The sequence below is a fragment of the Typha latifolia genome, chromosome 1, assembly GCF_019914945.1.
Source record: "Typha latifolia isolate L0001 chromosome 1, TyphaL0001v2, whole genome shotgun sequence".
Classification (NCBI taxonomy): domain Eukaryota; kingdom Viridiplantae; phylum Streptophyta; class Magnoliopsida; order Poales; family Typhaceae; genus Typha; species Typha latifolia.
Genome location: NC_133086.1, coordinates 12,953,440 through 13,025,528, shown reverse-complemented (window position 1 = coordinate 13,025,528; position 72,089 = coordinate 12,953,440). Strand labels below are relative to the sequence as shown.

The 72,089-nt window shown below is 41.0% G+C and overlaps 1 protein-coding gene and 1 pseudogene across 3 annotated transcripts; one reads left to right on the top strand and one right to left on the bottom strand.

Moving 5' to 3' along the window:
• Positions 1–32,119: 32,119 nt before the first annotated feature.
• On the bottom strand, positions 32,120–38,325 carry LOC140794013 (protein TIFY 3-like). 3 transcript variants are annotated; one of them, XR_012110047.1, is made up of 6 exons: positions 37,681–38,070; positions 37,196–37,298; positions 36,857–37,082; positions 36,683–36,740; positions 32,490–32,685; positions 32,120–32,350 (listed from the first exon to the last, which is right to left on the bottom strand). XR_012110047.1 is itself a non-coding variant. In XM_073145823.1 (5 exons), the coding sequence occupies exons 1-5, from the start codon at positions 37,788–37,790 to the stop codon at positions 32,601–32,603; spliced, it is 582 nt and encodes a 193-aa protein (XP_073001924.1). In that variant the 5' UTR covers positions 37,791–38,325; the 3' UTR covers positions 32,394–32,600. The 3 variants fall into 3 exon arrangements, 1 of the variants encoding a protein (XP_073001924.1); XR_012110048.1 differs by having other exon boundaries at positions 32,120–32,359; positions 37,681–38,068; XM_073145823.1 differs by lacking the exon at positions 32,120–32,350 and having other exon boundaries at positions 32,394–32,685; positions 37,681–38,325.
• A 7,351-nt stretch (positions 38,326–45,676) lies between these two features.
• LOC140790482 (uncharacterized) lies at positions 45,677–67,767 on the top strand (annotated as a pseudogene).
• The last annotated feature ends 4,322 nt before the right edge of the window (positions 67,768–72,089 follow it).

The window sequence follows — 72,089 nt, the reverse complement described above, 5'->3', positions numbered from 1 at the left end:
ATATACTGGATAATATGAATCAGAAAGCAGTATGATGCCATGTATGAACATATATATATGTATCCTCAATGACATATATATGAATGAAATCAAATCTCATGAATGACCATATTATATCCTCAACCAAAATTATATAACATGATGAAATTACCATATAACATCACCGAATATAACACCATATCATGTATAACAATTATGATCCAATGATACTAGTCATATCAATGATGATGCATGATGCATGCCAACCACTAGATAATCGTATATGTCAGAGCCAGATATAATCCACATATCTCTCACTATCATAATCATCCGTCTCAACTCTAAATATCATCCACCATGTTGGAATACGGTACCCGACCCCAAACTTGATACACATCATGTCACAAGCTCAGAGCATACCCTGTCATACGCTAAGAGTATCTATGTAGATAAATCATACCCTGCCATACGCTAAGGGTATCTTAAAAGAAAGTAATCATACCCTGCCATACGCTAAGGGTATCTCAGAAGAAAGTAATCATACCCTGCCATATGCTAAGGGTATATCAATGATAGTTGTACCCTGTCATACGCTAAGAGTACAACTATTAGCCATCACCATACTCTGCCATACGCTAAGAGTATGTCCAGTACCAGTCCGGACCAGATACCGTTCTAGCCATCACATCACATCACATAACATACACATGTACTTTTATGATTTCCTATACATGATAAATCATATGCATATATCTAGTATGACAACAGATCATGCAACTCAGGAATTTAGGTGGTAAAGAAGCCGAGAGAAAAATGATGTAATGCAGACTCCAACCATGTATCTAACACATGCATACTCATGCTAATCTATCACATGCATACTCATGATAGAGATCATCCCGACATAAAACCATAACAGCATAATCATCTCCAATCATCTCTATATATCACCAATGTACTCATATCCCAGATCAGTCTAATCAAATGCATGATAAAATATGCTTGACTGAAATCATCTCTATATAAAGTCATATAATCATGCTGGAAGCCAAATTATGCATGTACATAATATGTAATATATCCTAATTTGAGAAAGGGATCTAAGGGATAAGACTACTCACCGTCTGATCAGAAGATACAAACCACGCATCTCTCACGTCCGTCAGGTAACTAAGTGACACTCATCGCTAGCAAGGTCCACGGGGTCTGAAATAAGGGGGTTCGGGATCTGAAATATTTAAGTAGTATGATGTTAGCCGTTTATCTAATTAGAATTAATTCAGTTAAAATATAAAGGTTTATTAGATTTAGAATCACTTTTCTTTGTTTTTGATTACATAACTAGGTCTATAATATAGATACGATTCAAATATTATAATTCTTTATTATTATAAAATGTTAGTTATAATATAAGGAGAAGAGGCCTGTTTCCTTTAATATAAGAGTATTTATAAATATATAATTATAAAATAAAATAAATAAAATAAAAGGCTAAATAAGTATAGAGGTGGTCTAATTTTAATTAATTTTATAATTCATACACTATCTTGATTAATTAGGGACAACGCAGTTTTTACTCAATAAAATAATAAATAAATAACTAAATAAACTTAGTATTTTATTTGTTGCAGAATAATCATAAAATTAATAGAAATACTTAAAATATATATAATGAGGGTATTAGAATATAAATCTAATAATTATAATTTACAAATCTATCTATTAATCTAATAGATATGTAAATAAATAAATAAATATAAGTATTACCTATATTTATACCTAATTAATCATTAATTATAAAAATTATCATTAATAAAATTATATTGAAGGATATATAATATTATTAAAATAGTTAATGTCTAAATAATCTATTTGCATTAATTAAGAAGAAAAATACCTAAATAAATAACATAAATAAACTAATTAATTAATAAATTAATTACATCTGCCATCAGTGCTGGGCCGAGCCCAACACTGTGCAGAAAGAAAGAGATGGAGCTGAGGAAGAAGGACAAAAAGAAAGAAAGAAAGAAAGAAAGAAAGAAGAAGAAGAGAAGAGGAAGAGAAGAAAGAGAGGAGGTGAGGGAGGAGGTTGCGGACCCGGGCCGGCGGGGAGGGCACCGGCCGCTGCTGGCCAGCCAGCGGCTCGGCTCCGACGATCCCAACCTCGGGCGAGAGAGAGAGAGAGAGAGAGAGAGAGAGAGAGAGAGAGAGAGAGAGAGAGAGAGAGAGAGAGAGAGAGAAGGAAAGAGAGGGGGAGTGAGAGATCTCACCGGCGGCGGTTCCAAGGAAGGTGCCGGTATAGAGAGAGAGAGTAGAGTGAGAGGGTGGCCGAGAGAGAGAGAGAGAGAGAGAGAGAGAGAGATTTAAAGAGAGAAAGAGAAGGCGGTGGAGGAGGAGTAGCGGCGGCACCGGGGCCCACCGCGGCCAGCTGGTCGCAGCCGGTTGGCTGCGACAGCGGCCGCAGGCGCGTGGTGCCCCACCAAGCTACATGAGCAGCTGGCATGAGCACGAGGCCGGCCACAGTGTGGCCGGTCGCGTCGTGCCCATGAAATTTTTTTTTTTTTTTGGGATTGGGTTGTTACAAGTTCTTACTATGGGCAAAGTGGTCTTACAACACCGCCTTCAACAGTAGCATTGACATGACTCTTTTTGAGGCGGTCTTTGGGTGCACAGCTCCGACATTACGTGCTTATGATCCAGTGGCATCTGCAGATCGAATGAAGGTGGACTTAGCTTTGATGGATAGAGAAGCTACATTGAGGAAGTTGCAAGCGCATCTTAAACTTGCTTAAAACCGCATGAAGCAAGTTTATGATCGTAGCCATCAAGAGCAGGAGTTCGACATCGGCAATTGGGTATTTGTAAGAGTACAATCGTATCGATAGGTGACCTTGCATCCGATGCATAACCAAAAGTTAGCACATCGCTTCTTTGGTCCGTTTTCGGTGTTAGAGCATATCGGTTCGGTTGCCTATCTTTTGGAGCATCTTGTCTTCCATGTTTCATTGCTGAGGGAGCACATTGGAGATCATGAAGTCGTTGGATCAGTTCTACCAAAGTCATTGGAGGAGATAGAGATCATAGAGCTAGTTCGTATACTTGCTAGGCACCGACGACGTCATGGTACCAGATTAGAGATGGAGATTCTAGTTGAGTAGCTTGGCAAGCCATCAGATGAGGCTATATGGGAGTTGGAGACGGACATCTTGTAGCATTTCCCCGACTTTATACCTTGAGGGCAAGGGGAAGCGTGATAGGCTGATACACTTTGTTAGAGTCTTTTCTTATTGCATTAGTTATTTATTTTTATTAAAATAAAATTCCTGTAGGTTGCGTTCGAATGCCCTTGCGAACGCCTGCATTAAGTTCGCAAATATAGAGAACATAAAATGCGCGTTCGAATGCGGTCGGGCGCGTTTGAACGCCTGCATCGCGTTCGCATCGACAAAGAATGCTTTTTGTGCGTTCGAATGCGATCAGCAAGAACCCACTAGAATTAGGTTAATTCTTATTATTAGGGTTTGTTGGCTAGCCTCTACAAAGATGTGGATGGCAACCAAAATCATTATGCTATTGGAATATTGGTTACTTGCCTCTCTATCTATTCTCTACCCTAATCTCCCTCTCCCTCTTCACTAACCTACCTCCTCTACCGTTGGCAAAGTCTCTCCTAACTTCTAATCTCCCTCGTCTGTTGGCAAAGTCTCTCCTTCATCTATAGTGCGGCTTGATGGCGTTCGGTCTTCGCCAATTCCTGCGATCTAGCCTATTGTGGAGCTGCCTTGTGCGTATGATTTGACCTATCTTATTTAGTTAGGACTAGTAGGGGATGAGCCTCAAATGAGTTCATGTACTGTAATTGAATTGTCTAATTTATTAGATAACTTTTCTGGACTATTTGAGGAGCCACAGGAGTTACCACCGAGGCGAACGGTGGACCATCGCATAGAGATTGTACCTGAGGCTACACTGGCAAACGTGAGGCCATATCGGTATCCACATGTGTAAAATGAAGTATCTCTAAGATGGTAGCCAAGATGTTGGAGTAAGGCCTCATTCAACCAAGTCATAGCTCATACTCATCCCTCGTGCTATTGGTGCAAAAAAAGGATAGGACATGACATTTTTGTGTTGACTATCGGGCACTAAACGCTATAACCGTCAAGGACCATTATCCCATTCCGGTCATAGAGGAGATGTTGGACAAGCTTGCAGGGGCAACCATATTCAGGAAGCTTGATATGAAGACCGGGTATCATCAAATTAGAGTTCACCTAGCGAATGTGCACAAAACTACATTTCAAACTCCGAACGGGCATTACGAGTTCCGAGTGATGCCTTTTGGTCTCACGAATGCTCCAGCTACCTTTCAAGGCCTCATGAATGATATATTTCAGCCTCTATTGCGAAGGTATGTTTTGGTATTCTTTGACGATATTTTGATGTATAGTAGGACTGAATTGGAGCATTGGCAGCAACTGGAGGATGTGCTGAATTTGTTGAAGTAAATCCAGTTGAAGATTAAGAAGTTCAAGTGCCTATGGGGAGTACCACAAGTGGAATATTTAGGCCATACGTCTCAGCGGAAAGTGTATTGGCGGATCCTCAAAAGGTTGCATGCATGACCGCTTGGCCTATTCCTACTACCTCCACCAGATTTATAGAATTTTTGGGGTTGACCGGATATTATCGCCATTTCATCATTGGGTATGGCAAGATTGCTGCTCCTCTCACCTCTTTGTTGAAGAAGAACTCTTTTAGATGGACGGATGAAGCCACTACAGGTTTTGAAAAACTGAAAACAACAATGACAACGGCGCCCGTTCTAGCTCGACCGGACTTCACCAAAGAGTTCATTCTAGAATGTGATACGTCAGGAGTTGGCATAGGAGTTGTACTAATGCTATCACAAAAATTTCAGCAATTATCTACCTACGAGAGAGAGATGTTGGCAATTCTGCATGAGGTGACAAAGTGGAGGCTTTATTTGATCAGTAGGCGATTCATTACCCAAACCGATCAATGGAGTCCTCCATACTTTGTGGGACAGCGTATACACACTCCGCACAGCAGAGATGGGTCACAAAATTGCTGGGGTATACAAGCATCGAGCAATGAGGATGCACATCTACCAAAATTGGACAAGCCGAGATAGCCGCAAGCTAGCTCAGCCTTCCACAGTAGTAGGAAATGCAGCAGGCATACCCAGAGCTACTGCTGCAATGGTAAGGCTAGGGCACCCCTAAGGCCCTCCCATGATGTGAAGTACGCACCTAGAGGTCCAGGTCGAGCACTCACACCTGCTCAAATGGAGGAGCGAAGAGCCAAAGGCCTTTGTTTTCGCTATGATGAGAAGTTCATACCGGGACATCGCTGCGCCAAACCGATGGGATTAGTGATGCTAATAGATGGATTGGAGGAAGCTGAGGATGAGGTTGCAGCTAAAGATGAGGGTGTGGCTGAATAGCAAGGAGTAGTGGAAGAGCAACTCGTGGAAGAAATTATGGCCGAGATTTCCCTCCACGCCTATTTCGGGACAGCAGCACCAAACGGGTGAACGGTGTAGTCAAGAAGACCACGGTGAGAATCTTGATCGACACCAGGTCCTAATACGATTCGGACTTCACCGACGTCGTCTCAAGCATGGATTCACTTTAGGAGTATTTTTATTTCATGTTTTAGTGTTTAATTTCCATTAAAATAAGTTTTCTGTAAGTCGCGTTCGAACGCAGGTGGAGTGAGTTCGAACGCGGTTTGTGAACGGGGTTGTGAACGTGGTGAAGAGAATGTACTGTGCGTTCGAACGCACTGTGAACACCTGCATCGCGTTCGCAAATACCGACAGGCGCGTTCGATTGCACGTTCGAACGCCTGCATCGCGTTCGCAAATCCAGAAGAGCAAACTCGGTGCGTTCGAACGCGGTCGGGCGAGTTCGAACGCGGTCGATGAAAATTGTGTTTTTAGGGTTAATTTTAGTTGTTGGTTAGCCTATAAAAGGATGTGGTAGGCAACCAAATTTATTATTGATTATTGAGATTGAGTTTTGCCTTGCCTCCTTCGTCTTCTTCGCTCCCGTTCTCTCAATCCCCGGCGACGCCGCTTCTAACCTCCCTCGTCCAGCTAATCACCCTAGTCCCTTAGGAGTGGCCCTCTCCTCCCCCTTCGTCCAATCTATCCAACACTTGCCCTAATCCTTCCATCAACCACAACCCTTCCACCATCACTTTTCACTGGTGCCACCACATTAACGCCGGTCCACCTTCAACCACCATTACCTAGGATCACATGCCTCCATCCACGGATCCAAAACAGACCATATGACCTTTGTCCACAAATCGGACGATATCTCCAGATCCCCACATCCGATTCGCCTGCAACTAGATTTGTTGGAAAGCTCTTTGCCGGGCCTAGAATATATCAAAATTGCACGTCGATCCGACGGCGGAATATTTCGAGATCTTATTTCAAAGTTCCGTGCCAGATCTAGTCCAGATCAAGAATTGGAAGAGATCGACCCTCACCAAAAAGGCGAGATCGTATCAAGCTGGTATCAGAGCTCCATAGCCTGAGGCGAGATCGTATCAGGTCCACTCAAAACTTCATCGGCGAGAGGCTTCTTGGCTCGAGTCAGAACTCATGGACGGGTTCGATGTGACGATCGGAGATGGCACCACATTGCGGGCTGATTTTATTTGCGAAGGTGTGGAGTTGAAGGTGCAAGGCCAAACTTTCACACTAGATATTTATCTATTTGCCTTGCGCAGTGTTGACATCATCTTGGGGACTCAATGGCTTCAAAGCTTGGGGCCCGTGACATTTGATTTTACAAACCTCACACTTACATTTCGTAGGAATGGTCGGAGAGTGCTGCTGGATGCAAATCAGCCGCGGCAAGGGCCAGCGTTGCAACCATTTTTTGGGCTTCCATGTGCAAAGGACCGAGCTTTACTCATACAAATGGCTATTGCTAAACCAGAACATCCACCACCTAATGGAATAGCCGCTGACATGAAGGAAATACTATACGAATTCAGCGACCTCTTCAAGGAGCCCCGAGGCTGCCACCGACCCGTCACCATGACCACCGGATTCAAATCATTCCAATTGTTGAACCAGCAAATGTTCCGCCATATCGGTACCCATATGTCCAGAAGGAGGAGATCAGCAAATTGGTGGTCGAGATGCTAGAACAAGAGATCATTCAGCTCAATGGAAGCACCTAATCATTGCCGGTGCTGCTGGTTTGAAAGAAAGACGGGAGTTGGCGGTTTTGCGTCGACTATCGAGCTTTGAATGCGACCACCATCAAAGACCAGTACCCAACACCAGTGATCGAGGAGCTGCTAGATGAACTCACAGGGTCAGCTTACTTCAACAAGCTTGATTTAAGAGCGGGGTACCATCAAATCCGCATTGACCCGAAAGATATACACAAAACGGCATTCCGGACTCACGATAGCCACTACGAGTTTCGAGTCATGCTGTTTAGGCTCACCAATGCATCAGGGACCTTCCAAGGGTTGATGAATGACCTTTTTCATCCGCTCTTGCTATAACGCCCTCGCCCGGCATGGGCACGTGCACGCCCACATGGCACGCGCGACGCACACGACAGGTCGGGCGGGGCCCATCATGCACAGATACTCTCCTGTGCACATACAATCATGATAGCTCTGATGTCAAGCCGTTCTCTTCCGCCGCTGGTCGCTCATCGCACCTTGACAGTTCTGATGATAGCTCTGACGGTGACACATCTCACTCTGAGGGGGAGTTACCACAGTACTCTGACCATTTTGATCAGCTTAGTACTCAAGTGCAGGATCTCTATTCGGTCGTGAATGATTATCGAGTTGAGCAAGCTCGTCAGGGGACTGTCCTTGACTCTGTGTTGATGATTCTTCAGCGTCAGTTTCCTCTGAGTTCCTAGTCTTTGGCATTTGTGGCAAAATGGGGGAGAGTGTCTAGGTGTCTAGGTGTGTAGGGGGAGGATGGTAATAGAGGGAGTTTATTAGAGTCTTTCTGTCTTTCTAATCTTGCTTATAACTTTGCTTGGAGAAATTGTGAACTTTGTCTGTTTAAGTACTTTTGAACTTATGCTCCATTGATAACTTGTGTTTGGACTGAATTGTTTATTCATTTCAAGTTATTTTCACTTGATCTTGGATTGGTATATGTTTATTTGCAGGGATTGATGTGCAAAATATTCTAGTCTTGTTGATTGCTCAATTTGAAGTCTTTGTAATATCTTGTAACCTAGGTGTTTTGTCCCAAATTGCCAAAGGGGGAGATTGTTAGATTTTTATTTGTTGGCAATTGTGTACAAAATATTCTAAGTGTATTTTTTCATGTATATGAGCTTTACACAAGTCTAGAATATCTCTGGTTTGAAGAATTGCAAGATTATTGGAGAAAAGCCGTCGAGTTCACACCGCATTCACAAACACGTTCGAACGCGAAATCTACGTTCACACAGACAGAGAGCCGCGTTCACAAACGCGTTCGAACGCGGGTACTGCGTTCACACAGATAGAGAGCCGCGTTCACAAACACGTTCGAACGCGGGTACTACGTTCACACAGACAGAGAGCCGCGTTCATAAACGCGTTTGAACGCGGGTATTGTGTTCGCACAAATCGAGAGCTGCGTTCACAAACGCGTTCGAACGCAAACTGAAGAATTCAAGTTGTCGCGTTCGAACGCACTCGGGCCCGTTTGAACGCACCTGAGTTTAAGTCATGCCGTTCGAACGCACCCAGGCTGCGTTCGAACGCACCAACGAAGTTTGATAAAATTGGACTTTCGTGAGTACGGATAAGACTTTGATTTGGCTCTATCTTGGAGATCATTTATAAGGATTGTGATGCCCTATCTTTAGTGTGGTTGAAGAAGCATTATTGAAGGAGACTTCTTGAGGCTACATCGGTTCTTCAACTATCAAGGTTCCACTCATCTACAAAACTTAATCTTTCGTCTTAAGAGCTATCTAGATGAAAGATCAATCTCGAGGGTTACTGAGATTGGACTTCAATCACGAGAAGTAGTGAATCGTGGGTTCTAGTGAGCAAGACTAAGAAGAACAAAGTCGTTTGGATGGACGGGTTGTTTTGTGAGTCAGTCTTGTAACTGTTACTATTCTAGTGATTAGTTTTGATCTGAGTTTGAATCCGTGGTTTTTTTCCGTTTGGGTTTTTCCACGTTAAAATCTTGGCGTTCATCTCTGCTTTCGTTCCTAATATTTCTACGGACTTTTATTTAAGCGAACGAGTGATATCATCGCCTAGTATTTAGATACATATTTCTGTCTAGGGTTTTTTCAATTGGTATCAGAGCGGGTTCTCTCACCTTTGAGAGAGATAAGATAGGCATGGATTTTCATAGAGATGGACCATCATCTATTAGACCTCCTATCCTAGATGGATCAAATTATGGATATTGGAAAGCTAGGATGAGAGCATACTTGAAGTCTATAGATGAACAAGTATGGTTTGCCGTTGTGAACGGTTGGAGTCCACCAATGTACATGGTGGATGATAAACTTGCTGATAAACCGATAGAGTCATGGGATAGGTCAGACTATGAAAAAGTTGGATGGAATAGCAAGGCAATAAATGCAATTTTTAGTTGTGTTTCCTCGGAAGAATTTAGAAAAATCTCTACTTGTGAGATAACAAAAGAAGCTTGGACAATCTTAGAAACTACTCACGAAGGAACTATGGCTGTAAAATTTTCTAAACTTCAGAGGTTGACTACTAGTTTTGAAACTCTACGTATGGGGGAGAATAAGACATTTGATGAGTTTTATGCAAAGCTGAGTGATATAGTCAACTCCAGTTTCATCCTAGGAGAGAAAATTCCTGAAAACAGAATTGTCTATATGATCCTTAGGTCTCTTCTAGAGAGGTTTCAGACGAAAGTTACAGATTTTGAGGAAAGTAAGGACATCGATTCTATGAAAGTTGAAAAATTGGTAGGAAATCTACAAATATTTGAGTCCAGCCTTTCAAAACCGAGGAAGTCCAAAGGGATTGCCCTATCCACAGTTGAACAAAGTATAGAGGAGTCTGATGATGAAGGTGATTTAGATGTTGAGATGTTGGCCATGTTCGTCAAAATGTTTAATAAATTCTTTCGGAAGCCAAACAAGTTGAATGCTGAAAAACTTGAGAAAAGCAAAGCATTTGTGAAAAAGAAGAATACTGCGAGTTCGAACACAGGTGTGAGCAACAACGGTGTCAAATAGAAAAATAAGAATTCTGAGAATAAAGTTCGATGTTTTGAATGTTCTGGTTTTGGACACATAGCACAAGAATGCCCTAATCGCCTTAAGAAGAAGGGTAAAGCTATGAAAGTTACTTGGGATGACTCAAATGAATCTGATGATGATTCTGGAAAAGACGAAGAAAACTTTGTTGCTTTTGCCTCTTCTCTACTCAATATTGATTCCGTTGTTGATACTGATAGTACAGATGATCAGGATATGTTACCAGCTGAAGAAGATGAATCTGAAATACAAAAGGCATATAATGACCTGTACCTGGAGTCGTTTAAACTCAATAAAAGCAATCTTAGACTACATCAATGACTCAAGGTAATCGAACTTGAAAGAATTCAATTTGAGGAGAAGTAAAAATTGGAACTTGAACGTGTCAAAGACCTTTCTGAACAATTTGACAATGCAAAAAATAAAATGAAGGCTGATGAAATTGAACTAGAGCGACTGAATAAAGAAGTGACATTTCTAAAAGGGAAGAACAAACTTGACGAGATCCTAAAGGCTCAGATCTCTAGAAAAGATAGGTATGGTGTTGGATACACTAGTAATTCAAATAATAATAAAACTGTCTTCATTTCTGCAGGTATACAAAAGGAAGAATATCTGAAGTCATCAACCGCATTTACAAAGCAATCCTGGATGAATGCTTCTAAATTGAAGGTGAATCTACAAACTGGTGAATCGTCAATGGCACCAAAGGTAAACTTTAGTCACACTCCTCGACAAAAGGTGAGTAGAAAATGGTTTGTTCTGACATGCTATCATTGAGGCATTCTAGGGCATATTCGACCTCGTTGCAAATTTTTGCAAAAACCTAAAATTGCTTTTATTTATGGGATAAAAATAAAGGCCATATGGGCAAGAAAAGTGATTTGAAATGTTATGTTGTGCATACAGCTTTGAAAGCTTTAAATTCTGATTTATGGTATTTAGACAGTGGCTGTTCAAGACATATAATCATATTGATGAATATATATTACTATTAAAATAAATAATGTCTAAATTTCTTTGTATTAATCAAAACAGAAATACCTAAACAAATAAATAAATAGATAAATAAATACCAAATTAAGGATTATTAGTACTAGTGCTCGGCTTGGTCCAGCACTAGCATGCTATAGTGTTGGGTAGAGCCCAGACCGTTGGCAGAAAGACAAGAAGAGAAGAAGCAGCTGAGGAAGAAGAAGAAGAAAGGAAGAAGAAAGAAGGAAGAAGAAGAAGAGAAGAGAAGAGAAGAGAAGAAGAGAAGAAGAGAAGAAGAGAAGAAAGAGAGGAGGGGAGGGAACTGTGGAACCGGGTCGGCGGGGAGGGCACCGGCCGCTGCTGGCCAGCCAGCAACCGGCCTCTCGCCAGCGGCTCGGTTCCGACGTGCCCGAGCTCGGGTGTGAGCGAGAGAGAGAGAGAGAGAGAGAGAGAGAGAGAAAGAGAGAGAGAGAGAGGGAGAGAATGGAGCTCACCGAAGCTCGCGAAGGTGGCGGCGGCGACGGCGGCGATAGGCCGGCCTCGATGAGAGAGAGAGAGAGAGGTTTAAAGAGAGAGAGACCAAACGAGAGAGAGAGAAAGAGAGAGAGAGAGAGAGATTTAAAGAGAGAGAGGGAAGGTGGTGGGGGGGTTGCGGCGGCGCCGGGACCCATCGCGGCCAGCTGACCGCAGCCCGTTGGCTACGGCAGCGGCAGCGGGCGCGTGGCGCCCCCACCATGCAAGCTGCATGCGCAACTTGCATGGGCACGAGGCCGGCCACAGTGTGGCCGGTCACGTCGTGCCCAGAATTTTTTTTTTTTTAAGATTGGGTTGTTACAATCATGCATTTGGGTATGCTGATCAGGAATATGAGTACATTGGTGATATATATAGATATGATTGGAGATGATTCTACTGTTATGATTGTACACCGAGTTGATCTATAGCATGAGTATGCATATAATAGATTAGAATGAGTATGCATGTGTTGACGATACAGTTGGAGACTACATTGCATCATTTTCTCTTGATTCCTATTCCACCTAAATTCCTGTTATGCATTGACTTATTATCGTAGTGGATATATGCATATGATCTGTCATTTAGAAGGAAAACATGAAATATGATTGATAGTATAGTTGATAGAAAGCGTGAGGATACCCGAGTGGGCGCGAAGGTTAGGGCATGGTTGGAGATGATTGATCACTCGACATAGTCGTAATGCTGTTGGCCTTACGTCTAAGCTCGTTAGTCTGTGTGCGCAGCAGACATTCGGACACATGCCGTTTGCCAGGGCATATGTGGTGAATTATCCTCACGAGGTTTCTATCAACTATGTGGGTGCCCGGTCTGGATGGATGTTGATACCCTAGCGGGTGGCGGGGTATGATTATATTTGAGATACTCTTACGGGTGGCAGAGCATGCTCTGAGCCTTCGGACATGATGTTGAGATAGGGTACCAGGTGTTAACTATACATAGTGGTCTAATATGATGATATTATACTAAGATGTCAGTGATGATCGTGATGTTGAGAAATGCATATGATTTCATTATTATCTGTTATACCTGATTATCTAATGGTCAATATGCATCATAGGTTGTTGCATTTGATATAATAGCATGATCATGATTGGCATGCATCATATGTGTTATATTTGAGAGAAAGTTATGATGATGGTATGACAAGGAGATTTATTTATACATTATCGAGGATTATATATTTTATCAGTTATGACATGACATGTTATCTATTTTTCATTTATGTATTATTGAGAAACATTCATATACTCATTCATGACATGATACTCTTTCTTACATGATTCTCTCTATATTTGGCATCACTGATTCGGGGTAAGGTCTATTCACTGAGCCTTTTGCTCATGACTCTTTTTATTTTTTTTCTAACCCCCTCAGATATGTGGTTCGTGATAGCATCTTGAGATATCTTAAGAAGATATTTTAGAGCGATAATGAGGTGAGCTATAGATGCGAGACGGTATAAATGATAGTTTATATATGAATTGAGTTGTACCAATATTTGATATTTGTACTCTTTTGTATTAGACGATGAATTGTATAATACATGTCGAATATATACTCTGATCTCAAATATACTCAATGAATTATCCCTCAATACTATCACTAATACCAAGTAGAACGATAAATACAAGTTATTTCAAAAATATCCGAAAGACTTAACTCATATTTCTCTTTCTAATAAATAATGTCACTAATCTAAACATACTTGGCATCATCCGATATCCTCATAAAATTTAGGCAATAATACAAAGTCTCTTATTTAAAGTGCACTGCTCATATGCTTAAACTATTATACAAATTACCAGATAAATCAATATAGGAGATCACACCTATCTATATAAGACTACAATATCAACATGTATTCATAATACATTCTTCATAATAACATGCAGTGCATCAACTCCATCCTATTAACGTAAATCCTAATGCAACCTCAAACGAATTTATACACCCTTCTGATTCTCCACATTATCTTCCTTCTTAATGTGCAATATCTGAAACGTTAAAATTCAAACTATTTCAAGAAACATACATGATAAACTTTATAATTATCTTTCTATCAATCACTTCTATATCCAAACTATTCATTCCTCGATTCACATAATTCCAATTTGATCATTATCTATTTAATTACTATCACTACTAGTATATCCACCAAAATATCACTTAATGATATTGATATTTAGATCCAAAGACTATCCACAGAGTTCTATTAAGTAATCTGATAATCTCTTCAATATCTCGACAGATATAATATTTAGTTAATAATATTAATGCATTGCCACACAAATATATACTAATTCATCATACTTGATCTTTAATAATACATAAACACATCTTAAACAAATCCACAAAATCATTATACATGAACTAAAGCTACTAAGATTAATCTCCCGAATTGATAATACTATTATGATCTGCTAATAAACTAATTGACACTAACTGATTCCTATAGATTAGAAGACATCAAAAAATATAGATAACAACCTTCTCACAATCTTAACTTTGCAATTCATTAAAAGATTAAATTTTCACAAACTATAATAGAACTAATCATGAAATCATTATATCCCAATCAAGTATCTTTATCTTAAGACTTAAATGTAAACATGTAAGTCTTTACAATCATTAAGATCAAAATCATCATTCTAAAAGGCTCGCTCAATAACCTCCAGTAATAATCAAACACGTAAGCCAACGGTTAAACAAATGCTAATATAATCACTTCCCTATACATCATTATCCGTTCATCATCTAGCAGTATAATAAACATCTATCGATACACTATATATGAAATATCATAGTCATCTATATTCCTTTCATTGCCGTCCTATGAAGCAATTAGTTCAACTTCCAAATCATCTCTCTATGAATAATTCTATCAAGTTATCTCTCCAATTAGTTTCATCGAAATAACTAACATGTCAAAACACATAATATCTCAATTTAACATCTATAGCAACATATCTCATTTCTAAATAAATCACTTAAACCTCATATTTCTTCAATAGTCCCAACTTGATATTCTATCAGATCCTCTATAATTCTATATAAAGTCCCCCTCCTATACTGAAAAATTTAATCTTATAGCATCATCAAAGAAAAATCATTCTATAACAACATTAATATCACATAATAATCATGAAAAATAAGTTTGTATATTTGTAGCCATACTTCATCACCCAAAACACACGATCGTTATGCTATAATATTATTATCCTCTAAATCAAAGCCCAAAACTAAACTAATAATCGACATATATTTTCACTGTCATACAACATATGTCATGGGACTATCAACTTAAGAACTATTGATACGATTCGGACTTCACCGACGTCGTCTCGAGCATGGATTCACTTTAGGAGTGTTTTTATTTCATGTTTTAGTGTTTAATTTCCATTAAAATAAGTTTTCTGTAAGTCACGTTCGAACGCGGGTGGAGTGAGTTCGAACGCGGTTTGTGAACGGGGTTGTGAACGTGGAGAAGAGAATGTACTGTGCGTTCAAACGCGGTACGTTCGAATGCACTATGAACGCCTGCATCGCGTTCGCAAAGACCGACAGGCGCGTTCGATCACGCGTTTGAACGCCTGCATCGCGTTCGCAAATCCAGAAGAGCTAATTCGGTGCGTTCGAACGCGGTCGGGCGAGTTCGAACGCGGTCGGCGAAAATTATGTTTTAGGGTTAATGTGAGTTGTTGGTTAGCCTATAAAAGGATATGTAGGGCAACCAAAATCATTATTGATTATTGAGATTGAGTTTTGCCTTGCCTCCTTCGTCTTCTTCGCTCCCGTTCTCTCAATCCCCGGCGACGCCGCTTCTAACCTCCCTCGTCCGGCTAATCACCCTAGTCCCTTAGGGGTGGCCCTCTTCTCCCCCTTCGTCTAATCTATCCAACACTTGCCCTAACCCTTCCATCAACCACAGCCTTTCCACCACCACTTTTTACCGGTGCCACCCCATTAACGCCGGTCCTCCACCATCCACCATTACCTAGGATCACGTGCCTCCATCCACGGATCCAAAACAGACCACCTGACGTTCGTCCACTAAACGGACGATATCTCGAGATCCCCCACTCCGATTTGCCTGAAACTTGATTTATTGGAAAGCTCTTTTACGAGGCTACAACATATCAAAATCTCATTTCAAAGTTCCGTGCCAGATCATATCAATCTGGTATCAGTGCTCCATAGCTAGAGGTGTGATCGTAACAAGCTGGTATCAGAGCCTTAGCCCCAAAGAGAAGATCGTATCAACTATCATCACCCTATATTATTCAGTTTATTATCATTCTTTTCATCTACTCAAATTCAAACAATTAGAAACTTCTAAACTAGACCTACTATCATGTTATCCAAAACTATATACCTTACGTCTCAACTACTAACATCACTCACAATCCAATAATTGTATCCATGTCATATTTCCTATACACATTACCCTATTTAGTAGTAAACTCAAAGATTTAAATGAGACGTTAATCCTCTAACATTATTATTAGACACACATATCCCCACTAAATCACCCATCTTATCGATACAATCAAAATTTCGTACCTACTAACACAAGTATCTTACAAACATAATTTATCATGCTTGTCATCTGAAAATTCTATTCCATATACAATCTACAATCATCTATATCACATCACCTAATAATTTTTTTTCACTATACAAAATCATCGTGTCTTACTCGTCCATCTACAATTCATAATTATAACCTTCATAAAAATCAGAATAGTCTCTCTGTACATATATCTTTTTGCATTAATCTCCTAATCTCAAATGTATCCGTAATAGATCAAAAATCCAAAATTATGCTATATCTGCTCAAAAAAATCTCAAATCTACTGATAATAATCCTTCTGCACAAAATACCTATCTCCACATGTTTACAAATTTCTACACTTTATCACAACATATGAACATGTCGACATCTCCAATATTATGCTTCACTAACTATAATACCTCGACCTCAATAACATCAATGCATGATTTAGTACTATCTCTTCCTATTCATTAGTCACTCAGATAAATCTCAATATACCAATATCACAAATTATTTCTATCAATATCATCGAGTATCAAAACTTAATAATCTCAACATCACAACCTAGATTTCAATCTCAACCAATTAATATCAAACTCATGGAGATTGACTACTAGCATAACCCTAAACCAAATCGACAACAACTATACTTGATGGTTTGTCAGATCATCCATAAACCTAAACTCTGATACCGCCTGAATTGTAACGCCCCCACCCGACACGAGCATGTGCACGCTCACGAGCCCACACGGCACGCACGGCGCATGCGATAGGTCGGGCAGGGCCCGTCACGCACAGATACTCTCCTTATGCAGATACAATCATGACATCATCAAATACTACTTGCTAACATATCCATGCTCACATAATCCAACACCAAATAAAACATACTATCAACCAAATAAACCTGTAAACATGTGAATATCCGTCTACAATAATATACACTAGACCACTAATTAATCTGGCAGGACCCACACAGGCCACAACAAACCATCAAGGTATAACTAAAAAACTAATACAAGAGTACACTATAGTCTGACCTGTATTATACCAATTATTGTCTATACAATGAAGTACAAATATAAAATAATGGTATAACTCAATATCTGATTAAACTATTTTCTATACCATCTCACGTCTGTAGCTCACCTCATCTTTCTAAAATATCTCCTCAGAATATCTCGAGTCAGTATCACGTACCATATTATCTATGAGGGTTAGAAAAAAAATAAAGAGAGTCATAAGCAAAAGGCTCAATGAATAGACCTTACCCCGAATCAGTGATGCCAAACAGAGAGTAAATCATGTACTGAATAATATGAATCAGAAAGCAGCATGATGCCATATATGAATATGTATATATGTATCCTCAATGACATATATATGAATAAAATCAATTCTCATGAATGAGCATGTTATATCCTCAACCAAAAATATATCACATGATGAAATTACCATATAACATCACCGAATATAACAACATATCATGTATAACAATTATGATCCAATGATACTAGTCACATTAATGATGATGCATAATGCATGCCAACCACTAGATAATCGTATATGTTAGAGCTAGATATAATTCACATATCTCTCACTATCACAATCATTCGTCTCAACTCTAAATATCATCCACCATGCTGGACTACGGTACTCGGCCCCAATCTCGATACACATCATGTCATAAGCTCAGAGTATACCCTGTAATACGCTAAGAGTATCTCTATAGATAAATCATACCCTGCCATATACTAATTGTATCTCTGTAGATAAATCATACCCTGCCATACGCTAAGGGTATATCAATGATAGTTGTACCCTATCATATGTTAAGAGTGCAACTATTAGTCATCATCATACTCTGCCATGTGCTAAGAGTATGTCCAGTACCAGTCCGGACCAAATACTGTTCTAGTCATCACATCATATCATAGCACTATGCGGAAAGAAGGAGAAGAAGCCGAGGAAGAAGAAGAAAGAAAAGAAAGAAAGAAGAAGAAGAAGAAGAGGAAAAAAAAGAAAGAAAGAAGAAGAAGAGAAGAGAAGAAGGGAAGGAAGAGGAGGGAGGTGCGGACCTGGGCCGGCGGGGAGGGCACCGACCACTGCTGGCCAGCCAGCGGCCGGCCTCTCGTCGGCGGCTCAGCTCCGACGAGCCCGAGCCCGGGGCAAGAAAGAAAGAGAGAGAGAGAGAGAGAGAGAGGAAGAAAAGGAAAGAGGGGGAAATAAGGGATCTCACCGGCGACGGCGACTTCAGGGGAGGTGGCGGCGGGCCAACGTCGGCAACGAGGAGAGGAAGCAGTGCAAAAGAGAGTGGAGAGAGAGTGGAATGAGAGAGAGACCGAGAGAGAGATCGATAAAGAGAGAGAGAGATTTAAAGAGAGAGAAAGGGGAGGCAACAGAGGAGGGGTAGCGGCGGCACCGGGGCCCGCCACGGCCAACTGGTCGTAGCCGGTTGACTGCGGTTGCGGAAGTGGGCGCGTGGCACCCCCACCACGCAAGTTGCAAGAGCAACTTGCATAGGCACGAGGCCGGCCAAAGTGTGGCCAGCCACGTAGTGCCCAAAATTAAATAATTTTTTTTTGGTTTGGATTTTTATTCTTGCGTCGGTATATGCTCGTCTTCTTTAACGATATTCTGGTGTATAGCAGGAGTTGGAGTGAACAATTATAGCATGTGCATGAGGTGTTTAATATCTTGCAACTGAACCAGGTGAAAGTCAAGATGAGCAAATGCCTATAGGGTGAGCCATGAGTGGAGTACTTGGGTCACATAATCTCAGCAAGAGGAGTGGAAGTCGATCCAAGCAAGATCAAACACATAGTGGACTGGCTGATTCCCACTAATCCGCAATAATTGAGGGGATTCCTTGGGTTGACGGGGTACTATTGGTGATTCGTTGCCAATTACGGCAAGATCGCTGCCCTGCTGACCTCCTTACTTAGAAAATGAGGGTTTCAATGGACGAGCAAGGTGACGGAGGCTTTTGAAGCACTGAAGGCAGCCATGTCTACCGCACCGGTATTTCCTTTGCCGGATTTCAACAAGCCCTTCGTGGTGGAATGCGACGCCTCGAGTGTTGGCATTGGAGTTGTTTTGATGTAGAATGGCAGGCCCGTGGCATATATGAGCAAGGCATTGTCGAACCAATCATGACAATTATCCACCTACGACGGTGAAATGCTAGTAATTCTGCACGTCGTCACCAAATGGTGACCTTATTTAATTAGCTGACGGTTTGCTATCCGCACGGACCAACGTAGCTTACCCTACTTCATGTAGCAACATGTGCACACCCTAGCACAGCAATGGTGAGTCATGAAGCTCCTTGGGTATGACTACGAGCTAGTCTACAAAAAGGGGATCGAGAACCGAGCCGCCGATGCCCTTTTGTGCCAACTGGACGCAAGCGAGCTCGCTTCCTTTTCAGCACCAACCTTCTCTTTCTTTTCAGATCTACGGAGAGCCAGTGCAGAGGATCGAGATCTGGTCCGACTCATGGAGGAGCTGAGAGAGAACCCATCAAGCCACCCCGAGCATGAGGAGCGCGACGGGTTGGTGCTCAAGCGTGAGCGGATCAAGGTACCCGCGGACGAGGGGCTATGGAGACAATTGGTGGCACACTTCCATGATACCCCTATAGTAGGCCACGAAGGGGTCTTACCCACCTACAAGCAGCTAGCCCAAAGCTGTACATGGATAGTGCTAAAGTCGGACGTGAAGAAATATGCGTGCGAATGCCAAATCTGCCAACGAGTCAAGTCAGAGATGCTCAAACCAAGTAGGCTGTTGCAACCGCTGCCTATACCGTAGCATATTTGGGAGGACATCTCCATAGACTTCATCGAGGGGCTGCTAGAGGTTTGAGGCTAGTCGGTGGGGTTCATTGTGGTGGATAGGCTGAGCAAATATGCTCATTTCATAGCATTGACGTACCCGTTTTCAGCGAAGAAGGTTGCCGAAATTTTTGTTCGAAAAGTGGCGCGCTTGCATGGGATGCCTAGGACGATCATGTCAGACCAGGATCGCATCTTCATCAGCGAGTTTCGGTCCGAGTTTTTCAGATTGCAAGGGACTCGAGTCAACCTTAGTTCAGCTTATCACCTCGAGACGGATGGCCAAACCGAAGTGGTGAACCGCGGACTCGAACAATATTTGCGTTGCTTTGTAGCGGACTGACCAAGGGATTGGGTCAAATTTCTTCCATGGGCCAAGTGGTCTTACAATACGGCTCATCACTCTAGCATCAGCATGACCCCTTTTGAGGCGGTTTATGGGCGCACTCCCCCGTCTTGCATGCCTACGATAGACTCGTGGCATCGGATCGGATCGAGCTCAACTTGGAACTGATGGACCGAGATGAAACCTTACGACGGCTAAAGATTCACCTAGCATCAACTCAAAATCGCATGAAGCAGACTCATGACAAGGGCAAGCGCAAGCGTGAGTTTGAGGTGGGTCAATTGGTGTTCGTTCAAGCCCAACCGTATCGGCAATCCATATTGAGGTTGATTTTGAACTAGAAGCTGGGTCACAAGTACTACGGGCCATACTGAGTGCTATAATGAATCGGTCCGGTAGCTTACCGGTTGAACCTACTTGAAGGAACCCGGGTCCATCCGGTCTTCCACGTGTCTGTATTGAAGGACCAGATCGGGGCTAATCATGTGGTGGGTTCAGCCTTACTCGAACCAATGGAGGAAGATAACCCAGCTGAACCGATCTGAGTCATAGGTCGTAGGAGATGGCGTCATTGATCCAAATTGGAGACAGAAATGTTGATCGAGTGGCTAGGCAAGCCCACTGACGAGTCTACCTGGGAGCTCGAGTTAGATATCATGGATTGCTTCCCCAATTCCACACCTTGAGGATAAGGTGGCAGAAGCATGGTGGATTGATACGATTCGGACTTCATCGATGTCGTCTCAAGCACGGATACACCTTACGGGTTCTTTTCTTATTGTGTTAATATTTTATTAAGAGAAAAATAAGATTTCTGTAGGTTGCATTCGAACGCGAGTGGGTGTGTTCAAACGCGTTTGTGAATGCCTGCTAGCATTCGCAAATATAGAGAATGGGAATTGTGCATTCGAACGCACTCGACCTCGTTCGAATACTTGCGTGCGAATGCCTACATACGTTTGCATCGACAGAGGATGCAATTTGTGCGTTCGAACGCGTTCAACCCCGTTCGAACGCGATCTGCGAAAATCCACTATTTCTAGGGTTAATAATTATCAATTTTGACTTGTTTGGTTAGCCTCTTAAGGTGTGGATAACAATCAAAAAAGGGATGATGAATGAATAGAGTTTTTTCCCTAATCTTCTTCCTCTCCTTCTATCTTGTTCCCTCATCCCACGACTCCGCCGCCTCTAGCCTCCCTCGACCGGCCACTCACCCTAATCCCTTAGGAATAGCCCACTCCTCCCCCTTCTTCAAATATCTCTACCTTCGCCCTAACCCTTTCCACCATCCATAATCCTTCCCTCATCACCTTCCTAGTTGGTGCCACCCATTACTTCCAGCCTACCAACTCCATATTCCACCTAGGATTCCGTGCCTCCATCCATGAATATAAAATCACGTTCTAGTATGAATCTTGCAGATTAGACTCCCTAATGTTCGCCCACTTATTCAGATATATCTGCAGATCTCGTCGTCTGATTCATTTGAAATTAGATTCGTTGGAAAATTCTTTTCCAGGGCTATAGGGCTACTACCTATCAGAATTTCATATTGATCCGACGGTTATATCTTTAGGAATCTCCTTCTAAAGTTTCATGCAAGGTCCTGCCCAAATTTGATAACGATATAGATCAAACCTAATTCAGGGAAGATCGTACCACATATATTATGCATATTATGTGATTTCAAAACTCATCCCAAAATTGCATGCATTAACTTAGAACATAAATAATCAATCCATGCAATACTTAATGAGCATAATCAATAAATTTGCACAATTTAATTAATCTTAAAATTACATATATCATAAATGATATTATGTTTTACCAATGTAAATCATGCTTGAACAAAATGAATCAAATGACATAAAATTTGCATGCGGGCTAAAGTATTTCAATAAGATTCGTTATTCTTTATGATAGATTTTTTAAAACTATCTTAATTCATAATTCTATGGGTATATTATGAGCATAATTTGATATTTTCTATTTTTTTATTAAACTTTATGATAAAACTATCAAATTATCACTTAATTCATAATTCATGTGGGTAAGTTATGAATGATTTGATATTCTATCTTAATTAATTATTTAAATATAATAAAAATTCATGTGGGATAAAATTTATTATATTCAAATAATTAATTACTATTAATGTCTAAATTTACTTTATGTGATCTTTACAACTATAATATATAATTTCTTTTTATAAAGATGCTGTGGCTATCGTTTAATTAAATAAAATCATATAAATCACTTATTAGATTTTTTTAATGCTGAAAATTTTAAAGTTTTACCATAATATTTCTATATTGCATATATTATGCATATTACGTGATTTCAAAACTCATCCCAAAATTGCATGCATTAACTTATAACATAAATAATCAATCCATGCAATACTTAATAAGTATAATCAATCAATTTGCACAATTTATTAAAATTACACATATTATTCTAAGCATAAATAAATAATATATGCAAGCAATATAAAATAATGCTTAAGAATTAAATTCTGCAAAGATTTTATTTTGAAAATATCTCAAAAACTATCATTTTTCTTAAGCTGCCAAAAAAAATGGTATTGTCTTAAAATGATAGGAAATGACATTTTTTTTTCAAATTTTGGTTATCTTCAATCTTCATCCAGGTCACGCAAACTCAGTTTAGACCCAAAAATTCTAGCACCTAAACCCGACATAAATTTAATATTTTGATGCAAAAACTTCTTTTTTAACCATATAATATTTAGAAAATTAATGTCTTAAGGATTTCTAACTTTATTTTTGCATCAAAAACAACTCAAAAAGAAACATTAATTTATGACAAGAATCTTGACCGCGAATAGAGAAGAACATAAGCATTATTTATAAACACCAAAGTAGAGATTAAACCTTACTCTGATACCAAATGTAAGAATAAAATAATACAATCCAAAATACGAAATTAAACTCTATAAAGGAGCGAAACCTAATGACCCAAAGATCATCATACCTCCGGCCATTGGTGTTCAAATTCACACTTCAAACTTTATGATTTTTCTCACATTAGCTTTAGCTCTTCTAAGCTCTCAAACACTATAAATTGATAGTGTGACTTTTTAGAATTGAGCGAATGAGCTTAGGGATCAAATTTATTATATATAGCTTAGCTCTCATCAAGTTTCCTGAATATGAGTTACCATATTAAAAACAAATGTTCATCTCATGAGAAATTTTTTATCTCAATCAATAAGAAAATTTTATCTGATCAATGAGCAAACATTCTAACCATCATAAATATTTGGTATAAGAGAGGGAGACGTTTGGACCTTAATAAATTGGGTTAAAAAAAACAATTGCTACATATGGGTCAGAGATATCAAAGAAATCAAAGAATAGTTATTCCTCGTTTCCTACTACTAGAAGTATCGAAAAGAACTAAGGAAAATGTCCAATAGGACAACAATGTCTTGCAATTTTATATCATTTTCTTTATTATTGTTCAGAGGTAAAATGAGGAGGCAAATAGAGAAGGACACCGAAAGAGGCTAGCCAATTCAATACAGGACTAAGAGGAAGAGGAGGTTGAGTTTGATGGAAAGATTTTTATTAGATTTAAGGCTAGGGTTAGATATAGATAGGATCACATGAGCCATTGGATCAAAATATTCAATAGTTAAAAATATATATTTATATAATATATATATATAATATTAATTAATATTATATTTAAGTCGAATGAGTCGGCTCAGGCTCATTCAGCTCAAGCCAAATCGAGCCTGAACTTCGGCGGAGCTAAGCACTAGCAGCATGTTTATTTTGACACCCTAACCACAATCATGTGTCCAACGGGTACAAGAGAGAACCATGCAATAAATGTTGAAAACTTGCTAGCCTTACGTGATGCAAAACGTGGTGGAGAAAGATAAAATAGGAAAATAAGAAGGGAAGGAATGGGGTTTCACACCTCCGCCCGAAGAAATGGTTTCACACCAAAATCCTCTAAAGAATAAATCACATAAACTTTCATTAAGTTCCAAAGAAAATATAATGGGTCTATATATAGACCTACAATGGAATTAAGCAAAAAACACTCTACATAGGAAATAAACAAAAGACACCCTAAATAAATCAAAATCAGAACCAGATCCCTATAGGAGGGATCATCAACTGTCGGCGCCCCCTGTGTTGATACACACGCCATCACGTCCTATCAGTGATGTCCGCATCATTCTCCCCGGGTGGGAGAGAAGTCGACTCCGTCGAGTGTGCTGCTCTGCTGCTCTCATACTGCTCTAAGGTATCAGGGTGATGCACCTCCAAATCGTGACGATCAAGCCACGTGTCATCAGATGTAGGCCGTCCTTTCCAACGTACTAGATACCGTTGGGATCCACCTTCTCTAGTTAAAATAATTTCATCATCTAAAATTTTATCAATTTCGTCTGCTATGTTAGGTGGAATATTGGGAAGTGGAGGTAAAGAGGGTCTCCCATAAACAGGCTCATGAGTAGGCTCAGTATCTAGTGGGTTATCTAGAGTAAAATATGGACCTTTATAAGCTACTAGATCCTCAATATTAAAAGTAGAGCTAATGCCGAAATCACTAGGGAGATCTAGAACATAGGCATTATCATTAATTTTCTTGAGAATTTTAAAAGGTCCGGCACTTCGTGCATGCAACTTTCTGACAGTTTCAGGTGGAAACCATTCCGGACATATCCGGACCATCACAAAGTCTCCAACATTAAATTCTTTGAATCTCTTCTTAGATCAGCTCGAATTTTATAATTAGTATTATTTTGAGCAATTCTGTTACTGATTTCTTTATGCAAGTCATGAATATGTGATGCGAGTGCAGATGGAGACTCAAACAACCTATGATAATGGGACATAAAAATGAGATCTATAGGTTGTCTAGGTTTGTAACCATATACTACCTCAGGTGGACTCAGACCTATGGATCTATTAACAAAATTATTATATGCAAATTCAGTAGTTGGTAGTTTTTGATCCCAGTCTCTTAGATTCTCGCCAACAAGAGTTCTTAGTAGGTTACCTAAGCTCCTATTAACTACTTCAGTTTGCCCGTCAGTTTGTGGGTGGAAAGCAGTTGAATACTGAAGCTTAGTTCCCATCTTATGCCATAGGGTTTTCCAAAAATAGCTAGTGAATTTTACATCCCTATCTGATACAATAGTTTTTGGTAGCCCGTGCAACTTAACGATTTCGTCAAAATAGATTTTAGCAACACGAGAGGCGTCAAAAGTTTGGGAATAGGGTATAAAGTGGGCCATCTTTGAAAATCAATCCACCACCACAAGAACGAAATCATGCTTTCGAGTAGTCTTTGGAAGTCCAAGTACGAAGTCCATACTAACATCTTGCTAGGGGCAATTAGGAACAGGTAAAGGCATGTACAATCTTGTATTTTGCTTTCGCTGCTTAGCGAGTTAGCATGCATGACATCGACTGACAAGTCTCATAACATCTCTCTTTAAGCTTGGCTAGAAAAATTGATGTTCCGTAGCTTCAATAGTTTTTGCGTGCCCAAAATGTCCAGCTAAATCCCCAGCATGCAATTCCCAAATTAAAAATTCCCTTAACGAGGTGCTGGGAATGCATAACCTTCAAGACTTAAATAGATAGCCATCCTGCACGATGAAACCATCTATTTCTTGAGTCGCTCCATCGCTTAATAAATTGTAAACTTCATGAAAATCTGGACATGATTCATATTCAGTTTTGATTTTATCAAATCCTATTACTTCTGCGTTCATCCTTGAAAGAAGAATCATGCGACGACTCAGTGCGTCAGCCGCTTTGTTGTCTGCTCCAGACTTGTGTCGCAAGGTGTACGTATAGTCCTAGAGAAATTCGACCCACCTGTCATGTTTATCGTTAGCGAAGAGCTTCATGGTCAAAGAAGATTACGAATTCTTAAGGAAGCAAATAATGTCTCCAGTGGCGAAGAGATTGAACCACAGCATAAAATTCCTTATCGTAAGTGGTACATCGTTGTCTAGTTTCATTCAACTTTTCACTAAAGTAGGCAATCGGATGGCCCTCTTGGCTTAGGATTCCCCCCTATACCAACTCTAAAAGCGTCACAAGTGACCTCAAAAACTTTAGTAAAATCGGAGAGTCGCATAACAGGGGCTTCCACCATTTTCTTTTTGATTTCAGTGAAAGCTTTAGTAGCACTTGCTGACACTTAAATTCACCTTTCTTGAGGCATTCTGTTATGGGAGCCATAATAGTACTAAACCCTTTGATGAATCGGCGATAGAAGGTAGCGAGTCCATGAAAGCTTCTTACGTCTCTTATGGTACGGGGTTCAGGCCATTCTTTAATAGCTTTGACCTTATTAGGGTCAGCAGACACCCCTTCAGATGAAACAATGAAACCCGAGAAAACAACTTTGTTTGTTAGAAATGTACATTTCTTAGGGTTTGCATACAGTTGCTCTCTACTCAAGACAGCGCAGACTTGATGAAGATGATCTATATGTTGCTCCCGAGATCGACTATAGATAAGGATGTCATCAAAATATACGACTAAAAATTGTCCCATAGAAGGTCGTAATATTTGAGTCATCACTCTCATGAAAGTACTCGGAGTATTAGTCAAGCCAAAAGGCATAACTGTCCATTCATAGAACCCATCTTTTGTTTTAAACGCAGTCTTCCATTCATCACCAGGGTGTATATGAATTTGGTGATAACCACTTTTTAAATCTATCTTTAAAAAAATTGTGGCCCCTACCATCATGTCCAACATGTCATCCAAACGAGGAATGGAGAAACGGTATTTTACCGTTATTCGATTAATAGCGCGGCTGTCGTCGCACATATGCTAAGTTCCATCTTTCTTTGGCGTTAACAATGCGGGAACTGCACAAGGACTAAGGCTTTCCTTTAGAAAGCCTTTTCTCAATAACTCGTCAACTTGCCGTTTGAGTTCAACGTGTTCAGTTGGGTTAAGTCTGTAATGAGGCAAGTTAGGAAGAGATGCACCCGGGATGATATCAATAGCATGTTGAATATCTCTCATTGGTGGCAATTCATCCGGGAGATCCTCTAGAATGACATCTGAGAATTCCTCAATCACAGTAGTGGCTTCAAAAGGAATTGATTCACTAGGCTCATTAAGAATTTCTCGATCAGCAAGAATTAGAATAGGAGTTCCTTTACTCATCTCGCGTTCAATGCTTCTCGCACTAATCAAGCTGACTTTATTGTCCGAGTGGATGGGATCAGACTTCTTTTCCATCTTACCACCTCTAGGCTGCGATGGAAAAATCTTGATTTTTTTACACTCGTGTTCAAACATGCAGATATTTGAACGACCATAAATATGCACATCATTATCAAATAGCCAAGGTCTTCCAAGGATAATTTGGCCCACATCCACGATCAATACATCGCACCAGATTTTATCCTTATAAGTCGTGAATTCAATTAGAACCAAACAATGCTCTTTTATTTCCAGCGTGGTTGAATTGATCCACGAAACCTTGTAAGGATTAGGATGGGAAACCGCTCTCAGGTTTAGTTTTGAAATAATGGTGGAAGACACGGCATTTATACAGCTGCCTAAATCCACAATTACTTTACAATTTTTACCTCCAATTTTCATGAACGTGGAAAATGGAGTTGCGCCTCCAATCATCATTGACTTTAGGTTGAGAGAGGGCACATCTAACAACATGTAACCTGGTGGAGTCTATGTGCCGCAGGCATCCTAGGGTATTTTCTTCCTCTTCATCCTCAAAATCTCCTTCTTCACCGTCTTGTTACGATCACGCCTTTGGCTATGGAGCTCTGATACCAGCTTGATACGATCTCGCCGTTCTGGTGAAGGGTCGATCTCTTCCAATTCTTGATCTGGACTAGATCTGGCACGGAACTTTGAAATAAGATCCCGAAATATGCCGCCGTCGGATCGACGTGAAACTTTGATATGTTGTAGCCCCAGAAAAGAGCTTTCCAACAAATCTAGTTGCAGGCGAATCGGATGTGGGGATCTCGAGATATCGTCCGATTTGTGGACAAAGGTCAGTGGTATGTTTTGGATCCGTGGATGGAGGCAAGTGATCCTAGGTAGTGGTGGTTGAAGGTGGACCGGCGTTAATGTGGTGGCACCGGTGAAAAGTGATGGTGGAAGGATTGTGGTTGATGGAAGGATTAGGGCAAGTGATGGATAGATTGGACGAAGGGGGAGAAAAGGGCCACCCCTAAGGGACTAGGGTGATTAGCCGGACGAGGGAGGTTAGAAGCGGCGTCGCCGGGGATTGAGAGAACGGGAGCAAAGAAGACGAAGGAGGTAAGGCAAAACTCAATCTCAATAATCAATAATCAATTTGGTTGCCAATCACATCCTTTTATAGGCTAACCAATAACTCAAATTAACCCTAAAAATATAATTTTCGTCGACCACATTCGAACTCGCCTGACCGCGTTCGAATGCACCGAGTTCGCTCTTCTGGATTTGCAAACGCGATGCAGGCATTCGAACGCGCGATCGAACGCGCCTGTCGGTATTTGGGAACGCGATGCAGGCGTTCACAGTGCGTTTGAACGCACCGCGTTCGAACGCATAGTACATTCTCTTCACCACGTTCACAACCCCGTTCACAAACCGCGTTCGAACTCACTCCACCCGCGTTCGAACGCGACTTACAGAAAACTTATTTTAATGAAAATTAAACACTAAAATATGAAACAAAAACACTCCTAAAGTGAATCCATGCTCGAGAAGACGTCGGTGAAGTCCGAATCGTATCACGTCTACATGGTGAACATATCCATCAAAATCTTGTTCGGAGTCTTCTTCGAAAGGTTCCTCAATTAAACTTATTTTATACGGGCTCGCACAATTTGCAGCAACATGTCCATAGCCTTGACACTTGTAGCATTTGACCCAAGGATTAACCTTAGAAAAGTCTTTCTCGACGCTCTTACCCTTGTATTCTACCCTGGATTGTGAAGGGCTAGGGGTAGATCGGTTAAAAGATTGATTGGTAGTTTTGGATTGGTGAGGACCTGTGGAGGATTTATGGATTTGTGGTCTTGTTTCAAAATTTCTTGAGTTGTGGTTAGGTCTAGACTCCTCTAAGTCTTGAACTAAGCTGTAGGCATTTTCCAAAGTATCAATATTACGTGCAAAAAGTTCGCTTCTCAATTCTTCACGTAGGCTAGCCCTAAATCTGGACAAGATTTGCATAGGGGTTTCTGATTCGATAACGCTACACCTAACAAGCAATTCATCAAAGGCCGCAACGTAATCCTTAGCTGACTTACTCCCTTGGGTAAGTCGGTTCCATCTATCTATAAGTTTAGGGTAATAAGAAGGTGGGAGATATTTACATTTTAGTTCATTTTTCATGTCAACCCAAATTTCAATTGGAAGCTCACCCCTAATCTCATGAAGAGTCTCAACGTTGGTCCAGTATTGATTTGCTTTTCCAGTCAATTTCATGGCAGCAAATCTGACTTTACGGACTTCCCACATATCATACCATTTAAAGTAATGGTCCATGTCTTTGATCCAATCCAAGAAGTACTACGGATCTAGACGACCATAAAACATCGGAGCATCAATTTTTATGCTTCGAAGGTACTGTTCATCAGGATCTCGCTCATTCCCTTGAAAGTGTTGACGAGGTAAAGGAGTGGGAGATTAACCACGCTCAAGGTCGAGGCAGTGATTATTTTGAGGAGCGGTGTGCTCTCGGGGTCTTTCTACCCTTTATAGTCGTTCATCGGTCACCCATTGATACCCAAGCAAAGTATCCTGAGTATTCCTGACTTGTTGAGCTAAGGTACCTAGTTGTCCTATAATATCGTCGAACTTCTTAATAAGTTCGGGATCCATACTGCTACTGTTGGACTCACTAGAATCATTGAGGAGATAAGCCTTACCTCTACGTGTTGGCATACACTATTTCTTTATTTATTTTTATTTTTTTATATTTAATATATATATATATATTATATTTTTAATTTTATGCTCGCTAATTTAAACAAAATTAAATCGTGTTCTAACCTAATGGAATGCAGATGTCTCCTAAATTTAATCTAATACCAATGTCTTGATATAAATGATGTGAGATGATATGCTATGCAGTCAAGAAAATCTTAAAAATAAATACTTAATTGAATTTAGATTTTCTATTCAGGAGATTCAAAGACTAATGTCAAGATTTAATTGGTTTTTAAACAAAAGTCACATTTCATAAATGTCAAACCCATTAAATTTCTTTTCAAAAATTAACATAATACTAATATTCTATTCGGCACAGTTCATCTCTTAATATCAGGACTAAAGCATATAAGGTTTCTATGTAATCTCTCCCTCACTGTATGTGGACAGTAGGAATTGATAAAAGTTTAGAGATGATACTAGAAAAGAATGGCCCAAAAATATTTAATACATTGAAAAGAGCATGTACCTGACCATCTGAGGAAAAAAAGAATTGAAATTAATTAATTTGTTTTCATCCTTCTTCTTCCTCCCCTCTTCGTCCACAATGTGTTGTTGTACATGTCCTTCCCGTCGGCACTAGGGAGTGGTCAGCAGCAATATCGGCGACGTCAGCAGCAAAGTCCGAGGCAGTGGAGAGATCGGACGGTCTAGTAGTGATGGTCGCAATCAGAGCTACGACAGGGAACGAAGCACAGAAGATTACTACACGGGCGTAAGTGTCGAGGCAGGGCAGAATCGGGGCAGCGTTAGGGCAGCAGCGACGGGAAAGGGCTAAGGCTTGGTGTGAGGTGAGGGGGAGGTTGGGGATGAAGTTGGGTAACGGGTTGTGGGTTTAGTCTAACAGGGTTTGGATTTTAGACTAAAGGATTTGGAGCTGATTTGAAGGGGTTGGTTAAGTTAGGAAGGGAATTCGAAAATTAGAAATATTGGACGAAGAAGAATTAGGAAAGATAGGATTTGTTGGAATGTTGAGAAGAAATAGGAAATTTGGTAGGAAGTTTAGAAAAGATAGGATTTGTTGAGATGTTGAAAAGAAATAGGAAATTTGGTAGGAAGTTTAGGAAAGATAGGATTTGTTAGGATGTTGAGAAGAAATAGGAAATTTGGTAGGAAGTTTAGGAAAAAAAGGAATTGGTTGGGATTTAATAGAAATTAAGAGCCAAAAATAAAAAAATTTGAAAATTTGAAACACTGAAATTTTTTTTTCTCTTTTTATTTTTTTTTATTTTTTTTACAGCAAAAGAGACGTGCTATTTTCTCTCTCTTCTTTTTTTTCAATCTAAAAATATAAAAATAAAGATGAAATAGTAAATCACTAAATAATGCAACAATAATTACTTTTTGAAGAATTTGGGATCTTACGCGGTGATGATTCCGCGATGACAACAGATTCTTTTTGTTCCTCGTCGATAGTAATTTCCTTGCTCATCGTACACCGAATTTCTTGACGTTCCGGTGTTCGTGGAGCGATTGGTCGTGCAAAGAATAAATGTGGAGCGACGTAAAACTCGGGAGGAAAGACGTCCATAAACTAGGATCCTTCGCTCTGATACCAAAATGATACAAAACGTGGTGGAGAAAAATAAAATAGGGAAATAAGAAGGGAAGGAATGAGGTTTCACACCTCCACCCTAAGAAATGGTTTCACACCAAAATTCTCTAAAGAATAAATCAAATAAACTTTCATTAAGTTCCAAAGAAAATATAACGGGTCTATATATAGACCTATAATAGAATTAAGCAAAAAACACCATACATAGGAAATAAACAAAAGACACTCTAAATAAATCAAAATCAGAACCAAATCCCTATAGGAAGGATCATCAACTGTCGGCGCCCCCTGCGCTGGTATACACGCCATCGTGTCCTATCAATGATGTCCGCATCTTACATGTATGAAAACATCAATTGGGAAATAACAACCATTCATTAGAAATATAGTAGTAAAGTAATATAGATTAATAGAGAACACAATGATAAAGTACATAGTTGATCCCATTGTGAATTATCAGAGATTGAGCATACCATAAAAGTTCCGAGTCTAGCACTTAATTGAGGTTCTTACAACAATATAGCTTGATTTGTGCAACATTCATTAACACAAGTCCGTTGCTAAAGAGCCATGTCAACAGATATCTAGGTGAGTTGAGGCTTCCCCTCCATGGCCGCTTCCATGCAGTCTGGCGACTTCGCTGAAGCATATGGGGTTTTGCTCACCAACCTGCTCAAGACAAATATTATCAAACAGGTGAACTCAAATCCTAGGAGATATATAAGTACAAATAAAGATTATATGCTCTCATTCTTTCCCAAATTAGTAACAGATCAACTGGTCAATCTTTACCCTGCCCCTCACTCCTTCAATTTTGGTAAAACACAAAACATCAATCTAATTAAATAAACCCAACAACCAAATGAATTTTTCCTTTAGAAATATTAACAAGTTATAGGAAGCATGTTTATTTCAACTGCTTCCCAAAAACATCACACCTATTTAGGAATAGTAACTTTGAACCTTAAGTTTGCACTAGTATTCTCAAAGAAACTAAACTATAAATTCAACCATTTACTATTTTTCTGATTCTGTCCAGCCTTGATAAACTAGGGGAAGGTCAGACGTCATATTAGAATTCATTGGGAAACATACATATACATTTTGAAATAAAAAAGCAACATATTACAAAGATGATCACATTACAAAAGAAAATGACAATTTTTAATGAGCATGTAACAAAGTTGCTGATGTTGTGTCCTGTCCAAGTATATTTTCTATAAGACCTAAAAGCATCCAGGACAATTCAACGAGGGACTATTTGTGCAAAGTTCCATTGGCCCAAACTACTACTGAAGAACCACAAGTTTCACTTTGGATCAAAATTTACCACTTGGAACTTATTCTATCCATTTCTAATATTGTGGCATAAGCAACTTTCCTAGTTGACCAAACCATCAGGTTGATGGCTCCAGATTGGAAAGAAACTACACTGTCTTCCAGAAATTTTATTACAAAATTTGTTGTATAACAGAAACCTTCAATATTACCACAAAATCGAACTTAAAAAGAACCATCTTAATTTTTCTTGAGCATGATTCCAAGTTATGCTCGCGAAGACATCAATTTTGATATTCTCCTATGGGCCAATAATAATCATTAAGGCACACATTTCAACATTGCACATGCTGAGATAGGTAATACTGCAAAAACATGCAATTTTACAATAGTGAGCATTTAGTAGTAGCAATGTCTGGTCGCTATATGTAATTTTCACCAATAAGCTATATTGATCGTAAAGTATCTCCCTTATGGAGATAGTAGCAAAAGATAAACTAGTAATTATTTTCCGTAATTCTAAAAAAACCTTTTAAACCATGAAGATACGAAATCTGTCATGGGTTTGTGTTTGTGTATTGACAAGCTTTTGTCGTACTTAGGAATTTTAAAGTCAAGGACTTAACTATAAAGAGACTATTTCCAAAGTAAAAAAAAGTCATAAGTAACAAGCTTCTGCTATTCTATTTATTTTCTTGATCCTCATTAGAGAAAATTGGAATTGGATATCTCACAAGAACTTGCTTGCATGGGACAACACATGAAAAAGCACATACTGTATACCAAAGTGGGTATGCATGCTATAAGAAGTAAAGGAAATGATGCACTGTGTAACTCTTTCAAACATGCTATATAACCAGAGAAATGTACTTGTTAGGCTACTCAATCGATAAGCTATTAAGCTTACAGTGGTTTACTGTTCAAAGCCAAGGAAAAGTCCCCAAGATCATTGACATGGGTAATCCTAGATCATATCCACAAAACAGTTGACACCTGTTCATCCTTATGACTTATGACATCATTGACAAAAAATGAAAAGGAAGCAAAACTGGTACGAAACTTTAGATCAAACTATTAGTGCAATTTTATATAATGACAAATTTATGGACATAAAATATTAGTAAATATGTCATACAATTTCATATCTTGTCAATCTTCTCTCTCCCTCCCTCTCTCCTCTCTCTTCCAAAAAATTTTTTTTTTTTTATTATAAAAAGAGCTGATCTTCCACTATGGCTCACAAAAAATATAACATTGGAAAAAATATTCGTACACACAGATTAAGATTACTATTTAATATAGTTTACTAATAGGTTTAATATAAGTTTAAAATGGCTAACTTGCATTTATATCTTATAAATTTAGTAATAATATTTTAGTACTATTTGCATGACATAATTCCCTAAAAAAGTATACACTTTTTCATGTCACATCAAAATAATAATTACACCCTATTTTAAGTCTTCTTTTATCTATCTATAATTTCCCTCCAAAATAAACACTTTCCTCCAATTTTTCGTTTTAAAATTTATTGAGTCCACAATAAATTGTAGAGTGGTTGTACGCTTGTGAGCTTTTAAGCGTGTAATAATTATTTTCTTTCTTTAAGTTTGCAATATGAATACTTCTTATAAAATATAAAAATAATATTTTAAAATAAATTTAATAAAAAATAAAATATTATAAAATATTTACAAATTACTGAAAAATATTAAAAAAATAATATAGTGTTAAATGTGGGCTTAAAATAAAAAAAAATAAAATAAAAATAGTAATAATAATATTATTTAAAAAATATTAACCTTACTTTATTTTAGAATAAATAAATAATAATATTATGTAATCCCACAAATCAGTTTTAAAAAGTTATCAATTAGTTAAAAAATAATATTTTTTAATTTTACCATTAAAGTCAAAAGAGCAATTTGGTCTATAAATTTTATATATCATTTATTTTTCTCTAAAACCAATATATATTTCACTTTTTTACATCACAGCAAAAATAATAATTATACTTTAGCTTAGTTCATAATCAAACACCATATTTTATTACCTTAAATCAAGATAACTAAATCAAAACTAAAAATAGAACCAGCTAATCAAGTTTAAAGCTTAACCTCAAATCAAACAAGGTCTTAAGGAATATAAGTTCGATGCAAACCTAGTAATTCATTTGTTGATTCTCCGAGTACAAATTGCAAATGTTCTACATCTCTATAAAAGGAATCCAAAGACATATCAAAACGATCCATCCCATCCAAAGGTCCCTCACCTAAAGGAGATTCACTTTCTACCCTTGCGTGAGGAGTTATAAGTCCGAATGCTAATCAAACACCAAATACATCTAGCAACATTTCGAAGGAGCTGAACCAGAGATTAAGGGAGGATCCGGAGCTTCAAATTTATATCTGCAAATTCTAGGATACCTCACATAGCATATTTTCTGATCAATTGTGAGGAAAGTCATCTACATATATCTTAAAATTTGTGCTTTAACAAAAGCTGATATAAAAGCATCTAAATCGACACAAGGAATGAGAGCGAATTTGGTCCACATCAAGTGAAGGACAATCTATATATATTGAGTAGTTCATCAAAGAGAAAAGTTCGAGCAAGAGAATAACTTCAAACAATAGTCATCTAGAGCAGAATATAATTGATTGTTCATGAAATTTGTTTCAACAATTAAGAGTGAAATAGATTGAATCGATAGGTTGATTGAATCCGTGATTTTTTCCTCTTTAGTGAGAGAGGATTTTCCTATTATGGAAATCATGATCATGTGTTTGCCATGTTTTTCTTTTCCTCTTCTTTTTTAGCTTTTTCATTTCTTACTCTTGGTTTTCATTTTCCAACTTGAGTTAACTTGTTATAGTTAGACTAATCTTCGGATTTCTATCTCCTACATAGTCTTAAGCATTGGTTTCTAAATACGATTTCTAATCGGTTGTCTAAACCTAGTAGGATTAAGTTTTCCTAAACCAAATAATCTTAGTTTATGGTTTTTTACTTTGATTGGTATTTGTTCTTTCCATATCTCTAAGCCAAGTCGAACTAGGATTCTTATCTTCCCCAAAAAATTCATTGTTCTTCACAAACAAAATATAATTTGCCCACAGAGCGGACGATAGTTGTTGTAGGCTATATTAGTTCACATATAGGATCACATGAAAAATCTTGTTAACCAAAAGAGCAACTTTTTTACATAGCCTAATAAAAGGATGTCACACAACATTGCAACATTCTAACAAAGAACTTCAATAACCATTTCCTTGGTTGTACTTAGTATTAAATCTCAAACCACTATGATTAAGATCTATCTTAAAAGTACCCTAATACACACTGCACTGAAATGGGACAAAAATGGAAAAAGTGGAAGTTGCATTACCTATCACGGCGCTTCTCCAAGAATCGCTGAAGTGAGTGCCTCCTTGCAATGGGAAGGTCTACATTGCAAGCAAAATAAAAGTAAAATATTGACAATGTAAGGAGACAAGTTACAAGTAGTAGCAAAGTTACCACTTGAATTAAGGGCAGCCAAAGAGAAAGATTGGGGTTTTACCAGCCTGCAGCCTGCACAGGGAACTATTGGGGCTCCCAGCAATCTGAGCCTGTGCCGCCGCAACCGAGGAGCTCTGCAGCGACAGAGACCTCTTGAGCACTGGCGAGGCAATCACCAGAGAAGTACTGTCCCTGACCACCACCAGAGGCTCAGCAACAGGTGCAGCATTATATGTGGCACCTGCGGCAGCAGCAGTCGCAGCGGCAATGAGCATGATTGCCTGTGCCTGTTTCAGAAACATCATAAATTTGGTAGTATGATCAAACAATTTCCATACAAAACTAATAGCAGAGGCAAAAGGGAAAAAGAAAGAAGAAGATTCAAATTTAGATGCCTAACCTTCTCTTGAGGGACCGCATCGAACACGCTCACCTCTCCACCATAGAAGATCGTGAGCTGTGCTGGAGTTGCGAGATGGTCCGACATTGGCACCGGCAAGTTCCTCAAACATTATCAACAAATCAGAAAACGAGTATATAGGGTTTCAAATTGCATATTGGATGTACACAACTATATGGCATTACATAGAAATTTCGCACACAGACTGACTGAGGAATTTACTCACAAGGAGACTATCACAAAGAATTAAGAGGAAAAGAAAAGCTAAAGCTTTTCCCCTTGTTTTACCGGGTTAATCACAATCAAAACCATGGGGATTGATAAACATTAGCGTACAAGCAACCGATAGAGAAGACTTCAAAGAAAATCTATGTTGAGTTGAATAACTGAACAACGGAATAAGTTAATTGATTATTATTCTTGGGAAAGTGGAATAAATTCAAAGAATTTAGGAAGCATTAACTTAACCAAGGCGTTTAACATACCTACTGTTATTGTTGCCTTTGAGAAACAGCTGGAATTCCTCTTCCTCCTCTTTCGCCTTCTCTTCCGTCCCCTCCTCCCTTTCCTTTTCTAACATACCTATTTCACCCATGCCCCTATTATGTAGCGCTCTCCCTCCCTCTCTCTCTCTCTCTCTCTCTCTCTCTCTCTCTCTCTCAACTCTTTCTTGGATGCTAGATTTAGGACTACGAATAAATGAAAAGAGCAAGTGGTTGAATAGCGGGGGGAATTATAAAAAAACGTGACGGGTACTAGGAAAGTGTAGACCGTTCTATGCGGAGGAAATTGGAATAGCAAATTAAAATAGGAAACAGGAAGACAATGGATCGGAAAGAAGGAAGGGAAAGCAAACTTTTCGAATTCGGTCACGTGTTGTTTCTCTGGAACAATGGCTTATAAACTATTTTTGTCATTAGGGAAATTTATATATAAAACCCTGAATTATAATATAATTATAATTTACACCTTATATTTTCACTAGCTGTATGTGCAGAAAATACTCTGTATTTAAATTTGAACCATCAGAATATTTCATTAAGTGGAGATACTTTATTTTTAAAATAACTAAAATATACTTATTTTTAAAATAACTAAAATACTCTTATTTTTAAAATAACTAAAATGACTTAGTATGGTTTGGTGAAAGGTATTTTTATAATTATTTAAGTTTAGTTAACTTAACTTAAAGATTTGATTAAGTTTAACTAATTGATTTAACGGTAAGGTATTTTCTATATATATTTTCTAAATTATAGGGCTCGATTTAAAAATAGTAAAAATATAGAATATCAACCATAATTTAATTAAAATATAATGTGTTATATATAAATTTTCCTTATTATTATTATTGCCATTGGTATTGCCCACTGGATTCACTTTTTCTTCTCTTTTCTCTTTCTCGTTTTTTTGCAAGTTGCGTCTTTGCAGGCCCACGGGAACCGTGGATCAAAGTCACGAAGAACAGAGGAGCAATGCCAAATTCTTTGCTATGATTTGTACGATGACATAACCAAGTTTGGAACGTGGACCAGTTTTATCTTTTGGGTGTTTTATGTCATGCAAGCTGTGGGTAATGGACACTCTAAGGCTAGATTACCTTCATCTTTTGCAATAACGTCAAAATGTAGGTTTTGCTGAGAAAAGTTACATTTTGTCAAACATTTCTTAAATCTTTATAAATAAAGTTGAAGAAAATTTGTGGGGGGAGAAATAGATTTATAGATTTGAAAAATGAAAACCCAGGTGAAGTCAAAGGGACAAATCCGAAGTGGTTTAGGAAAAACCAAATCCTTCTTTGGTTTTAAAAACTGTTTTAAGAATTGAAGTTTAAAAACCAAAACTAGTTAGGAAATCTATGTATTACTCAAATAAATAAAACTGAAAATTCGGTTTATGAAAATTCGAATAAGAGTAGAAAACAAAAAGCTTAATATGAGAGTTAAAAAAATAAACAGACACCCCTCCCTCCCCCAAAAAAGTTAACCAATTTTATTTCATCAAACAATATAAATAAAATTTACTTACAACCCCTCCAAATACTTTAACATCACAAACTAATCTCTTGAACATAATCGCCTGTTTAACTATTCTTGTTAAAATAATTATTTATCTTAAATTAGCACTCAGGCGATGAATCAATCCTCAAATGTGTGTCTCTGTGTTTGACATTAACAAACATTTCAGCTCCTTTCGATGCCTACCTGATCATTTTCATCTATACCTAAGCAATTAGATAATTATAGAAATCTCCTCACTCAAATATGAAACATAAACTTTGTGAGTAAATTAAAGAATTCCTCTAAGATGGGAGTAGAATTGCTACAATTCTCATTACAATCTGTGATCCAACATCTTTGAGCTTCTTAAATAGAAGTTAGGAACATACTTAATTCATGCTAGGAAAAGCCACCAACTCAAATTTATTCGGATTCAAAACTTGTTTTTGCTATTTTGTGCATGCTATCAAGACACCACTTATCTCATCTAGATGTCGTTTAAGTTTTCTTAAGTGAACCGTTGTAGCCGACCGAATACCCTTAACCCTATTTAGGTAAGATGTTAAAAATTGTGAAGCTTGCTCTTACAATCTTTCCGTTGCCAATTTCATGAGAAATCACAATTCCTACATAATTATCTATAGTTAATAAAATTTTCTAAGGTCAAGACCCAAGAGCTTACGTCAAATTTTTGTAATAAATAACTCTCTATAGTTTATAAAATGTTCTAAGGTCAAGACGCAAAAGTTTGCTTCAAAATTTTGCAATAATCTCTATGGAGATCACAAACACTAGAAAAACATCGTGAAATGCATGTGTTATAAAAAAATTGATTATAATTTCAATCATGTATTGTATCATTTTCACAAGTTAAGTATAAGTTTTAACAAAATAGCATTATGGCTAAGTCAAAAATATGTAATAAGCTCCTAGCACATCAAGTTTTCAGAAATAAATATGTAAGCTCCAAACTTGATCAAACAAATAGGTCAATATAAGCAATAAAAAGCATAGTGTGCAACGGGAATGTGCCAAGTACATGACGGCAGACAATCATGATAACAAGCAAAATACTACTACTACTCATTTTAAGTCAGCTGGAGATTGCATAAAATCTACTCCCCCTCTTTATAACAAATAAACTATTTTAGAATGGATGTGGATAGTGTTGTTGAAAGTTTGACATGAAGTCCTTGAAGTCAGAAGTTAGACTACGAATCCTACTATCCAACATGCCAAATCTGCTATCATATCGTGATACTATCTGATCCATTGCTCATCCAATCAGTGTATTGATGCATTAAGTCTATCGTATCTAGCAGAATAATTGTTGGATAGCAAAGAAATAGGCTTATAGCAAGAGCAGCTAGCGATGTAGGCGCATCTTCCTCCTCAAATGCTATCTCCTTAAGGTTGAACGCGATGAATGTGAGTAGAATTCTTCCAAATTATGCAACTAATAGTTGGCTTGGGGCACTAAGCAAAGTCCTCAGCTCGATCTACCACCACACAATATCACCCCTGCCTAGTGGCTACATGCTCACCTACACGCCCACACAGCACGCACTATACATGTCATAGGACGGATGGGATGGTTACACGGATATAAACTTGTACTCACATAATGCATCTTAGAGGTAGATCATGCTACAATCCAAATAAATATGTTAGCATATAAAAGTTTTAATCCATAATAATTATAGTGGACCATTACATAATCTGATATGACTCACATAGGCTATGACAAACTATTAAGTTACAACATATATTTTATAGATTATAGTATAATATAGTGGGATACAATTATACAACATTAATACAACTCAATTCTCACATAATCTATCTTCTATACTATCTCACTTCTAGCTCATCTCATAGTTGCTCTAACATCGTCATGGTATCTCAAGTCGCCATCATGTACAACATATCTAAGGGTTAAAAAAATAAATACAATAATAAACTAAAAGCTTACTAAATACATTTAGTTAGGATCTTTTTTTATTGCATTAGTTATTTATTTTTATTAAAATAAAATTCCTGTAGGTCACATTCGAACGCAGGAGGGGTCATGCTCGAACACCCTTGCGAATGCCTGCATCAGGTTCGCAAGTACAGATAATGTGTAAAGCGCGTTCGAACGTGGTCAGGCGAGTTCGAACGTCGCATTCGAACGCTTGCATCGCGTTTGCACATACAGAGTGCGTCGTTTGTGCATTCGAATGCGATCCGGCGTGTTCGAACGCGATCGGCGAGAATCCTCTAGAATTATGGTTATTTATTATTCTAGGACTTGTTGGGTAGCCTATATATATATGTGGATGGCAGCCAAATTCATAATGCTATTGGAATATGGAATTCTTGCCTCTTTATCATCTATCTACCATAATCTCCCTCCTCACTCTTCACCATCCTTCCACTTCTATCGTTGGCAAGGTTTCTCATAATTTTTAATCTCCCTTGTCTATCAATTGCCCCCTCTTCTTTGGGAACTCGACCACTTCTTCCCCTTCTTCTATATCCCTTAAACACATCCACCCTCCACCTTCATCTCCATAACTATCCATAACCCTAACATCCACTCCACCTATCACCACCACCATCACCCGCATTTTTTGGTGTTTTTGTCCCCATTGCAATTCAAATTTGCGAAGGGTGTAAATATACTAGATTCATTGCATTTCTTAATATCTCAATTATCAATGTCAACTTTGAATGACATAATCATACTAGACCACCGTCCACCACATCTAGTTACCGATCTCACAATCTTGCCTATAGGCTCTATCATATTGCGTCAATCATATCATCTATCCAAATTGATATACTAATATAGTTGACCGAAAATATATGGGGATAATATGTAAATCAACAAGCAAGACAACATAGCTCACCATCTCATATAGCAATCAATATAACATATAGCTATTGATCGCGTATAGCATTTGATATATATCATATAGCTACCCATTGTTATGATCTTCCCTCGAAGTGGCTAGTTTTGATCCGCAACTAGTTCTAGATAGAAATTATTGTGGCCCAGAAAAGAGCTTTCCAACAAATTAAGTTTCAAGTGAATCGAATGTAGGAATCTCGAGATATCGTCCAATTAGTGGACAAACATCAGAAAATCTGTCTTAGGATCCGTGGATGGAGGCACGAGATCCTAGATGATGGTGGATGGTGGTGGACCGGTGTTAATGGGGGTGGCACTAGTGAATAAGTGGTTGTGGAAGGGTTATGGGTGATGGAAGGGTTAAGGCAAGTGTTAGATAGATCGGAAGAAGGGGGAGGAGAGGGCCGCCCCTAAGGGACTAGGGTGATTGGCCGGTCGAGGGAAGTTAGAAGCGGCATCGCCAGGGATCGAGAGAATAGGAGCAAAGAAGATGAAGGAGACAAAGCAAAAACTTAATTCATCAATAATGACTCCATGGTTGCCATCCATACCTTTAGAGGCTAACCAACAATTCAAAAATAACCGCAAACAGTGCATTTTCGCCAACCATGTTTGAATACGCCCGATCGCATTCGAACGCACACATTTCTCAGTTCGAACGCACAATTCACACTCTCTGGATATGCAAACCTGATGCAGGCGTTGAAACACACTCCACCCGCATTCGAACGCGACATACAAAAAAATTATTTTTCTAGAATTAAACACTAAAACAAAGACGAAGACATCCCTAAATTGTATCCATGCTCAAGACGACATCAGTGAAGTCCGAATCGTATCAATCCACCACCACGCTTCTGCAACCTTGTCCTCAAGGTTTTAAATTTGGGAAGCAATCCATTATATCTGACTCTAGCTCCCAGGTAGACTCGTTAGTGGGCTTGCCTAGCCACTCTATCAGCACTTCAGTCTCCAATCTGGATCCATGGCGTCTTCTCCTACGGCCTAAGACTCGGACCGGTTCAGTTGGGCCATCTTCCTCCATTGGTTCGGGCAAGGCCAAACCCACCACATGGTTAGGCCCGATCTGGGCCTTCAATGCCGATACATGGAAAATTGGATGGATCTTGGTCTCCTCAGGTAGGTCCAACCAGTAAGCTACTAGACTAATTCGTTATTGCACTCAGTACAGACCATAGTACTTGTGACCCAACTTATGATTCAAAATTAGCCTAAATGTGGATTGCCGGTACGGTTGAGCTCGAATGAACACCAATTGATCCATCTCAAACTCTTGCTCACGCCGGTCTTTGTCATGAGTCTGCTTCATGCGGTTTTGGGCTATTGCTAGGTGAATCTTGAGTCGTCTCAAGGTTTTATCTCGATCAGCAAGTTCCAAGTCGAGCTCGGTCCTATCCGCTGCCGCAAGTCTATCATAGGCATGCAAGACACGGGGAGTGCGCCCATAAACCGTCTGAAAGGGGGTCATGCCGATGCTAGAATGATGAGCGGTATTGTATGACCACTCAGCCTGTGGAAGGATTTTGGCCTAATCCTTTGGTCGGTCTGCCACAAAGCATCGCAAGTATTGCTCTAGACCGCGATTCACCACCTTGGTTTGGCCATCCGTCTCAAGGTGATAAGCTGAACTAAGGTTGACTTAAGTCCCTTGCAATTTGAAGAACTCGAACCAAAACTAGCTAATGAAGATGCGATCCCGATCCGACATGATCGTCCTAGGTATCCCATGCAAGAGCGCCACTTCTCGAACAAAAATTTCAGCAACCTTTTTCGCTAAAAATGGGTGCGTCAATGCTATGAAATGAGAATATTTGCTTAGTCTATCCACCACAACGAACACCACCGATTGTCCTCGAACCTCTGGTAGCCCTTCGATGAAGTCCATGGAGATGTCCTCCCACATACGCTCTAGTATAGGCAGTGGTTGCAACAGCCCGCTGGGCTTGGGTGTCTCCGATTTGACTCGTTGGTAGATTTGACATTCATGCACATAATTCTTCACGTCCGTCTTCATCACTGTCCATGTACAATTTTGGGCCAGTCGCTTGTAGGTACGTAATACTTCTTCATGACCTACTATAGGAGTATCATGGAAGTGTGTTATCAATAGTCTCCGTAGCTCTTCATTCCCGGGTACCTTGATTTGCCCGCGCTTGAGCACTAACCCATCGTGCTCCTCATGCTAGAGGTGGCTTGATGGGTTCTCTCTCAGCTTCTCCATGAGTCGGACCAGATCACTATCCTCTGCGTTGGCTCTCCGTAGATCTGAGAAGAAAGGAAAGGTGGGTGCCGAGAAAGAAGCGAGCTCCCTTGCGTTCCCTACACTTGGAAGTTCAAACAACGGTTGACTTCCATCTAGCAGCACTCTCCGGTTATTCCTCCAAAATGTCAATGTGAGGTTTGTAAAGTCAAATGTCATGGGCCCTAAGCTTCGAAGCCATTGAGTCCCTAAAACAGTGTCGGCACCTTGCAAGGCCAACGGATAAAGATCCAATATGAAAATTTGGCCTTGCACCTTCAACTCCACACCTCCACAAATGAAATCTACTCGCAATGTGTTGCCATCTCTAATCATCACATCGAACCCTTCCATGGGATCCAACTCAAGCCCAATCTTCCTAAGGAGCCTTTGGTCAATGATGTTATGGGTGGACCCGGTGTCGATCAAGATTCTAACTATAGATGTCTTGATTACACCGTTCACCCGCAAAGTCCTTGGTGCGGCTGTCCCAAAATAGGCGTGGAAGGAGATCTCAGTTATCATGTCCTCCATAGTTCGCTCCTCAGCTACTCCTCCTTGCTGTCCAGCCACACCCCCATCGTCATCTGCAATCTCATCCTCAGCCTCCTCCAATCCATCGATTAGCATCATCGATCCCATCGGTTTAGCGCAGCGATGCCTGAGTACAAACTTCTCATCATAACGAAAGCATAGGCCTTTGGCACTTCATTTCTCCACTTGAGTAGGTGTGAGTGCTCATCCCGAACCTCTAGGTGTGTACTTCACATCTTGGGATGGCTGTAGGGATGCTCGAGGAGGCACCATTGCAGTAACGGTTCTTGGTACTCCGATAACATTTCCTGCTGCTATAGTTGGTAGAGCTTGATTGCGGCTTCCTTGGCTTGTCCAATTCTGTTTCAGGTGTAACTTCACGGCCCTGTGTTTGTCTTCCATGAGCACCGCATCTTCGAAGGCCTCCTTTAAAGTTCTAGGTCTTAAAGCCCTCAGGTCGACTTGTATGTCCCCCCACAGCTCGGAGATGAAGGTTCTACGAAGTTGCTGATCTGTCCATGAGGGTTGACATCAGCTACTTATCCTCTCAAACTCTTTTTGGTATGCCCTAACCGTTGTCTTTTGCACCGTCTTTTAGAAGAGAGCATCGAAGTCTTCATACCCCGACGCTCCAAATCACCGCGTGATATCGGCGCAAAAGTCAGCCCAACTTTCGAATAGGGGACGCAGTCATCACCTGGGAATTATTCCTTGATGCCTTCGATCAAAAGCATTTCCCAGCTTGGAGGAAGGAGAAGATGGAAGAAGAATTTCTGCATTTACGTCAGGGTCCTATGACGGTGGTAGAATATGAGGTTAAATTTAATACTTTAGCCCATTTTGCACCCCATCAAGTTCCAAATGAAGCAGCCAGAACTCGACGTTTCAAGCATGGGCTGAATTATGCTATACGACAGAGTTTGGAGGCAGCAGGCCTCATCCCTTATGCTGATACCGTGGAGAGGGCGATGGCACTTGAGGGGGTGATTCAGGAGAAGAAGGCTATGGAAGCTTGGCGATCCGGAACCCAATCTGGGCGAGGCGGGAGTTCTAGGGTCCTTTCTACAAGCTAGAGCCTACCGCCTTCGCAGACATAGTGTCGCCTTTCCTACCATCCTTATCGGGGAAGTTCTAGCACTGGTTCATCTGTTTACCGATCTGATTCACAGGGATCTAGAGGACTCAGCTAGGCAGTGTCTTAGGTCAGTGTGAGTGGGCCGTCCTCAGTGGGTAGAGGAAGCAGATTTCCTAGGGGACTGCCGAGTCAGGGTTGGCTTTGCTTCGGATGTGGCAAATATGGTCATCATCTTCGAGATTGCCCTAACCCACGTCTATGCTACGAGTGTGGGCAGCCTGGTCATATCCGTCGTGACTGTCCACGTGCTGCCCCCGCCCCGATTACGGCCACTATAGCATCGTCTAGAACTACACCTTTTGGGATATCTACTATGGCTGGCCGAGGCAGAGGAGTTAGTGGGGCAGTTTCCTTTCAGTCTGGTCAAAAGTCTAGAGGTGGTCGGATCTTCGCGATGATGGAGCACGATGCTTTGGCATCTAATGATGTGGCCACAGGTACTCTGAATTTATTTTCTCATACAGCAAGAGTTTTATTTGATCCGGGTGCCACACATTCTTTTATTTCAAGTTCTTTTGCTTGCCATTCCGATATTCAAATGGAAACTTTAGAGGATATTATGTTGATTGCCACACCAGTAGGAGAGACAGTTGTTATTGATTCTGCCTATAAATCTTGCACAGTTAGTTTTAGGGAGAGGGAGTTCAAAGTAGATCTTTTGCCACTAGAATTGACAGACTTTGATGTTATCTTGGGGATGGATTGGTTAGCTACATATCATGCCCAATATTGATTGTTATAGAAAGGAAATTGTGATGAATTTAGCTGATGGGGCAGAATATAGAATTAAGAGCAATAAATTAAGCAATCCTATATAGATAATCTCTGCATTTGAAGCTTGCAGATTATTAAAGAAAGGATGCGCAGGTGTCTTAGCTAGCCTGTCAAGAGTTACTGATAAAAAGATCAAATTAGAAGGTGTCCGAGTCGTTAGAGAGTTTCCTGATGTTTTCCCAGATGATCTCCCCGGATTACCCCCGGATAGGAAAGTAAAATTTTCAATCGATTTAGCTCCTGATACTTCACTTATTTCTAAAGCCCCCTACAGAATGGCACCAATAGAATTGAAATAAGTTAAGGTACAATTGGAATAACTGCTATAGAAAGGCTTTATAAGACCTAGTGTCTCTCCTTGGGGAGCGCCTGTTCTTTTTGTTAAGAAGAATGATGGGACACTTAGGCTGTGTATAGGCTATAGACAGCTGAACCAAGTGACAATAAAGAATAAGTATCCTCTACCTCACATTGAAGATTTGTTTGACCAGTTAAGGGGAGCTAGAGTATTCTCTGAAATAGACTTGAGGACTGGTTACCATGAGCTAAAAGTCCGTGAGGAGGATATTTTTAAAACTGCTTTTCGTACTAGATACGAACACTATGAGTTTTTAGTCATGCCATTTGGATTGACAAATGCTCCAGTTGTTTTTATGGATATGATGAATAGAGTTTTTCAACCTTATTTGAATTAGTTTGTAATAGTTTTTATCGATGATATACTAATATATTCAACTAGTGAGGAAGAACATGAGTATCACTTGAGGTTAATTCTCCAGATCTTGAGAGAAAAGAAGTTATTTGTAAAGTTTTCAAAATGTGAGTTCTGGTTAAATTAGGTGGTCTTCCTAGGACATGTAGTATCACAGGAAGGGATCAGTGTGGATCAGTCAAAAATAGATGCTGTACTGAAATGGAGTCAACCAACTAATATCACGGAAGTGCATAGTTTTCTTGGTCTGGCTGGGTATTATAGGAGGTTTGTAGAAGAATATGCAAAGATAGCTATGCCTTTTACCAGGTTGACTCGGAAGAATCAAAGATTTGAGTGGAATGAAGAGTGTGAAAATAGTTTTCAAGAATTAAAAAGAAGATTGACTTGTGCACCAATCCTGATTATTCCTTCCAGTGGAATAGGATTTCAAGTGTATTGTGATGCCTCACGCAAGGGATTGGGTTGTGTTTTAATGCAGAATGGTAATGTAGTGGCATATGCATCTAGATAGTTGAAAGACTATGAGCAGAATTATCCTACTCATGATTCGGAGTTGGCTGCTGTAGTTTTTGCTCTAAAAATTTGGCAACATTATCTATATGGGAAAAAATGTGAAATTTTTACAGATCATAAAAGTCTTAAATATTTGTTTACTCAGAAAGAACTTAATTTGCGGCAAAGGAGATGGTTGGAATTAGTGAAGGATTATGATTGTACGATAAATTATCATCCAAGTAAAGCAAATGTTGTTGCAGATGCCTTAAGTAGGAAGTGAGCTGGGAGTCTAGCATTTTTAATTACCCAACAAACTATGATACTTAAGGATCTGCAAAGGCTAGAAGTTCCAATTGTGACCAAGGGAAGTGGAGTCGGTTTACTAGCACAATTTACTGTCAAATCTATATTGATAAATAGAATTAATGCATCTCAGAAGACTGATAGTAAGGCTATATAAATTGTGAAACAAGTACAGAATTCCGGTAAACCAGATTTCTCTATAGACTCTACCAGGATACTGCATTTTAGAGGCAGATTGTATGCTCCTAATTATGAAGGACTTAGAAATGAAATTTTAAATGAAGCTCATACTTTTGCTTATGCTATGCACCCCGGGGGAACAAAAATGTATCATGAGTTAAAAAAGAAATTTTGGTGGGAAGGAATGAAAAGAAATATTGGGGAATTTGTGGCTAGATGTTTAACTTGTCAGCAAGTCAAGATTGAGCATCAGAGACCTGCAGGCGTATTACAACCTTTGCAGATCCCTGAATGGAAATGAGAACATATTAATATGTATTTTGTGATAGGGTTACAAAAGACATAGAAAGGGAAAAATGCAATTTGGGTGATTATTGATAGATTAACCAAATCAGCACACTTTTTACCAGTTAGTACTACTGATTCAATGGAAAAATTAGCTATCTTGTTTAGAGATGAAATATTTGCTCACCATGGAATTCCTGTTAGTATCACTTCAGATAGAGATCCTCATTTTGTGTCCAGATTTTGGAAGCAGTTTCATCAATCTTTTGGAACAAAGCTATAGTTTAGTATAGCTTATCATCGTTAGATAGATGGTCAATCTGAGCGTACTATTCAATCATTAGAGGATATGTTGAGAGCATGTGTAATTGATTTCGGATTGGGTTGGGATAAATATTTACCATTGATATAGTTTGCTTATAATAACAGCTATCATGCTAGCATTGGTATGCCTCCCTATGAAGCATTATATGGCAGAAAATGGTGATCACCAATTGATTGGGAAGAAGTTGGAGAAAAGAAGGTTGAAAACTCAATACTAGTGCAAACTACAGTTGAGAAGATAAAGACAATTAGAGAACATATGAAGGTGGCACAAAGTAGACAGAAAAGTTATGCTGATAAAAGGAGGCGTGATTTGGAGTTTCAGGTTGGGGACAAAGTACTCTTAAGAGTTTCACCTTGGAAGGGTGTGTTTCGTTTTCAAAAGAAAGGAAAGTTAAGTCCTAGGTATATAGGACCTTATGAGATTCTTGGACGAGTGGAGCCTGTAGCTTATAGAGTAGCTTTACCCCCTGACTTAGCACAAATTCATAATATGTTCCATGTGTCAGTATTAAGAAAATATATATCGGATCCATCGCACATGATTCATTATGAACCAGTTCAGCTGCAACAAAACCTATCATATGAAGAGCAACCTGTGAAAGTCCTTGCTATGAGAGATAAAGTACTAAGAACCAAAGTTATACCTTTAGTAAAAATCTTGTGGAGAAACCATGCAGTAGAAGAGGCATCTTGGGAACGTGAGGATGAGATACGATCCAAATATCCAGAATTATTTAGAGGTATGTAAATTTCGGGGTCGAAATTTTTATAAGGGGGGAAGGAAAATGTAACAACCAAAAAAAAAAATTCTGGCACTGCATGGCACGACAGCTCGTGCCATGCAGTAGCAGCTAGAATGGGCGCCACGCGCCCCAAGCGCTGGCCCGGCCAACCTGGTCGAGCCAGCTGGCACGGTGGGCCCCCACCGCCGCCGCCACCACTGCAGACTCCCTCCCCACCGCCTCTCTCCCTTTTCTTCCTCTTTCTCTCTCTCTCTTTTCCTTCTTTCAGGTTCTTTCTCACCTTTCTTTCTCTCTCAAACACCCTTTCTCTCTCTACCTGCTACCGCAGCCACCTCCACTAGCTCCGGTGATCCTCCCTCCCCCTCTCTCTCTCTCTCTCTCTCTCTCTCTCTCTCTCTCTCTCTCTCTCTCTCGGCTTCCTCTCGGGACCGCCAGAGGATTGAGCTATCGACGAGAGGCCGGCCGCTGAGTGGCCACCAGCGGCCGCACCCCTCCCCCATGGCCCAACTCTCTTCTTCCTTCTTCTTTCCTCTTCTTCTTCTTCTTCTTCTTCTTCTTCTTCTTCTCTTTCTTCTTCCTTTCCTCCTCCTTCCCTTCTCTTCTCTAACTACACCCTGCAACTGGTGCTGGGCTCGGCCCAGCGCCCTTGCAGGTCAGGGCATTGGGCTCGCCCTAGCGCCCTTGCACTGGGCTCGGCCCAGCGCCCTGTTGTGGGTGGTGCTGGGTTGAGCCCAACACTATATATAATTATACTTATATATATATACATATATATATATATGCACAATTAGTTTAGCTTAATAAATTTAATGTATTTAGTTTATACAAATTAAATATAATTATCTCATAGTTAGTATATAATTCTAATTATATTATATTTAGCAAAATACCTGCAATATAAATTCCTATTTTAATCCTAAGTAGATAATAGTAATTATTAGGGTTATGTATGTATATTCTTACGTAATTATTTACAGTAACTTAATTCTTATTTTTCTTAATTATCAATGAGAATAATAGACAGATTAAATTATATTGTAAACACACTATTAAATAATATAATTATGATTAATAAATAACAAAACAAATATAGAAATGAAGAGTATATAATTGCAACTAGAAAACTATCTTTCTTGCCGGCTTAATTTTAATGAATATAAAGACTAACATTATTTGTTATAAATAATTTTAGATCCCGACCTCCCTGTTCAAGACCCTATGGACCTAGCTATCGAGGCTTGATCATTGTCGTAGCAATGTGAGCGAGTGGTTATTTGGTATTTGCAGTAGTGTTGAGTAGTCTTATCCCCTAGACGCCTTTCTCAAATTATGTTATATTATATATTATGTACATGCATGTTTTGGCCTCCATCATGATTATATGACTTTACCTATTGATGATTACAGTCGAGCATATTTTATTATGCATTTGATTAGGCTGATCTAAGATATAAGTACATTGGTGATATATAGAGATGATCTCTATCATGAGTATGCATATGATAGACTAGCAAAACTATACATGTGTTAGATACATGGTTAGAGTCGGCATTGCATCATTTTTCTCTTGGCTTCTTTACCACCTAAATTCCTGACTTGCATGATATGTTGTCATATTGGATATATGCATATGATTTATCATGTATAGAAAATCATAAAAATATATGTGTATGTCATGTGATGTGATGTGATATGATGTGATGGCTGAAACGGTATCTGGTCCGGACTGGTACTGGACATACTCTTAGCGTATGGCAGAGTATGGTGATGGCTGATGGTTGTACTCTTAGCGTATGACAGGGTACAACTATCATTGATATACTCTTAGCGTATAGCAGGGTATAATTACTTTCTTCTGAGATACCCTTACCGTATGGCAGGGTATGATTTATCTACAGAGATACCCTTAGCTCTTAGCATATGACAGGGTATGCTCTGAGCTTGTGACATGATGTGTATCGAGTTTGGGGCCGGGTACTGTAGTCCAGCATGGTGGATGCTATTCAAAGTTGAGACGGTTGATTGTGATAGTGAGAGATATGTGGATTATATCTAGCTCTGACATATACGATTATCTAGTGGTTGGCATGCATCATGCATCATCATTGATGTGACCAATTTCATTGGATCATAATTGTTATACATGATATGTCGTTATATTCGGTGATGTTATATGGTAATTTCATCATGTGATATATTTTTGGTTGAGGATATAATATGCTCATTCATAAGAATTGATTTTATTCATATATATGTCATTGATGATACATATATACATGTTCATATATGGCATCATGCTACTTTTTGATTCAAATTATCTAGTACATGATTTACTCTTTATTTGGCATCACTAATTCGGGGTAAGATCTAATCACTGAGCCTTTAGCTCATGACTCTCTTTGTTTTCTCCTTTCCAAAAGCTCAGGTGAGCGAGTGGAGCAGGATACTCCCTTAGAGATCTTGCGAGTGGGTGAAGAGTAGTGTGTGGTTAGTGTTTTGCGCTAGATGAGTTCTCTTATTTGATGTATTAGTAGACATCCTCCAAATATGTCATTATCCTTGTCTTTTATTCTAGCAGGTGACTTTGTACTTATATAATAATGTATATACCACCGATGTGTGTATATTATGGTGAAAAGCTCTAAATGATGTGTTGTGGCCTGTGTGGGGCCTAAATAGGGGTATCCGTGTGTTGTTGACAGTTAAACTTATTTTATTCTTAGTTTAGATGTTGTGAATAATTTATGATGTTGATATAGGGTTATTTGATTGTTAGTAACTAAGCAATTGGTCAGGTGCCACGCACGTGCCGTGTGGGCTCATGCCATGCACATGTTAAGGGTTGTGAGTGTTACAAGAGGGCCACCCCTAAGGGACTAGGGTGATTGGCCGGTCGACGGAGATTAGAAGTGGTGTCGCCGGGGATCCAGAGAACGGGAGCGAAGAAGATGAAGGAGACAAGGCAAAAACTCAATTCATCAATAATGACTCCATGGTTGCCATCCACACCTTTAGAGGCTAATCAACAATTCAAAAATAACCCTAAATAGCGCATTTTCGCCGACCGCCGCGCGTTTGAATGCACACATTTCTCACTTCTCTGGATTTGCGAATGCAATGCAAGCGTTTGCAGGCATGTTCGAACGCACAATTCACACTCTTTGGATGTGCGAACCTAATGCAGGCATTCGAACGCATTCCACCCGCGTTCGAACGCGACATATAGAAAAAACAAAGACATCCCTAAAGTGTATCCATGCTCGAGATAACATCGGTAAAGTCCTAATCGTATGAGATATATACCAAATAATTTAGCCATTGGATTGATGTGAGATTTGGATATGCTTTAGCTCTAGAAGATAGCTTTCCAAAGGTCTAATACGATTCAGACTTCACCGATGTCGTCTTGAGCAAGGATACACCTTAGGGGTGTCTTTTCTTATTGTTTTAGTGTTTTATTTAGAGGAATATAAGATTTCTTGATACGATCTCCCCGTTTGGCCAAGGCTCAATCTATTCTGATTTTTAGCTTTGGACAGGATCTGACATTAAACTTTGAAAATAGATCCCAAAAGATTCAGCCATCTGACCGACGTGAAAATTTGATATGTTATAGCCTCGGAAAAGAGATTTCCAGAAAACCAAGTTCAAACGAATCAGACAGTGGGATCTCACGATTAGTGGATGAACATCAGGGAGTCCGTCTTAAGATCTGTGGATGGAGGCACGAGATCCTTGATGTTGGTGAAAGTTGGTGGACCGACGTTAATGGGGTGGCACCGGTGAGTACGTGGAGATGGAAGGGTTATGGATAATGGAAGGGTTAGGACAAAGTGATAGATAGATTGGAAGAAGGGGAAGGAGTGGGCCTCCCCTAAGGGACTAGGGTGATTGGTCGGTCGAGGGACGCTAGAAGCGGCGATGCTAGGTGATACGATTCAGACTTCACCGACGTCGTCTCGAGCATGGATTCACTTTAGGAGTGTTTTTATTTCATGTTTTAGTGTTTAATTTCCATTAAAATAAGTTTTCTGTAAGTCGAGTTCGAACGCGGGTGGAGTGAGTTCGAACGCGGTTTGTGAACGGGGTTGTGAACGTGGTGAAGAGAATGTACTGTGCATTCGAACGCATTGTGAATGCCTGCATCGCATTCGCAAATACCGACAGGCGCGTTCAATTGCGCGTTCGAACGCCTGCATCGCGTTCGCAAATCCAGAAGAGCGAACTCGGTATGTTCGAACGTGGTCGGGAGAGTTCGAACGCGATCGACGAAAATTGTGTTTTTAGGGTTAATTTGAGTTGCTGGTTAGCCTATAAAAGGATGTGGTAGGCAACCAAATTGATTATTGATTATTGAGATTGAGTTTTGCCTTGCCTCCTTCGTCTTCTTCGCTCCCGTTCTCTCAATCCCCGGCGACGCCGCTTCTAACCTCCCTCGTCCGGCTAATCACCCTAGTCCCTTAGGAGTGGCCCTCTCCTCCCCCTTCGTCCAATCTATCCAACACTTGCCCTAACCTCTCCATCAACCACAACCCTTCCACCATCACTTTTCACTGGTGCCACCACATTAACGCCGGTCCTCCATCAACCATCATTACCTAGGATCTCGTGCCTCCATCCACGAATCCAAAACAGAGCATCCTGATGTTCGTCCACTAAATGGACGGTATCTCGAGATCCACAACTCCGATTCGCCTAAAACTTGATTTGTTGGAAAGTTCTTTTCTAGGGCGACAACATATCAAAATTTCACATCGATCCAACGGCGGCATATTTCAGGATCTTATTTCAAGTTTCCGTGCCAAATCTAGTCTAGATCATGTATTGAAAGAGATCGACCCTTCACCAAAAAGGCGTGATCGTATCAAGCTGGTATCAGAGCCACTGTTCCTTAGACAAGCGCTTCCAATGACGATAACCAGATCCATGGCTGCACGGCGAGATGATGAAGAAGAGATTCTCCCAATAGAGGAGGGAGAAACGATTGCAGGGACTTCCACCCGTGGAAGCACCCGATCTAATCAGAATACAGAAGAACCTAGCGTTCAAGCCGTGTTGGGGTCTCTTTCAGAGCAAATGGCCATCAACAACCAGATGATGATGGAGATGATGCGGGAACTACGGGCGACAAGGGAAGCAATGGCGAACGGGAAAGCACCATCGACCCCACGACGCGAGTCCACCCCCTTGAACCCACCGCCACCGGTTCAGCCTTTGCAACCACAAGAGCCGCTGCTACCACCACCCTATGGGCAGAGGCAAGCAAGTATGGTTACACCAGGTCCAGTTGCAGGTGAACCCATCCGACGGGTGAACCACTATGGAGACCGCCTTGGAGATCAAGATCCATGGGCAGGTCAATACGATCCGGAACCATAACAAGTTAATCAAAACCGAAGGAGGGATCATTAACCCTTCATGGTGCATCCTCCCCCGGTTAGACAAGGACATGATCCGGAATGAGACAATGGCATCCCTGGACAAGTCGTGCGTCTCGAATTCCCCAAGTTCAAAGGTGGCGACCCGATCGATTGGTTGTATAGGGCGGAGCAATTCTTTGCATACCAAGGAACGGCGGAAGAGTACAAGGTGACGCTTGCGAGCTTCCACCTTGAGGATGCGGTGCTTCATTGGTTTCGAGCAGCCAATGCCACTGAGGCTATCGAAACTTGGGCTGAATTTTGCGCCAATATCACACGGCGATTTGGAGCATCGGGATATGAAGACTTTGATGCTCTCCTCTCAAAGACGGTGCAAAAGACCATGGTTGGGTCATACCAAGAAGAATTTGAGAGGATTAGTAGCCGATGTCATCCACCATGGACGGATCAGCAACTTCGCAGCACCTTCATCTCCGGGCTGCGGGGTGACATACAAGCCGATGTGAGGGCTTTAAGGCCTAGAACCTTAAAGGAGGCCTTCGAAGATGCGGTGCTTATGGAAGACAAACATAGGGCCATAAAGATACACTTGAAACAGAGTTGGATGAGCCAAGGAAGCCGCAATCAAGCTCAACCAAACATAGCGGCGGGAAATACTATCGGAGTACCAAGGGTTGCTGCTACAGTGGTACCTCCTCGAGCACCCTTGAAGCCATCCCAAGATGTGAAGTATGCACCTAGAGGTCCGGGACGAGCACTCACACCAGCCCAAGTAGAAGAAAGAAGAGCCAAGGGCCTATGCTTCCGTTGTGATGAGAAGTTTGTACCCGGGCATCGCTGCGCTAAACCGATGGGATCGGTGAGGCTAATCGATGGATTGGAGGAAGCGGAGGACGAGTTTGCAGCTGAAGGTGCAGATGTGGCTGGACATCAAGGAGAAGAAGCTGAGGAGCAACCCATGGAGGACATGATAGCCGAAATCTCCCTCCACGCCTATTCGGGGACAGCTGCGCCAAAGACATTGCGGGTGAACGGGGTAATCAAGAAAACCACAGTGAGAATCTTGATTGACACCGGGTCCACCCACAACTTCATTGACAAGAGGCTCCTTAGGAAGATTGGGCTCGAGTCGGAACCCAGGGAAGGGTTCGATGTGACGATCGGAGATGGCACCACATTGCGAGCAGATTTTATTTGTGGAGGTGTGGAATTGAAGGTACAAGGCCAAACTTTCACATTGGATCTTTATCCATTGGCCTTGCGAAGTGCCGACATTGTTTTGGGGACTCAATGGCTTCAAAGCTTGGGGCCCGTAACATTTGATTTCTCAAACCTCACACTGACATTTCGAAGGAACGGACGAAGGGTGTTGCTGGAGGGAAATCAACCGCAGCAAGGGCCAACATTGCAACCACTTGTGGGCTTTCCTTGTGTAGGGGACCAAGCTCTACTATTGCAAATGGCTGTCGCTAAACCTAACTCGAGTCATTGGGAGGACCAAATCCGGATCCACCAACTGCATCTAACTCGACCTCCCGAGCACAATCGGATGCACCAGATTTCTATTGCTGAACTAACATTGAGTCAAGTGGTTCGACCACCCGACACCAAGTGGACTCAATGTAGATGGACCCGAATTCCACCTTGGGTTAGTTGGAGTACAAGTATCCAAGCTCGACTGAGGATGAACCCCTTTGAGGCGGTTATGGTCGCACTACCCCTATCTTGCATGCCTACGAAAGACTCGCGGCGATGGATAGGACCGAGCTTGACTTGGAACTTGCTGATCGAGAATCGAGTGGCCGATGCTCTTTCGCGCCAACCGGACAGAAGTGAGCTTGCCTCTCTTTCAGCACCAGCATTTCCTATATCTTCAGATATGTGGGGAACCAATGCAGAAGATCATACCATGGAGGAACTTAAGCCAGAGTTCAAAGATCGCTTCACAAACTTCAAACCTTGAGGACAAGGTTGCGGAAGCATGGTGGATTGATACGATTCAGACTTCACCGACGTCGTCTCGAGCATGGATTCACTTTAGGAGTGTTTTTATTTCATGTTTTAGTGTTTAATTTCCATTAAAATAAGTTTTCTGTAAGTCATGTTCGAACGCGGGTGGAGTGAGTTCGAACGCGGTTTGTGAACGGGGTTGTGAACGTGGTGAAGAGAATGTACTATGCGTTCGAACGCACTGTGAACGCTTGCATCACGTTCGCAAATACCGACAGGCGCGTTCGATTGCGCGTTCGAACGCCTGCATCACGTTCGCAAATCCAAAAGTGCGAACTCGGTGCGTTCGAACGCGGTCGGGCGAGTTCGAACGCGGTCTACGAAAATTGTGTTTTTAGGGTTAATTTGAGTTGTTGGTTAGCCTATAAAAGGATGTGTAGGGCAACCAAAATTATTATTGATTATTGAGATTGAGTTTCGCTCCCGTTCTCTCATTCCTCGGCGACGCCGCTTCTAACCTCCCTCGTCCGGCTAATTACCCTAGTCCCTTAGGAGTGGCCCTCTCCTCCCCCTTCGTCTAATCTATCCAACACTTGCCCTAACCTCTCCATCAACCACAACCCTTCCACCATCACTTTTCACCGGTGCCACCACACTAACGCCGGTCCTCCACCAACCATCATTACCTAGGATCTCGTGCCTCCATCCACGAATCCAAAATAGAGCATCCTGATGTTCGTCCACTAAACGGACGGTATCACGAGATCCACAACTCCGATTCGCTTGAAACTTGATTTGTTGGAAAGCTCTTTTCTAAAGCGACAACATATCAAAATTTCATATCGATCCAACGGCGGAATATTTCGAGATCTTATTTCAAGATTACGTGCCAGATCTAGTCCAGATCAAGAATTGGAAGAGATCGACCCTTCACCAAAAAGGCGTGATCGTATCACCAGGGAACAAGAGAACGGGAGACAAGAAGACGAAGGAGACAAGGCAAAACTCAATTCATTCAATATTGATTCTATAATTGCCATCCACACTCTTAGAGGCTAACCAAATAATTCAAAAATGACAATTATTAACCCTAAAATAGTAGATTTTTGCTGATCGCATTCTAACGCGCCCGATCACGTTTGAACGCACATTTTGCATTCTCTGTATTTGCGAACCTAATGCATGCATTCAAAAACGTATTCGAACGCACTCCATCCGCATTCAAACGCGGCGTTCGAACGCGCCACATCGAAGTGTTGAATATTTTTGCGAACCTAATGCAGGCGTTCACAAGCGCGTTCGAACGCACTCCATCTGCGTTCGAAAGCGACAGACAGAAACCTTATTTTTCTATGAATTAAACACCAAAACAAGAATAATAGACACCCCTAAAATGTATCCATGCTTAAGATGACATCGGTGAAATCCGAATCGTATCAATCCACTACGCTTCCGAAACCTTGTCCTGAAAGTTTCAAATTAGCGTTCCATGATATCTGACTCTAACTCCCAAGTAGACTCGTCAGCGGGCTTGCCTAGCCACTCGATTAGCAGTTCTGTCTCCAATCTGGATCCATGGCGTATTCCCCTACGACCTAAGACTCGGACCAGTTTAGCTGTAACGCCCCGCCCGGCACGGCACGTGCACGCCCACGCGCCCACACGGCACGCGCACTCTAACTCCCAACTAAACAACTGATACACGAGTGCTATAAAATCTGACATATACTATACAAATCATTATCTGATATAATAAGGTACAAATATAACAAACAACGATACAACTCAATGTTTGGTTAAACTATCTTCTATACCGTCTCGCATCAATAGCTCACCTCATCATCACTCTAAAATATCTTCTCAAGATATCTCAGGTCGCTATCACGTACCACAAATCTGAGAGGTTAGAAAAAAAATAAAGAGAGTCATGAGCAAAAGGCTCAGTGAATAGACCTTACCCCGAATTAGTGATGTCAAACAGGGAGTAAATCATGTACGGGATAATATGAATCAGAAAGAGTATTATGTCATGAATGAGTATATGAATGTATCCTCAATAATATATAAATAAAAAGTAGATAACATGTCATAACTGATACAAGTATATAATCCTCGACCATGAGTAAACAAATCTCCGTATCATATTATAATCATAACTCTCCCTCAAATATGACACATGATGCATGCCGACCATGACCACATTATGATATCAAATGCAATCATATATGATGAATATTGACCACTCGATAATCAGATAATCAAATGATAATGAAATCATATGCATTTCTCAACATCATAATCATCACCAACATCTCAGTATAATATCATCATACTAGACCACTGTGCACAGTCAACACCCGGTACCCGATCTCAACATCATGCCCGAAGGCTCCGAGCATACTCTGCCATCCACAAGGAGTATCTCAAATATAACCATACCCTGCCATCCGCTAAGGGTATCAACATCCATCCAGACAGGGCACCCCACATAGTTGATAGAAACCTCGTGAGGATAACTCGCCACATATGCCCTAGCGAACAGCATGTGTTCGATTGTCTGTGCGCACAGACTCAACTGACCTCGGACATGGGCCACGAGATATCGCATATCAGTGACCATAATCATCACTCTAGGCACCCCTAACCCTGGCGCCTACTCGGGTATCCTCATACTTTCTATCAACTATCCTATCAATCACATTTCATGCTTTCCTTCTAAATGTCAGATCACATGGATATATCCCATACGATAACGAGTCAATGTATAACATGAATTTAGGTGGAATAGGAATCAAGAGAAAATGATACAATGTAGTCTCCAACTGTATCGTCAACACGTGCATACTCATGCTAATTTATTACATGCATACTCATGCTACAGATTGACTCGGTAAACAATCATAATAGTAAAATCATCTCTAATCATCTCTATATATATTACCAATGTACTCATATTCCAAATCAGTATAATTGAATGCATGATAAAATATGCTCGACTATAATCATCTCTAGATAAAATCATATAATCATGCTGGAGGCCAAAACATGCATGTATATAAATATATAATATAACCTAATTTGAGAAAAGCATCTAAGGGATAAGACTACTCATCCTGATCAGAAGATACAAACCACGTATCCCTTACATCCGCCCATCAACCGTGTGACACTTCTCGCTAGCAAGGTCCACGGGGTCTCAAATAAGGGGTTCGAGATCTGAAAATGTTTAAGTAACATAAAGTTAGTTGTTTATCCTATTATAATCCGTTCGAGTAAAATATGATGATTTATTAGATTTTAGAATTTCTACTTAATTTTATAATTGGCTAGATTTTTATTATAAATAAAATATAAATATAGATAAAAAACCTAATTATAATTAAATTATATCTTGATTAATTTGAGACTATGTAGTCATTATCTTATTTGTTACAAAATAATAACGTATAATATATTAATAGAATTACTTAAAATGTATATCATAAGAATATTAGAATATAAATCTAATAATTATAATTTACAAATCTATCTATTAATCTAATATACATATAAGTAAATAAATAAATAAACAAATAAATAAATATAAGTATTACCTATATTTATGTGTAATAGTTTATAACTTAATTAATCATCAATAAACTTTAATTAATAATAATCATAATGATGAATATGTATTATTATTAAAATAAATAATGTCTAAATCTATTTGTATTAATTAAGACAGAAATACCTAAATAAATAAATAATAAAATTAAAAGGATAAATGATCTTCGCTACGTTGTCTTTGGGCTCGGGCCCAAGATCGGCTCGCTCTGATGTTAGGCCGAGCCCAAAGACCGCTGCGAAAAAATAAGAAGAGGAGAAGCAGCTGAGGAAGAAGAAGAAGAAAGGAAGAAGAAAGAAGGAAGAAGAAGAAGAAAAGAGAAGAGAAGAAGAGAAGAAAGAGAGGAGGGGAGGGAACTGCGGAACCGGGTCGACGGGGAGGGCACCGGCAGTTGGTGGCCAGCCAGCTGCCAGCCTCTCACCGGCGGCTTGGCTTTGACGAGCCTGAGCCCAAAGTAAGAAAAAGAAAAAGAGAGAGAGAGAGAGAGAGAGAGAGAGAGGGATAGTGAGAGGGAGAGAGAAGAAGAGAGAAGAAGAGAGAAGAAGAGAGAGAGAGAGGGAGAAAGATCTCACCGGCGCTTGTGGAGGTGGCGACCGGCCTCGGCAAGAGAGAGAGAGTGAGAGAGAGAAAGATATTTAAAGAGAGAGAGGGAAGGTGGTGTGGGGGGGTCTTGGCGGTGGCTGCAGTGGCGTTGGAGCCTACCGCGGCCAGCTGGCTGCAGCCGGTTGGCTGCGGTGACGCGAGGGGGGCGTGGCATGCTCCCTTCCAGCCACTGCATGGCACGAGGCCGGCCACACTGTGGCCGGCCACGTCGTGCCATGTAACCAATTTTTTTTTTTTTTTGGGATTGGGTTGTTACATTAGCTGGGCCATCTTCTTCCTTTGGTTCAGGCAAGGCCGAACCCACCACATGGTTAGGCCCGATCTGGGCCTTCAATGTCGATACATGGAAAATCGGATGGATTCGGGTTCCCTCGGGTTAGTTCGAACAGGTAAGCCACTGGACCGATTCATTGTAGCATGCGGTATGGACCATAGTAATTTCTAGTTCAAAATTGGCCTCAATGTGGATTGTCGGTACAGTTGAGCTTAAACGAACATTAATTGATCCACCTCAAACTCTCGCTCACGCCGGCCTTTGTCATGAGTCTACTTCATGCGGTTTTGGGCTGTTACTAGGTGAATCTTGAGCTGTCTTAAGGTTTCATATCTATCAGGAAGTTCCAAGTTGAGCTCAGTCCTATCTGCCATCGCGAGTCTATCGTAGGCACGCAAGACAAGGGAAGTGCACCCATAAACTGCCTCAAAGGGGGGTCATGCCAATGCTGGAGTTATGAGCTATATTGTATGACCACTCGGCCCATAGAAAGAATTTGACCCAATCCTTTGGTCGGTCAGCCACAAAGCATCGCAAGTATTGCTCTAGTTTGCGATTCACCACCTCGGTTTGGCCATCCGTCTCAAGGTGATAAGCTAAACTAAGGTTGACTCGAGTCCCTTGCAATGTGAAGAACTCGGACCAAAACTCACTGATGAAGATGCGATCCCGGTCTGACACGATCGTCCTTGGTATCCCATGCAAGTGTGCTACTTCTTCAACAAAAATTTCAACAACCTTTTTTTGCTGAAAATGGGTGTGTCAATGCTATGAAATGAGCATATTTGCTTAGCCTATCCACCACAACGAACACCACTGATTGTCCTTAAACTTCCGACAACCATTCGATGAAGTCCATGGAGATGTACTCCTAAATATGCTCCGGTATAGGCAGTGGATGCAATAGCCCGTTGGGCTTGAGTGTCTCCGATTTGACTCGTTGGCAGATTTGGCATTCACGCACATACTTCTTCACGTCTGACTTCATCGCTGTTTGTGTATAGTTTTGGGCCGGCCACTTATAGGTACAAAAGACCCATTCATGGCCTACTATAGGAGTATGATGGAAGTGTGCTATCAATAGTCTTCGTAGCTCTTCATCCGCGGGTACCTTGATCCGCCCGTGCTCGAGTACCAACCCGTTGCCCTCCTCATCCTCGGGGTGGCTTGATGGGTTCTCCGTAGATCTGAGAAGAAAGGAAAGGTGGGTGCCGAGAAAGAAGTGAGCTCCCTTGCGTTCCCTACGCTTGAAAGTTCAAACAACGATTGACTTCCATCTAGGAGCACTCTGATACAATTCAGACTTCACCGACGTCGTCTCAAGCATGGATTCACTTTAGGAGTATTTTTATTTCATGTTTTAGTGTTTAATTTCCATTAAAATAAGTTTTCTTTAAGTCGCGTTCGAATGCGGTTTGTGAACGGGGTTGTGAACGTGGTGAAGAGAATGTACTATGCGTTCGAACGCACTGTGAACGCCTACATCGCGTTCGCAAATACCGACAGGCGCGTTCGATCGCGCGTTCGAACGCCTGCATCGTGTTCGCAAATCCAGAAGAGCGAACTCGGTGCGTTTGAACGCGGTCGGGCGAGTTCGAACGCGGTCGGCGAAAATTGTGTTTTAGGGTTAATGTGAGTTGTTGGTTAGCCTATAAAAGGATGTGTAGGGCAACCAAAATTATTATTGATTATTGAGATTGAGTTTTGCCTTGCCTCCTTCATCTTCTTCGCTCCCGTTCTCTCAATCCCCGGCAACGCCGCTTCTAACCTCCCTCGTCCGGCTAATCACCCTAATCCCTTAGGGGCGGCCCTCTTCTCCGGCTTCGTCCAATCTATCCAACACTTGCCCTAATCCTTCCATCAACCACAACCCTTCCACCATCACTTTTCACCGGTGCCACCCCATTAACGCCGGTCCTCCACCATCCACCATTACCTAGGATCTCGTGCCTCCATCCACGGATCCAGAATAGAGCATCCTGACGTTCGTCCACTAAACGAACGATATCTCGAGATCCCCAACTCCGATTCTCCTGGAACTTGATTTGTTGGAAACTCTTTTCCGGGCCTAAAACATATCAAAATTTCACGTCACTCCGACGGCGGAATATGTCGGGATCTTATTTCAAAGTTCCGTGCAAGATCTAGTCCAGATCTGAGAATTAGAAAAGATAGATCTTTAGCCCTAAAGAAAAGATCGTATCAAGCTGGTATCAGAGCTCCATAGCCAGAGGTGTGATCATATCAAGCTGGTATCAGAGCCACCGTTCCTCGGACAAGCGCTTCCAATGACGACAACCAGATCCATGGCTGCACGGCGAGATGATGAAGAAGAGATTATCCCAATAGAGGAGAGAGAAACGGTTGCGGGGACTTCCACCCGCGGAACCGCCCGATCTAATCGGAATACGGAAGAACCTGGTGTTCAAGCCGTGTTGGGGTCTCTTTCCAAGCAGATGGCCATCAATAATCAAATGATGATGGAGATGCTGCGGGAAATTCGGGCGTGGCCGAAACCTTCTTCAACAAGCAGGGCAATCACAAGGCAGCATGGGGAACCCTATGCAACATACCCAACATCCTCATCGGCCTCCCCGTTCATCACAAAAGTAGGGGAGAGTTCGGCTATCAGGCAAGATCGAGCTTCTACACCTCGACCCATGGTTAGCCGCAACGAACGGCTGTCCGCTACAATGGGTTCCTCGACCATTGTAGCAGCCCTCGGAACCTCCATATCTTCCCATGCACTGGAGACCTCGTCAACAAACTGTGAAGGGCTGGCTGCACCATTCCCAATCCCTGCAGATACGGTGAGGAGTCTAGCTTCAAGGCAGCAGTTTCCTTCGGCAAGCTCAACGGTTGGAAATGTTCTTTTCACGTCAGAACGGAGTTCTTCGACGAGTCGACAACCGTGCGAACCACTGTTGAATGGAGGAAGACCACACGTGGCCGCTGGATATTCCTCATCAGTGGTGAGGGAGATGATCCAGAACCGCAAGTTCCAGCACTTGGGCCGCCTTACACCACCTTCATTTGCAACCACAGCGAGTCAGCAACTATGAAGAAATCATGTATGGCCTCTAGTGACCTTCCACCATTCTCCTCGGTCAATCGACGGTCGGCGCGATAGTGCCATCACGGCGATGACGTTGCGGCTCCCCGCCGAGCTACAACTCGAAGGAGAAGGCCGCAATCTTCCAACCACGGCAGCACCGGCCCTCGACGGCCTCGTAAAGACCTTGTGGGCTAATGATTTTCTCACCCAAACGATCGAAAGCTCCCTACCATGGCTACGACAAAATGAAGAAGGAGATGAAGATTTTGTTTTTGTCAACCTCAGCCTTCCACAGCAGTCAACCGTCGCCACCCCAAGAGGGGCCTCACCAGCAACTATTGTAGTATTCCGGATGACCAAAGGCTCCTTGCCATGGCTGCAACGGGACAGAGAAGGACCTAAAGATTTTATTTTTTGGGCCAACTTCGGCCTTCCATCGCCGCCGACTACTGCCACACCGTCGGGAACCCTACTTAAGCAACTACTGGAGGTGATCACTACTCAGCCAAGGCTGCCACGTGCTAAGTCAACTCCTATGGCAATGGCTAATAGAGATGGAACTAATAGAGAAAGATTAGGGATTTCAAATTTTTTTGAAGACTCTAAGTGGTTAGAATTTCAAGAAGGCTACATTGTTGGGCTTGACCAGGTGGAATTGCTAGACATTAGTTGGGTTGGACCTAAGAGCCAAAGGGGTCAAGTCAAGTGGGAGTCATCTCTGGACTTCGGGACTCAGTTAAGTCAAATAAGGGACATGATCGAAACCCTCTACTTGACTTAAGACGAGTTTGCTTATACCGGGATACATTTGACTCGGATCCTAATCCATGGAGTGGGCGAGAATGATTATGAGCACAACCAACAATCAGTTTGGCTAGCTGAACCTAACTTGAGTCACTAGGAGAACCTAATCTGGATCCACCAACTGCATCTAAGTCGACCTCCCGAGCGCAATCGGATGCACCAGATTGCTATTGCCGAACTGACATTGAGTCAATTGGTTCGACCACCCGAGACCAAGTGGACTCAATGTAGATGGACCCGAATTTCACCTTGGACTAGTTGGAGTACGAGTATCCAAGCTCGACTAAGGATGAACCCCTTTGAGGCGGTTATGGTCGCACTACCCCTATCTTGTGTGCCTACGAAAGACTCGCGGGGACGGATCGGACCGAGCTTGACTTGGAACTTGCTGATCGAGAATCGAGCGGCTGATGCCCTTTCGTGCCAACCTGACACAAGTGAGCTTGCCTCTTTCTCAGCACCAACATTTCCTATATCTTCAGATATGCGGGGAACCAATGCAGAAGATCATACCATGGAGGAGCTTGAGTCAGAGTTCAAAGATCGCTTCCCAAATTTCAAACCTTGAGGACAAGGTTGCGGAAGCGTGGTGGATTGATACGATTCAGACTTCATCGATGTCGTCTCGAGCATGGATTCACTTTAGGAGTATTTTTATTTTATGTTTTAGTGTTTAATTTCCATTAAAATAAGTTTTTTGTAAGTCGCGTTCGAACGCGGGTGGAGTGAGTTCGAACGCGGTTTGTGAACGGGGTTGTGAACGTGGTGAAGAGAATGTACTGTGCGTTCGAACGCACTGTGAACGCCTGCATCGCGTTCGCAAATACCGACAGGCGCGTTCGATCGCGCGTTCGAACGCCTGCATCGCGTTCGCAAATCTAGAAGAGCGAACTCGGTGCGTTCGAACGCGGTCGGGCGAGTTCGAACGTGGTCGGCAAAAATTGTGTTTTAGGGTTAATGTGAGTTGTTGGTTAGCCTATAAAAGGATGTGTAGGGCAACCAAAATTATTATTGATTATTGAGATTGAGTTTTGCCTTGCCTCCTTCGTCTTCTTCGCTCCCGTTCTCTCATTCCCCGGCGACCCCGCTTCTAACCTCCCTCGTCCGGCTAATCACCCTAGTCCCTTAGGGGTGGCCCTCTTCTCCCCCTTTGTCCAATCTATCCAACACTTGCCCTAATCCTTCTATCAACCACAACCCTTCCACCATCACTTTTCACCGGTGCCACCCCATTAACGCCGGTCCTCCAGCATCCACCATTACCTAGGATCTCGTGCCTCCATCCACGGATCCAAAACAGAGCATCCTGATGTTCGTCCACTAAACGAACGATATCTCGAGATCCCCAAGTCCGATTCGCCTGAAACTTAATTTGTTGGAAAGCTCTTTTCCGGGCCTAAAATATATCAAAATTCATGTAGATCCGACGGCGGAATATTTCGGGATCTTATTTCAAAGTTCCGTGCAAGATCTAGTCCAGATCTGAGAATTAGAAAAGATCGATCTTTAGCCCTAAAGAAGAGATCGTATCAAGCTGGTATCAGAGCTACATAGCCAGAGGTGTGATCGTATCACACTCTCTGGTCATTCCTCCATAATGTCAATGTGAGGTTTGTAAAGTCAAATATCACAGGCCCCAAGCTTCGAAGCCATTGAGTCCCCAAAACAATGTCGGCACCTCTCAAGGCCAACGGATAAAGATCCAATATGAAAATTTGGCCTTGCACCTTCAACTCCACACCTCCACAAATGAAATATGCCCGCAATGTGGTGCCATCTCTAATCATGACATTGAACCCTTCCATGGGATCCAACTCAAGCCCAATCTTCCTACAAGGAAGTTGTGGGTGGACCCGGTGTCGATCAAGATTCTCACTATTGTTGTCTTGATTACACAATTCACTCGTAAAGTCTTTGGTGCGACTGTCCCCGAATAGGCATGGATGGTGATCTCGACAATCATGTCCTCCATAGGTCGCTCCTTAGCTACTCCTCCTTGCTGTCCAGCCACACCCTCATCTTCATCTGCAATCCCATCAGTTTAGTGTAGCGATGCCTGGGTAAAAATTTCTCATCACAATGAAAGCATAGGCCTTTGGCTCTTCATTCCTCCACTTGAGCAGGTGTGAGTGCTCGTCTCGGACCTCTGGGCACGTACTTCACATCTTGGGAGGGCTTCAGGGATGCTGGAAAAGGCTCCATAGCAGCAGTGGTTCTTGGTACGCCGGTTACATTTCCTGCCGCTATGGTTTGTTGAGTTGGATTGCGGCTTCCTTGGCTCGTCTAGTTCTGTTTGAGGTGTAACTTTAGGGCCCAATGTTTGTCTTCCATGAGTACTGCATCTTCGAAGGCCTCCTTTAAGGTTCTAGGCCTTAAAGCCCTCATGTCGGCTTGTATATCTCCCCGTAGCCCGGAGATGAAGGTGCTGCGAAGTTGCTGATCCGTCCATGGGGGTTGGCATTGGCTACTTATCCTCTCAAATTTTTCTTGGTTTGCCACAACCGTGGTCCTTTGCACCATCTTTAAGAGGAGAGCATCGAAGTCTTCATACCCTGACGCTCCAAATCGTCACGTGATATCGGCGCAAAAGTCAGCCCAAGTTTCAATCGTCTCATGGGCATTGGCTGCTTGAAACCAGTGAAGCACCGCATCTTCAAGGTGGAAGCTCACAAGGATCACCTTATATTCTTCCACTATACCCTGGTACGTGAAGAATTATTCCGCTCTATACAAACAATCGATTGGATCACTACCTTTGAACTTGGGAAATTCGAGACGCACGATTTGCCCACGAATACCGTTGTCTCGATCCATATCAAATCCAAGTCTTTGTCTAATCGGAGGAGGATGCACCATGAATGGTTGATGATCCCTCCTTTGATTTTGATTAACTCGACGCAGTTCCTGTTCGTATTGCCCCACCCATGGATCTAGATCTCCAAGACGATCTCCATAGTGATTCGCTCGTCAGATGGGCTCACCTACAACTGGGCCTAGTGGAACCATCCTTGCTTGTCTCTACCCATAGGGTGGTGGCAATAGTGGCTCTTTGATACGTTTAGGATCTATTTTTACCGCATTAGCTATTTATTTTCATTAAAATAAATTCATGTAAGTCGTGTTCGAAGACATGTGGGGTCGCATTCGAATGCCCTTGCAAATGCCTTCATCCCGTTTTCAAATATAGAGAATGCATATTGTGTGTTCGAATGTGGTTGAGCGAGTTCAAATGCCCGCGTTCGAACGCCTGCATCACGTTTGCACATATAGATAATGTCTTTTATGCGTTCAAACGCGATCGGACGCGTTCGAACGCGATCGGCGAGAATCTTCTAGAATTAGGGTTACATATTATTTTAGGACTTATTGGCTAGCCTTTATAAATATGTGGATGACAGCCAACTTCATTAGGCTATTGGATTATTGATTTCTTGCCTCTCTATCATCTATCTACCCTAATCTCCCTCCTCCCTCCTCCATCTTCACCATCCTTTCACCTCTACCATTGCCAAGGTTTCTCCTCTCTTCTAATCTCCCTCGACTGTCGAGTCACCCCTCTTCTTTGGGATCTCGACCACTTCGTTCCCTTCGTCTATATCCCTTAATCACATCCACCATCTACCTCCATCTCCATACCCATCCGTAACCCTAACATCCACTCCACCCGTCACCACCACCATCACCCATGTTATTCCATATTTTTGTCCCAGTTAAATTTAGAATCTGCAAAGGGTGTAAATACGAAAGTTGTAGATTATGAATCGAATCTACTTGGTTTCATAATTTTCTGACCACCATAGAATATTTGACAAATATTTTACCTCAGTTGCGCGGATTGCTTCCTGCAATAAATCCAGATCTTGAAGGAATCGTTCCATAGCCGATCTTTTAGTAAAAGAACCTATCAAAGTAGTATCAGAGCTTATCATTGGTATCAGAGCCTATCTTTTGGGAAGCGTAGAACTTATCAATAAGTATCAAAGCAAGCGAATCTCAGACCTCCATTAATAATCGAAAGAAGAAAGATGACATCAACAAGGAGACCTATGGAGAGCACATCGACAAGGGAAGACTCAATCTACGATGACCCTAACCGTGAGGCCAATTCCTTTGGAGCGACTATGGTAGGACCGAGTTAACCAACGTCCATGAGTGAGAATGGATGAACTTAGGGGCATGTTCCATACATTGATGCAAAGAGTTGACTAAATCCAAAAGGATCACAATGATTTCAAGGAATATGTCATGAATCGATTTGATTCGTTATCTCCTTGATGACGATCATAGTTTCAAGAAGGACCAACGGTGGGATCTCATCAAACTAATACCCCATAGGTCCAGGTGCGTCATGTGAGTGTCAATGATCCCCTCTTACCTATGCCTATTGAAAAACCCTTAGACACAAGTATGTATTTAAATACTAGGCAATGATATCACTCGTTCAATAAAGTAAAAGTCCGTAGAAATATTAGGAACGAAAGCAGAGATGAACGCCAAGATTTTAACGTGGAAAAACCCAAACGGGGAAAAAAACCATAGATCCAAACTCGGATCAAAACCAATCACTAGAATAGTAGCAGTTATAAGACTGACTCACAAAACAACCCGTCGATCCAAACGACTTTGTTCCACTCAGCCTTGCTCGCTAGAACCCACGATTTACTGCTTTTCGTGATTGAAGTCCAACCTCAGTAACCATCGAGATTGATCTTTCATCTAGATAGCCCTTAAGACGAAAGATTAACTTTTTAATGATGAGTGGAACCTTGTTAGTTGAAGAACCGATCTAGCCTTAAGAAGTCTCCTTCAATAATGCTTCTTCAACCCCCATAGAGATAGGGCATCACAATCCTTATATATGAGGTCCAAGATAGAGCCAAATCCAAGTCTTATCCGTACTCACGAAAGTCCAATTTGATCAAACTTCGTTGGTGCGTTCGAACGTGGCCCGGGTGCATTCGAACGGCATAACTTGATCTCAGGTGCGTTCGAACGGGCCCGAGTGCGTTCGAACGCAACAACTTGAATTCTTCAGGTTGCATTCGAACGCGTTTGTGAACGCAGCTCTCGGTCTGTGTGAACGCAATACCCGCGTTCGAACGCGTTTGTGAACGCAGCTCTCGGTCTGTGTGAACACAAGTACCCGCATTCGAACGCGTTTGTGAACGCGGCTCTTTGTCTGTGTGAACGTAGTACCCGCGTTCGAATGCGTTTGTGAATGCAGCTCTCTGTTTGTGTGAGCGCAGATTCCGTGTTCGAACGCGTTTGTGAATGCGGTGTGAACTCAACGGCTTTTCTCCAATAATCTTGCAATTCTTCAAACCAGAGATATTCTAGACTTGTGTAAAGCTCATATACATGAAAAAATACACTTAGAATATTTTGTACACAATTGCCAATAAATAAAAACCTAACAATCTTCCCCTTTGGCAATTTGTGACAAAACACCTAGGTTACAAGATATTACAAAGACTTCAAATTGAGCAATCAACAAGTCTAGAATATTTTGCACATCAATCCCTGCAAATAAACATATACCAATCCAAGATCAAGTGAAAATAACTTGAAATAAATAAACAATCCAAATACAAGTTATCAATGGAGCATAAGTTCAAAAGTACTTAAGCAGACAAAGTTCACAATTACTCCAAGCAAAGTTATAAGCGAGGTTATAAAGACTCTAAAGACTCTAATAAACTCCCCCTATTCCCATATTCCCATACTCCCCCTACACACCTAGACACCTAGACACTCTCCCCTTTTTGATACAAATGCCAAAGACTAAGAACTCGGAGGAAACTGACGATGAAAAATCGTCAACATAGAGTCAAGTACAGTCCCCTAACGAGCTTGCTCAGCTCGTAAATCATTCACTGCTGAATGGAGATCTTGCACTTGAGTACTAAGCTAATCGAAACGGTCAGAGTACTATGGTAACTCCCCTCAGTGTGAGATGTGTCACCATCAGAGCTATCATCAGAACTGTCGAGGTGCGATGAACGACCAACAGCGGAAGAGGACGGCTTGAGAGGAGACGACTGGTCGTGAGCTTGACTCCGCTTAAGAGTAATCCGATCCAATGGTTTGTGCGAAGTAAGGGAAGGTTCCGAAGCATCCACACGCACCCCACTCTGAGTGCACAAATTTGTAATAAAGATGCCAAACGGTAACCCCTCACGAGGTGCTTCTTTCTATGTAGCTATGAGAATCGAATCATAGAACACCACAGCCAAATCAACAGAGACTCTAGATAACATTGCATGAAGAAGGAATGCACGATCCAGACTAATACCAGAATGTCGAGTCTTGGGGGTGACGTTGTACAGACAAAACAGGTGAAGCATGCGAGCCACTGATGTCAGCTTCGCATGCGGCATCATGTTTCCCTTCCAACATTCCCCTTTGATCAGTACAGTGCCAGCATATTCATCGACATCAGGAAGTTGAGCAGACGTTGGATACTAGAACTCACCATCAGGAAGACGAAGTTCAGCGCGAATAACATCTCAGTCCAAGTATACAGACACCCAACGAATAGTAGAACGTATATAGCGGTCTAAAACCGTGGCATTACAAAAA

What these genes read in the sequence shown, in the direction of transcription:
- LOC140794013 (XM_073145823.1), bottom strand. Translation starts at nt 37,790, where the DNA reads ATGGGTGAAATAGGTATGTTAGAAAAGGAAAGGGAGGAGGGGACGGAA. An exon ending in ATGCGGTCCCTCAAGAGAAG is followed by an intron (nt 37,083 to 37,195) that starts GTTAGGCATCTA and finishes TTTCTGAAACAG; the next exon opens with GCACAGGCAATCATGCTCAT. An exon ending in CCTGTGCAGGCTGCAGGCTG is followed by an intron (nt 36,741 to 36,856) that starts GTAAAACCCCAA and finishes CTTGCAATGTAG; the next exon opens with ACCTTCCCATTGCAAGGAGG.